A 72,089-nucleotide genomic window follows, 5' to 3' on the forward strand; every position below is an offset into this window, starting at 1 on the left:
AATCATCATGTTGCCTAAATAAACTAAAGAATTATTGCGTCCACTGCTTTGGAAGAATGTTGGAACAAAACTAGTGACAGATTAATAATTCTTGTCTCGAGACTAATACATAAACAAATGTACCTGTAATAGGGGGCAATCCAAAACCTGAAATTGCTGACTATATCGTCCCTAACACAATTAGAAAAAAAAAGGTCCAACATTTCCACAGGAAAAAAAATTCTTTAGGTATTCGTTATTCAAAATTTACTGGCTTGACTAAGCCGAATTTTATTCTAGCCTAATAGGTGCATTAAGAGGGTAAATGCTATGCACACAAATTCAGAATTTTAACTTGATGAATTTGATCTTTAAGGTTCGCACTAAACTTTGTACTTTTAACATTATGAATTCAGACCTAATATTCATTAAAAAATTATGCGTTTTACATAAAAATCTAGACTTTGCATCGGGAATACAGGGCTTGGATGAACCTAATGCTGAAGCACTGGATTAGCCTCCGAACACTCAGTACAAAAAGTTCTTCATTCTCAAAATTCAAACAGAAATATTTGGTTAAGGTGGAAGATCCAACTATTACAAAAACTAACTACGACATTAAGCATTCACAGCTGCAAAAACATAAAACTGGTTGGCTGCCGCATAAAATATTTACATAATCAGGTTACTATTAGGTAATTACAAGCAAATCTTTTGATGAACGTTAATTAATAATCTGATAAAATAAAATAATTGCTAGTATCACGAGTTAAAATTCATTGACGTAACAAAATCATTACAATGAAGATATATATAACTTAATCCAAATAATAAAATAAAAAAAAAAGAGGAAAAATGGTCAGCTTCAAATAAGGTCTATTTCATTTTCAGGTGCATGTACTATGGTATATATTCGGATATAGCTTCTACATATGGTCCATTCATGTTTTGGACCACGTTCCTAATAATATAGAAATATATAGTTCTTTCTTCCAAGTTAAAAAGAAGAAGAAACAACGACTTCTAGACAGACCCTATAGTCAAGGATTCTAATAAGAAGATTCACAATATATATATATAAAAAAATTTTATATTTGAACCACCTTTACCGCTATATTAAAAAAAAGTTATTTCAAAAAAATTGAAAAAATCATATATTTTTACTTTATTGTACAGTATAATTTTCGGACACAGACGACTCAATTGAACTTACATGTGGCTCCTCCGCTACTTTACTTAGTTGAGCCAGCGACAGATCCAACAATTGTTCTTAGTTCAGTAGAGTCTAGTGCTTTAAGGCCGAATTTTATATGTGTGGGAAAAAATAATTATATATACATACAAATTATACTTTTTTTCAATTTAGAATTTACAACATTTAAATTTTGAATCAGTCATTAATTAAAATAAGTATAATTAACTACTTAATGGCATCACGTGTCGCTTTAATCCCAATTAACAATAAAAGTAACATTTTATTTGATTGAGAACAGTTTACTTTTATTGTCACTTTAGGATTAAACAAATAAACACAACACCTTTGTCATTATAATAATGTTTAGAACAACACACGACAGATAATTATATTAAGCACATATTCAAAATCACTAGTTTTTAACTTTTATGATTGAACTAATTAATCAAAGTTTTCTTTAAATAATAAAGAAATGGTATGAAGATTTTCTAACGATGTCCTAGTTGGCACTTATCAGATTATCTTTTTACTAATTAGCTGATTAATAGTTTTTGTTTTTGGTTCTGATTTCTATTCTGGACCCAACTAAATTCATATTTACGTCTAGAAATTTTATACTTGTATAGGAGAAAATACTTCTTTATAAAGACGATTTTATATTTAAAATTCGAACCCGAACGCTCTTAATAAAAATAAAATTAATACCTACCATTTTATCAGGACCTTTGTTTGGTTAGTTGATTGAATATTGATAGTTATACAGTATTGTCCCAATCATTTGTAAAATAAAGAACTTTAGGTGGAAATCCGATCCCACATTATCCAAATATGGGGTTATTCTTATTTTAATATCCAAAAGCGAATATAAATCTAAATTTTCAGATATAGATAGATACCGTCGTACATATGCTTTGTCTCCTAAAGGACCCACAAAAACAAGTGCAACATTTTTTATAGCAAATGATTTGTCACTGAGATTTGGACATGTACCTTGCCCTTCATACATAAAAGAGTTCAGACCTATTTATAATTGTCATAAAATCTTACTTGAATCAAAGTCTTATAGTTTACGATCGAACTCAATAAAATATATATATATATATATATATATATATATATATATATATATATATATATATATATATATATATTTGAAATTAAAACACCTTATCTTTGCTTTGTTAGCTGCTAATTAACAATACTACTTATATACTTTATTAGTGTCAATTTATGTGACATCATTTGATACGGCACAAAGTTTAAAACAAATATTTTAAAATTTATAATTTTAAATATATTATAACATTTGTGTTGCCATAAGATATTTGAAACTTGCAACCTTATATATTTTATAGTAATATTTATGTGCATATAAAAGCTTCTAATTGAGGAAAAAATAGAAATTACTTTCAAATATGAAAAAAAAAAAAAATTCTAGATAAATTAGTAAAGAAATATTATTCGTGAAAGCAGTCACTAATGCTTGCATTAGCATATGTTGTTTGTATTACACATCTTAGGGTGTGACCATTTGACAATCCTTGCATAAATACGAAATGTTATCGAACTGAATAAAAATATATATATAATTGAAACGGATAATCTAGAGCTTCTTTCATTTTCTAAGAGTGGTGTGAAACAGCAAGTCATATACTGGTTCAAAGATGTTCAGACTTATTTCAGTAGTCATATATATGATAACTTTAAGTACGAAAAATAATATATTAAAATATTAAAGTAATATCTCCATGCCATGGCGTGTATATATCAAACAATTTAAGTATCTGTGATGCCTGCAAGTGCGAGAAATTAGCAAGTGTCAATGGCGGTGGCTAATGCAGCTCTAAAATAATGAATTTATAACATAAACAATAATGAGTTTCTTTAAGAATCTTAATGGAGTAACAGGAGAAAATAAGATATTTCAAACGACTTTTGAGCGAGAGCGTTTTACTCTCAAATTAAAAAAATTCAGTACGAATATAAATTAATCAGACTCCAAAATAATATCAGACATCAAATAAGAAACAAAAATAAGTCGTTTAATTGTGGAAAAGGAACTGATGGAAAAATGTTAAATGTGTTTATATATATGTGACAGGAAAAGATATCGTGTCCGATGCATATATAGCATCAAAATCACTTCGTCGTTTAGCTTCATATCTTATACTCCCTCGTTTCAATCTATGTAAATCTGTTTGATTGGACATAAAATTTAAAAAAAAAAAAGATTTTTAAAATTTATGGTCCTAAACAAGTTAAAAAAGGGTCCAAAATATTTGTGTGGTTATAAAAAATTCTAATTAAAGGTAGAATTATAAGTTAAAATAAAATTATTTTCAAATTTAGAAAGGAGTCATTCTTTTTGGAACGGATCAAAAGAAAATAGGTTCACATAAACTAAAACGTAGGAAGTATTATATTATTCAAAAAAAAAGAACAAAAATTTTAAATTTATAAGTTTAAATTTTAAAACGATAATTTTAAGAACTACTAATTAGGTTCTAAATTTAATATACGTATATATTTAATAAATTTTTTAATATAAATATATTATTTGAGTAAAAATTATTGTCTTTGACCGAACCGCCAGGCTTCCAACTTCGCCCCTGATATTATTCCCATAGTTTAATTTTTGAGAGAGAGAGGAGACCTTATCTCTCTGACTCTCTTGCCTGCAAAAAGACATTAAACACAAGAAGCCTGTGTTCTTTAACCGCTGTCTCTTCATTATATATATTACTCATTAGTTGTCACTCGCTCTCCATTTACAAACCCAACATAATCGTCAAGTAGCAGTGCAAATTGCTCTCTCATACCCACAAGTGGAAATTTACCAAAAAAAAATACATACTTTATTATATCATATTTTTATAATAATATAGATAGAGCTAGCTAAGTCGGCAGCAAGTCTAGGTTGAAATATAACACGTTAAACTATCGATATAGTTTCACGGAGCAACTCTGAACGAGGATGTTGAAATTGTTTGTTGTTGTTCTGTAAGTTTGAGTTCTGATTATGAAGTTGAGTTGCACAAGATGAATCACTCTGTTCCTAATTTCGAAATGGATGACGACTACTCGAATATTCCTACAACTTTTGGTATCACCACCCCGTCAAAGAAGTCCACAGTGTAAGTTTCATGAATTTTTTTTTTTTTTTTTCGGTATTTGGTATGGTATTTGAAATTTACTGATTCGACAAGTCTGGTTAATGCATATCTTTCAACAGAGTGGATGAAGATATAATGGAGCTAATATGGCAAAATGGACAAGTAATTGCCCAAAGCCAAAATCAAAGATCTCAAACAGTAGCAGCTTCAGCTCCACCACTATTTATACAAGAGGATGAAATGGCCACGTGGCTTCAGTATCCACTCGACGATTCTTCTTTCGAGCGTGATCTCTATGCCGATTTTCTCTATAATACGCCGAGCTCCTCCGTTGTCACCGCCGCCGTGCCGCCGCCGGGAGAGATAGATACTACCACGGTGGAGATCCGTTCGAATCCGCCTCCGTCTCAATTGAGATGTACTGAGGGCGAATTTTCACAAAGGTTACAGAATTTCGGGCATTTTTCGCGATTGCCTAAAGCAAAATCGCAAAATTGTAAATCGAGTTCTGGTAACACAGCTAGGGCATCAACGATTGTCGAATCGAATGAAACTCCAATTGCAGAGGTTTCACGGGTATCAGATAATGTAGCGCCAGTTTCCGCCGGGAATGGCGGAGGAAGGACCACGACTGACACTACTACGGCGGCGGCAGAAACAAGCAGCGGCAGGGAAATGTCGACGGCGGCATGTGAATTCATGGGGACGTCATCGGCAAGTGGCGCGAGAGGTAGTGTAAGTGCCAGTGCGGAACTGCAGCCGCTTCCGCCGCTGCAGGAGGCGGCGCTTACGCCGGCGGAGGATCAGAAACGGAAAGGAAGAGAATCTGACAATGAAGAACGTAGTGAGGTGAGTAAGCACCTAGATTAGTTTCTGGTTGTTTTATTCTTTTTTAATTCCCTAAAATATTTTAATATTTAGGGCCATAAAAAAATTCACTTTTTCACGAAAGATTTTCACTTTTTCATATATCAATGTTTACAAAATTTTCAGTTTTGACTTTAAAATGAATTTCGAACTTTTTGAATATTTGAAAATTTTCAAAAAATGATTTTTCAAAATTTTCATTAAAAAATGTAACATCCCTATCCCATAATTATATTCATGTCCAAACACAACTCTAATTTTCAAATATTATTTTTACTTAAATTTTTTTTTTCTTACAATTCTTATGTCCAAACACCCAGTTAAATAATATGTGTTCTTAGGTGTGTTTATTAAGTAGCAGTGCTTTGCTATTTAATTATGATAAACTAATGGCATTCGGTTTCTTTTATTTATTACAAACAATAGAATTTTCCACAATCAACCCATTAGATAACTTTGCGAGAGATTCGTACTTACAAAAAGGTGTAATTTCCTGATACTAATTGTCAGGGGCGAATCTAATATTTTAAATTTATGGTGCTTGCAAATAAAATTTTCAAAAGAAAAGAAAAAATAAATTTACCTGTGAGGTGCTAACTCAATATCTATCTAAATATTTTTATAATTACCTACGTATATTTACTAAATAGGGTCAAAGTTGATGGGTGCTTAAGCACCCACGAGTGACCATGTAGATCCACCGCGGCTAACTGTACAAAATATTTGTTACATTATCATATCTGTTAAATATATATCAAGTCAAATGAGCTAATTTGAAAAGAGTTTAAATTTCAAATATTAATAAATATTTTATCGTATCAAATAAAATTGATCTAAAACAATATAATTCTTTGTTGCAAGTATGATATCATAAATTGAAAAATAGAGGTAAGTTACTATAATAAGTTAATCAAAGCAAAAGAAATAACAGGTATTGATATAAATCTAAAAAAAAAAATACAAAAATAATACAAATACTAAGTCATTTGAAAATAGGTTGATAACTTAAATTGTATTGATAATAATATACTCCCTCTGTTTTAATTTACGTGAACTCATTTGAGTGGGCACGAAGTTTAAGAAAAGAGAGAAGATTTTTTAACTTGTGGTGTAGAATGAAGCACATATATTTTATGTGGCTATAAATTATTGCATAAATTAAAATTATTTCCTAATAAGAAAAGATGTCATTCTTTTTGGTTCGGATTAAAAAAAATATGTTCACATAAATTGAAACAGAGGGAGTAATATATTTCAATGCGTATAATATAATGCACTAAATTTTATAAAAGATGGTAGGTATCCTATTTATTACAAATATTGGAAGTTACTTTATAATTTGCATTATCAGTGTAAATATTGTCTGTCCAAATAATATTTGTTAATTCTCAGAAAATGATGAACCTATTCCAACGGATAAAATCACACTGTATATTTTGCACGTTGGGTGTTTGGGGAGTGGCTGTGTCGTTTACTGTATTTTTCCACACAATTAGCGCTGCGGAGAGTTCATGGCCAGAAGGAAGCCACGTCATCGGAATATACGTAAAATGTGCCAAGTGGCAAGTTAGGTCAAAAGAGTATCTTAACTGCGACACGTGTATCGTCGTTCACCACAAATTAGTTACACGGATTCTCATGTATTAATAGGTCGACGAAACACCTTGTTGGCACAATCACAAAGTACAAATTCTACTGGTCATCCCAATTTATAGGGCATTCCTTTTTTTTTCTTTTTCTTTTCCTTAGATTGTCCTAATTTGATTTAGCACAAATTTTAATTAAAAAAATAAAATATTTTTGAGATATATGATCTTAAATAAATTATAATATTTGTATGGCTGTAAAAATTTAAAATTTTTGGTCTGAAATCTGTCATATCATTTGTGTGGCTATAAATACTTCTTATTATAAAAATATTGAAAGATGTCAATCTTTTTGAAACAACTAATAAAAAAAAGTGTCAATTTTTTTAAAACATAGGGAGTATTTTATTTGATGTTGTAGACCTTTGAATTTTATGATCTGAAATTTGTATAATAGTTGTAAATATTTGTATAATTATGAGTCACTTTATTAAGGACAAAATTTAAAAAATTAAAAGCTAAAATTATTTTATTTTTGTGAAAAACTAAAAAGAAAAGTTATTATCCCCTTTTTCAATGTATAAAATTATTCGTCAGACTGTATTTCTCTTTTTTTGTAATCGTATCAACGCCTCTCTTCTTAAATATTATAACCTTTTCTAAATGACATCAATATTTTAAAATCATATACTAGTAGTTTCTAGAATCAAATATATATACATAATATTAAATAAATTTAAAAAATCTTACTTCATCCATTTCAATTTCTACGAAAGTGTGTCAATGCACCTAATTTTTCGTGTGTCTTCGGGCATATATTCTTCAGTTTTTTTAATACATCCCTTGAAAAATGCACGAAAAGTATTACCATAAGTCAACATAGTTAATAATTTCAAATATTTTAAAAACAACTTGGAGAAAATTGCAGTCAAAGAAAAATATGCTTTTCCAACAAATAGTAATACTTTCACATCAAATGGGATGAGAGACAATTAATGTTTATTTATTGGATTATAATACTTTCACACTTTCATATTCTTCCTCGAGTACATCATTGCTAGCTAGTTATCATAAATCTATTGGTTTTCAAGACCTTGTGGTTTAGCCTAATTGGCATTTTGAGATGCATTTGGAGGTTGGGTTGAAGGTGGCCCTAGCTCTGTTGCTACTCACTCTCGATTGGAGAATGATAAGGAATGCAAATCTGCAATTTGAAAGGAATAAGCTTAGCAGTAAGCAGCATTAAAGTTGAACTGGCTCTTTAAGGTATAAACAGATGAGTAGGAGCAATAGAAATGTCTCGAGTATATAAACTAACATGATTTAGATGTACAAATAAAATACGAAAAAGGGTCATATTTGACCCTCTAATATCGAAAATAAGCTACATCTACCCTCCTTTTCAGTTTCTTAAGTATAACTACCCTTACCGTCATACTTTTGGATCATATTTGCCCCACCCGGTAAATGGCTTGTTCTCATCTTTTTTTTTAAAAAGTGGCTGGCCTGATTGGATAAAAATGACCCGCCCCATTTCTAATTAAAACTCATTCGACCCATACTAGCTGTCCACATGCCATTTGTAGTAACTCCTGAGTTAACATATAACTGCATAATCTTCATTCAGATAGCAGCCTTTATGCTATGATAATTCCAATTCTTTTCCTTGATTGATATGTGTTGGTCCAGATGTTCCTTTATTATGTCATTATCGTTTGCTGTCTTTTCTACTATCCTAGGATGCTGAATTTGAGTCTGCTGATGCAAAGAAGCAAACCAGCAGTTCTACATCCACAAAGAGATCTCGTGCCGCAGAGGTTCATAATCTTTCTGAAAGGGTATATACTTTTCCAAGTCTCAGTCTGAAGGTTTTGATGGTATAACTATTTTTCTAGTATGATTGGATAATAAATATGTGAATGCAGAGACGTCGAGATAGAATAAATGAGAAGATGAAGGCTCTACAAGAACTCATACCGCGGTGCAATAAGGTTTTTACACTATGTTCTGTTCATCAGAGTACTGCTCTTAACGGAAAGTGAATTCTTGTTCTCATATTATAGCTACTCTTTTATCAACTTTCAGTCAGACAAAGCTTCAATGCTGGATGAAGCGATTGAGTACCTTAAATCATTGCAAATGCAAGTGCAGGTAATATTTGTTGACATTCTCTTTTCGTCCATTAGTAATCAATCAATTGCATCTTGTGCTATCGTCTTTTGACTAATTTGTATATTCTGATACAATATGTCAGTGGATATAGTGAGGTTTGGAAAGCTGTTAGCCTTCTAATGAAAGACTTCTTTACTAGTTGTTTTTGTGTTTGTCATTTCTTCGTTTTTTTTTCCATGTTGATGGTTCACCTTCTAAATTTTTCTTCTTTGTAGAAGTTTACTACTCCATGAGGAGATCTTTGGTGTTATAGAGGTTCTTATCAGATCTAAAATTTATGTAAATGGTAGTATGTTTGAAGTCATAAGTGGTTAGGTAGTCGTAGAACTACTTCGCCAATCAAATTTTATTGAAAGGACTCATTAGCTGGACTTTAATTAATTGCAAGGACCAATACTTTTTTAGTTTAATAGACTAGGAACCAGAAACTCACTCTTGCTTTGACACATCTACTGGAATAATAATATTCAAGATGAAATGTATAATTTTTAGCCGCTCCCAAAAATAACAGCCGACAAAATGTATATTTTTTGTATAGATATATATGTGTGTTATATACATATAACATACATATTTTATACACTTTTTGGCTAGCGAATGCAATTAGTTTCGACTGGCCTACTGGCCAATTTTGTATTTTGCCCATAATTCTATGTACGACATATTTCTGTTATTCCAGGATTTGTTCACCTATTCTTGGTGCTGCTTCTTATGTCGTTATTTATGTTATTCTGTTCAGTATTATATATGATCCCAGTATGTAAAATACTGCTTATAAGTTGACATGTCTTGCATCTTCAGTTAAGCTCCTAGGGAAAAAAAATTAAGTGGTCAGTTTAGGATACAGTTTGATCATAGCTACTTGTCTGCAGATGATGTCCATGGGATGTAGCATGGTCCCTATGATATATCCTGGAGTCCCGCAATACATGCCAACAATGGGAATGGGTATGCATATGGGGATGGGTACGGGAATGGGCATGAACCGGCCAATGGTGCCATATCCATCTCTAATGCCAGGTCCGGCAATGCAGAATACAGCTGCAGCAGTAGCACAAATGACTCCTAGATTTCCTGTTCCAGCATATCATTTGCCGCCAGTTCCTGTACCTGATCCGTCCAGAATCCGAGCAGCGAACCAGCCAGATTATCCAATAATGAACTCACTTGTTGGACATAATACTAATCAGCCCAGACTTCCAAATCTTAGTGATCCATATCAACAATATTATGCTCTACACCAGGCACAAGTGTTACCACAGGCAAGTCCTTTGTTCTTCTCACTCATTATATTTGTTTATTGGTTTTTTCAGCCCCACCCCTTTAGTTTCATAAGTCTAAATGATTTGGAGTTCAATAACAGCTCCTGCACTCATTAATTTTGCATCTGCTAACATCTCGATCTTTGATTGTACCTTAACCTCGGTACACTTCACACTCATTCAATCATGAGAAAAATGCCGAAAACCCAACTAAATCTGGATTCACATATATATTCATATTGTCATTGTGACGATGTTCATGTGGAACTATCACCCAGAATTGCATCTTGCAACAGAGACTAAAATTAATATCAACTGTGGTCAACGGAACTATCACCCAGAATTGCATCTTGCAACAGAGACTAAAATTAATATCAACTGTGGTCAACCGTCTAAAACAGCTTGTTTTCTCATTACCTTAATTTGTTGCATATTCTTTTGAAAAAACATTTCATAATACACAGCTTTTGAATGCAGAATCAGCGAGCGGAACAGCCCAGCAGCAGTAACCCAAGCAGCCGCATAGAAGAAAGTCCAGCAAATCATCAAACTGGTAAGTTTATGATTCAGATGCTCATACTTTTACGTATTACATTATTATGGTCGTTATACCAGACTGAAGATTAAGGAAAAGATTTGTCAACAGCGAAGGGTGGCAAAAATAAGTGCATCTTAGTATCTTACATTGTTAACTTGTTACTCCCGCTATTTCATTTATATGACAGTATTTGACTGAGCACGAAATTTATGAAAGAAAGATTTGAATCTTAGGACTTGTAATCTTAAACATGCCATAACATTTCTATCGCTATAAGAGCATCTCATTAAGAGTAAAATGAGAAATTTAAAGAGTTTCTAGATATAGAAAGGTGTCATCCTTTTTAGAATTCACTAAAAAGGAAAGAGTGTCATATAAAACGGGATAGATGGAGAATGTATTAGTATATGTTCGAGCAACAAGAAAATAGCAAGCATAGAACTTTAACTTATTGTTTTTAAATCTCTTGCACAAATTACGTGAAGGGGAGCCTTTACCGGTTGCTGCCATGTGATCAGGAGTTTCAAGTCATAAAAACCTCTTACAGAAATACGTACAATAGACTGTTATGGTCCGGCTCTTCCCCATACCCTGCGCATAGCGGGAGCTTAGTGCATCGGGCCGTCTTTTTGGGCCGTCTTTTTTGCACAAATTACGCAAGAAGATGCTAAAAAATATTCTCTTTTTTTAGGTAATATGACTTCTTGACTATCAGTGCCAAAATTCAGAAAACTGGCAATAACTTGCTATTTTATTCAATTTCTGTGGTTTTGCAGGTTGATTACAAGGTGGATCAACCAAGAGAGCTTTTCACCAACCAAATTTTGTAGTGTAAGAGATTTAAGAGAAACAAAGACTGCAGTCTACACTGGCTGACTAATACGAGTATAACTTCACTAATTTGTAATTATTATGATAGAATTAGTATTGCTTTATATATTGTATTTTATCCCTTTAAAATCAACTGCTGGTTGTCAAACTTGTTAGAATATTACACCTACACTGACGTCTATTTCATTTGACCTCTCTCCCCCAGACGTCGCGCGATACACTGTTCCAAACTTTTAAGAGACAAATTTCCGCAAGATGGTTCTCTATGATCATAATATTGCTAGACTTGTAACAAGATAAACACAGAAACAGAAAGTACTACTCCCTCCGGCCAAGTTTACTTATAAGGTCCACTTTAATTAATTTTTTGGCCATTTTTTGTGGTCCACAATATTTGATTTTTTCAGATATGAAGAATGAATTAACTTCTTTTTTTTAAAGTTGCTGTTGAAATTTTGTTGCTTTCAGTTACTGCATTAACTTTTTTAGCAGAATAAGTTACTTAGTATTAGGATGAATTTTAATTTAAAATTTCTGTTAGATTTTTTAAGTTTATTGAGATATTTCAGATATTTTGAATTCTTGTTATGCAGATTTTTCTGCATATTATGCTCTCAAGTTGGCTATTTAAAGCCCTCTATATTTAATAAAAAAATTGAGAGACATTTTCAATCAATACTTTTAATCTTTTTGTTGCCCCATCCTTTAAAAAACCAACAGTGGTATCAAGAGCTTCATTGGTCTTACGGGATCTGTGAGTTCTTCCAAAGAATCATTTTCAAATTATTTTTAACCAATATCAATTTTTAAACCCATTTTCAAACATGGCAAGCAGCAGTCTCTTTTTGAATGCCTCACAAACTTTCACTGGAGAAAACTATCGGATTTGCTCAGTGAAAATAAAATCATATCTTAAAACCTATGATTTATTGAATGTTGTAATGGAAGAATAATTCTTACGAGCAATCCCTAAAAATCTTATCATTGTCTAGAATCAAATAAAGAGATTTCAGACAATACAAGGTCACTCACGGTATTTTTTATGCACAAAACCATAAGACGAAAAAGAAAGAAGAAAAGAAGAAAAAGAACAGCACTATAAAAGTGTGCAATTTCAGCGATGCTCAAAACAATCCTCAAGGACAAACAACAGAAGCAAGAATTGAGGAGGAGCAACTTTTTAAATTGCAGTAACTGAAGCAAAGGAGGAGTGTTGAAATTTTGTTGCTTTCAGTTACCGCAGTAACTTTTTTAGCAGAATAAGTTGCTTAGTATTAGGATGAATTTCAATTTAAAATTTCTGTTAGATTTTTTAGGTTTGTTGAGATATTTCAGATTTTTTGAATCTTGTTATGCAGATTTTTCTGCATATTATGCTCTCAAGTTGGCTATTTAAAGCCCTCTATGTTTAATAAAAAATTGAGAGACATTTTCAATCAATACTTTTAATCTTTTTGCTGCCCCATCTTTTAAAACACCAACAGTTGCCCTTGGAGTAAAGAGGCTAGGAGTATTTGTTATATTTTCAATGAACAAATTAGGGTTAATATGGTCAATTTTCTTGTTAATTAATGTTAAAAGGTTGATTCCTTAATATGTGTGAAAACAGTTTAAAAAATAATTAAAGTGGACCGGAGGGAGTATTGACTTGGCACACTCCTTAAGAAACAATAAATAACATGATAATTTTACAATATCACCCCTAATTATTATTATTGGAAAATTAACTTTGACTATTATAAATTCAAATTATTGGGAAATAACAATGATAAATTAGATATAAAATGATAAATTATCCGATACATTATGCTGGAATTTTTTCGGATTTTTAAGAGTGTTTGTTCAAATTTTATCTTTACATGAAAAGGTGGCTAAATTTTAATTACTTTTGAAAGTATGACTATTTTTCAATTACCAGTAGCAAATCACGCTATTTCAGATTTTTTTTCCCCCTATATCTTTGTTGTCATAGTTAGGGATGCTTATCGGGCGAATAATTATACTTAACGGTTATCGGATTATAAATGTAGTAATCCTCTAGCCATTCAATAAGACAACGGACGGATTGGTATCAGATTAACAATTATCATACGGTTATCGGACAATCAATACCAAGACTACATATACTGTCATTACACATATTAACCAAATTTGTAAAACCAGAAAAGCACATTCGTTCATAATCAATCAAAAGGCAAAAGCTTCAGCCTTCGCCCTCAAAGCTCTGACGCTTAACTTAGCTAGAAGCTGTAATTCGATTCTGTAATATGCAAATACATAAAGGTACAACATGTGAAAAAAATTAATATTCATATAAAACTGGGCAGCCACCTATAATTGAATCAAGAAGTTGGAAAAAGAATAGTAATATACAAACAACAATCGGAACGAAAGACAGCGAAGATTGAGTAGAAAGTTGAGATAAGCTTTCTAAATTTCCAAGAAAACACTTCCAAATTGATGATAAGTAGTTCACAAGAAGTAGTAATCATCCTATTATAATCAGATGATGAAATTCTACGAGCAGATTCAGATTGAGACGAGTGCGAGGCTGCCTTATTGTGTGATGAGTAACGAGTGATGACAGATGAGCACGAGGCGACGGGCAGATTCAAATTTCGATTTTTCAACTTCTCGGTTCTCAGAGAGACGACGACTTCTTTGCCTCCGGTGGCTCATGGCTGCAGACAATTGAGAATTAGGAAATAGAAATTAGGGATTTAGTCATTTAGGATTTTAATAGTACTTTATATACATAGGGGTAAAAGTGTAAATATAAAAATTCTTAACGGATTAACGATTTATCCGATAAGAAAATTGAGTAATCCGCCCCCAAACCGTTAATTATAAAATCTCAATCCGTTTCTCATCCATTACCCCGATAATCCGATACCAATAAGCCAATAAGTCATCGGTTCGATTCGATTAACGATTTCGGTTCGGTTTTGAACAACCCTAATCACAGTCCTGTTTCCTACTCCCTCCGTTTCATTTTTATCAAGCACAAAGTTTAAGAAATTAAAGGAAACTTTTAACACCTAGATTGTTCTTTCTTTACGTATCTTTCCGTTCTCTTCTTATTAAAAAAATAAATGAGTGAGCTTTTATATTAAGTAGGTTCCAACAAATCATATCATTAAGGGTAAAATAACATGCTAAGATTAAATAGTTTCCCAAATAGAAAAGTGTCAAGACATTTTGGATCAGACTAAAGAAAAAAGCATGACATATAAAATGGGATAGGGGGAATAACACCTTGCAAATCGGGCAGTCTTTAGACAAAGTTACTCTATTTTAAGTAATGGTAACTGCAAAATGTACGATAAAACTTAGAGATGTTGCTAGGTCGTCATAGCTTCCTTTCCTTCTTCCACCCTTGGATTACTAGGAAGGACATATTGTCTAAATATTTAACTTTAACTGTTTATCTACACACTTCATTCAAGGTACAAACAATTTGAAGTAGAAGCCGATAGAAGAAGAGCAGGATCGTGACCGTAGAATGAACTAAACTGCAAGGAGAAGACCAGATTGTTTTTCCTAATGAAAGTTGAAGGAGATGCTGAATCAGAACTATCTGCAGTTTGTATCATTAACATCTTCAACCAAAACGTAAGATTCTTGCAAAATCTTCTTGGTAGATATTATCCCTTGTGCCAACAACTTAATGATAGCTTCTGAACCATGTGGGAAGATCTTCCTTTGTTACAATACGATTCATTGTCAAGAAATCATGCATCTGTTGAAGTCTTCATTGACTAATCATGGACAAAATCTGCAGGTACATCACATCAAGCAGTACAAAAAAAAAACGTTGCCTCGTAAGAATTGTTATTATTGAAGTATGATAATATATGTATACTGACTAGAGTGAAGGAGGAATGCCACATTTACCTTTTCACTGAATATGCGAAATTCTTCTTTCTCCATTGCCTTGTCAAGTTCCTGACAAACGATAATAGAAATTGAAGCAGCATTAACGTTCCTTTGAGAAAGGAAAAAAGTTCTAGTCAAAGGGGAGATGAGAAATATTTTGTTCCACCACATAAAATTATTTGATTCTTGTCTTTTGAAAAATATTCACAATACTCCTGAATGATCATTTATAGGAACTAACAACAGATTCATTCCTTCCACTGTCTGCTTTTTGATATAGTTATTTGCTTTGTGAGTATAAAAAGAATAATGGTTTGGGTTGTGAATCTACGTCCAATCTACGGCAGGAGAGAAGGTTCCATTGGAACAAATATTTATTTCAAGTTCTTTTCCAATTAGCATTTCGACTAAAGTAGATATATTGCCCTTTGACTTGACTGCGCACCCTAAATCTATTAAAATAGCACAATATTGGATATTTAAGTAGGTCTATGGTAAGGCAAAGTAAGTGTGTATATATACATACACACACACACACACATAATAAATAAATAAAAATTAAGCAGAGCTATGGTACTTACAGCCTCTGCATCCATAGAAGAATCTATGTTGCATATGAGATTTTGAAGCTCTTTGTTCCGTATAGCCTCACGAATTTCATTGGAAGAAGCTGCAACAAAGCTAGAAGATGTCACAGGGGAAATGAATAACTCAAGAAACAGAATATTGGTTTGGCACATAATAAGAAACTCATTAGATGCTAACAAAACCTTCAATGTCTAGTCTAATAAATCAGTATTTTTGTTGGGAGGAGGGTTATAGAAAGGTCAATCAACGGGCTGTAAATCTGAAAAATTTATAGACAAAGTCCAATAAGGGGTCTACAATTCTTGAAGAACTAGAATATAGAAGAGGTATAGTAGTAAAATCAAAGTTAAACTCGGTATCAGTAGCTTTGGCTCTTACTAAGGTGAGATTCATAGCAAATCATGTCCTTCTACCTTAACCAAAAACATATGCATTAATATCATAAATCATACTGGAAACAAAATGATGCCTGAATTAATAAAAGATGATAGTGAAGCACAAATCCTTCCCGATTTCAAGCTATAATGTTGTAGAAACTATTTATTCAGTCTTATGAAAGGAACATGAAATGTATTTCAGGTAATATGAGAAAACACGTCACGTTTTTCTCTTCCATTTGGGCGTCACCATATCCCTCCTTAAGAAACAAGAATTTTTATCTGGAGGTTGCCTCTCGAAGCGCAAGTATGTGCATTTTTTACAAATATGATAAGCTCATGAAGAGCGTGGGCAGTTGTATGTCATCCGCTCGCTATGTTACAGAAATCATGCAGTGAATGAGATACTCAGGTGCTTCCTGAGAATCGGTATTATTTTCTACAACACAATTTTGTGAAACATACCTATAGACTCTAGTCGCAACTGATTCAGCACCTCGCTTTGCTCAGCAATGCAGATTGGCTTCTCCACATGTGATTCCGGAGCAGAAGCTGATAGATATAAGTTGAGGCATGATACAATCTTAAAGTAGCATACCATACATCAAGCTTAAATGAAACCACCAAATAATGCCTGAATTATACCAGCTGAATTCATCACTGGTTCAAAAACTAGTCGGAGTCGAAGTGTAAGATGATGCTGACTCATTTTTAAATATATAGCAATAGGCAAGAGGGTTGATGATGATAGCTTGCCTTTTACGCAAAGACAAATATTCAATGCTCTTTGGAGAAAACATCAAAAAAAAAAAAAACGAAAAAAGTGCCTCCATCTCTTTAGATTATGGTGCTAGACCACTGTAACAATTAAATCCAAAATCAGCAAGTCAGCAACCATCCCCCGAGCTATCCGCAAGCCTAGTAAGCACCTTCCGCTGAAACCTCCAAAACTACTTCCTCCCATCTACCCCAGCAACCCTCCTCTTTTGCAGCCATTTAACCATCAGCTTTTAAGAAATATCCAAAGCCCTGTAATAACGGACGAACTAACCCCCAGGCTCATGTAGCCTGTATAACCCACCTCCTTCCTCCTCCGGTTCCCTGTAACCCTCCCCTTCACTTTCCCTCTATTCCACTCGTACCTTACCCACTGATGGACCCTTGCCAGCAGTGAAATGGCTATTCAGATGGACACAAGACCCATTTGATAATGGGAAAGCTTATAGCACTTCCGGAAAATAAAGGTTAAATATGCTCAAAAAGAAAATGTCATGAAGATTTAAGCGGAATAATAGATGTTTCGGTTATTTACATGAGAAAGACATAAAAATGTTGGTTCCTTCACACAGTTAGTAATACAAAATAATTATGAAAAGAAAGAAAGAAACATAGAAGGTGAAACACTACTCCAAAAGAAGTAGGCGTTGAGTTTGAAAAATCCAAACTACAAATTAAGGTAGTCTAAGGACCAAGAGAATATTCACTTCTTTCTTCCTATTCTCATAAATCCCTTAATCTTTTTAATGAAGATGCATAAGATAGTGGTTCTAAATAGTTTTAACAATAAGATGTGAATGCAGGAAAATGAGAGCAGCGCTAAGCCAGTTGAGGATGCTACTTAGAAAAAGTTGTAAGAAGCATTACTCATTAGTCCATTAACTCGACAATTAAAACTATACATACATAGCAGACAGAAACTTCAATCTGATTCTCCAGAAACTCATTCATCAAAGAGAAGGTTCGTGCAATATCGAAGTTTTCAACATGCTAATTGAACGTAATGCGCCGTTAGATGCAAGAAGGATAGTTAAATGACAACCAAATAAGGCTAAAGCTCTTGATTACGAAATACTAACAAAGACAATAAACTTCAACTACAATTAAAGGGAAAAAAATATGCATATCATTCACATTCTTATAGTGATTATGCAGAGGTACAAAGATGAAAAAAGTTCAACTTTTTATTTGAGAAGCTATACTTACCAAGCTTTTCCACAGAAGAAGGTTCCAGTTCTGGTTCCGGTTTCACACAGAAAATTTCTGCATAATCCATAAATAAGCTCATGTATAACCCATTTTCATCTTAATCTACAGAAACAAATAAGTAGTGCCTACATTGAATGATCAGATTCATAGAATGTGTTTCCAAGAACAAACCTTTATGCTTCTTGAAACAGACCAAAGAACAACTGCAAGACCAAAACAAAAACAACCAAAAAAGTTATGGGTCTTTCCATAACCTTTCTAATAACACAACCCATTTAAGTTATATGCACTGATAGTATAATGAATTTTTTACATCGTCAACGTAGTTTAACCTGTTATAACAAGTTACTTACCATACCTTAAGTTATTTATATCGTTAGTGTAAGGATTTTTTACACTATCAGATCAGTGATCACTCAAGAATATATACAGGTAAGTCTCCTTAAACTGTGAGATTTGTAATACAGAGTACCAGCTATAACAGGTAAAGGTGACCTAAGGTAAAAAATTCTTTACACTTATATTGTATATACCTTGAACTCATTAAAAGTATTAAATAGAGAAAGTGACATGTTGTGTAAATATTTTTTCCACAGTCAGTGCACAGAACTTAAATTCATTACTAAATTAACAAAACCTACTGCTATTACCCCTCAATCCCAAACTAATTAAGTCCACTGTATGAATCATCTAACTAAAAACCCAGAATTAAATGTAAAAGCAACATAAGCATAATTCAAATAATTAGCAGAGAAAGAAAGGGAAATTTACTAGGGTATGAAGCAATTGGGACACTTGTATTTTGACTGTGCGACGTCGCATACTTTGCAATTTTTAGGTCCCATTTTCCTTCTGAACGGTTTTGACTTATCGTATTTTCTTTGCTAAAGAATCAAACGCTGCTTATAAGTGATGAGTAGAACGGAGAACAGTTCCCAGCTGAGACCGAAGAGGAAAATTTGTAGATAAACCTTTGGAGTTTTTGCAGGTTTCTGATTAAAATGCCAAATTGGTCCACTAACTTTGAGTTTATATTCAATCTACTCCCCAAAACTAGGTCAAATTGTTTTACCCTCCACTTTTTTAACAAGCTCAAATATATATTTCTCCTTTTCTGTTTTTTTTCTTATATGTTTAATAAAAAGTTGATAAATAAATTTAACTAAGAAATACTACATTGTCATTACGTTTCATTGTACGACCTTATTGTGATAATAAAAACCCGTCGTACATCCTAGTTATTTTTATGCGAAACATAAATTTATGTGTAAAAATTACTAAAAATACAATAAATAATAAATATGAACTCATAACTTTAATAATGAATTTAATGTTAAAAATCTTAAAATTGATCTCGTGAAATCTACCTTTACACGTAGACTTCACGTGCCACACAGTTCCATTCGATCTACTTGCCATTATGTGTAATGTTCAAACTACTATGATCATTAACGTTTGATTGGCAAATGAAATTAACTCAATATCATTAACGTTTTCTCTTAATATTGTTAATTAGTTTATTCCTTGATCCCAATATCCTTCTTTAGTCCTTCTATCTTGGCTTGTTTTGATTCATGAGCAATAACTGATTTAGAATTTTAAATTAGACGTGGATGTAAAGTATTACGTTCATAAATATACATAACTATTTATAAATAACTCGACGCAAAAACCTTCAAATGAGTCGCAATTATCTTTGATATACATCCACTCGTGCTCATAGAATGTTTTATTTAAATGAGTTATAAGCATTCCGATGTGATATTACTCGTTTAATTTTAGTAGTTAAGAAAGAACGGCGAAATTCATTTGAACAACCGTATGAAAATAAGAGAAGAGAATATAGGTATACGAAATAAAGAAGTGTGGCATTATAAACCTCATAGTTATAACACGACATTCAACATTAGGAAAAGCTGTAAAATATGTCACTTAATACAATGCAAAACGTTCAAACAAACCCAAATAAATAATTAAATAAATAAAAAGAACGAAATTACACTCTTAACAAACTTTGATATCCAAACTTGCATGAAAATGTCACTCGACTTAAACTATGAAATATCCTCTTATGGCGATGGAAGACTTCCAGCCCCACTCCCTGAACCATCACAACCACCCCCCAACCCCCCTGCTCCACCCAACCCACCTACACCCCCTAACCCCCCTGCACCACCAAGTCCACCAGCACCACCCCCCAACCCACCTAATCCACCAAGTCCACCAGCACCAACCCCTACAGGTACCCCACCTAATCCATCAAGTCCACCAGTACCCCCTACCCCACCAAGTCCCCCTATCCCACTACCCCCTGCCCCACCAAGTCCCCCTAACCCACTACCCCCCGCCCCACCAAGTCCTCCTACCCCACCAAGTCCACTAGCACCACCAACTCCACCACCTAGACCACCACCAAGACCACCTACCCCACCACCAACTCCACCAACAGGCAGCCCATTGCTTCCAATACCACTAAATCCTCCAACACCACCAAACCCTACAAAATTTTTCTGATCAGTAAGACCTTTCTCACTAGGCACTTCTCTTGCTTTTGTGGTACAAACAACTACTAATAAACCAAGAAAAACAAATACCATGTTGGACAACTTAGCCATACTTCTTTTAAATAAGCCTCTCTTTTTTTTAATAAGCACCCTTGGACATATGATACCAGGTTCCTTCAATAGCCTTTTATAGGTAGAAATGGTTTGGTGTCTTGGTTGAGAAGGGATGGTAAGCATTAAATGGGATTCAATGCAATATCATGGCTCCTGTTTAAAATGGCTCTTTAAACAAAAGAACTCATCGGCTGTGTTTGGTACGAACAAAATTGGTTTTTTTTAGAAAATATTTTCTTGGAAATTTTTCTGTGTTTGGTTAGATAAGAGAAAAGATCTTTGGAAAAAATATAATTTAGTCAAATAATATATAAGATGAAATGGGTAAGGGCCGAGTAGCCGTGGCAAGTGGGGGAGGTCGCAGGCGCGGGTTCCGGTGGAGGTAGGGGTGGGTCGGGTGGGGGCGTGGGAAATAGAATGGGAAAGATCCGGAAAGAGTTTTGGAAAATATTTTAAGTTATTTTTCTCCGATCAGAAAAAAATGAGTTCGCCAGCAAAATATCTTTCAAAATATTTAAGCCAACCAAATATGAAAAAATTAAAACACTTGACATTATTATATATCGATCTTTAGTAGTTAAATATTTCACAAAATACTATCCCATTTGCTAATGTTATTATCAATATTCAATAAAAATATTTTGTACTATCTAATCAAATATCAGAAAAAAATAAAAATAAATTATTTTTCAAATAATAAGCCATTTCTCAGAAACAATTTCTAAAAAATGACTTATGTTATACCAAATTTACACAAAGTATTTGTTTTGTTTTTCTTTTTTGTGTCTCAACTAACTTTCAGCCATTTGCTTTACAAGCTAGCTGGAAATTATGGGCCAAACCAATGCAATGATTTACACATACTGATCATTACTAAGCTATTGTCACCCTGTTCGTCAGTCGGTACGGTATGATATTTAGATATTTCGGTTTGGTATTAGGTTTTCTAAAATATTATACTAATACCGTACCTAATTAAATTCGGTATAGTTCGGTTTTTTCCTTTTGGGTTATTCGGTACGATAACTTCGATTTGTTCGGCTTAAATATTAACTAGTGTATAGAGTCATAAACTGTAATATTCTTAATTAAAGTGCTCACAAATATAAAAATAAAAATGTTCTAAGCACTATTGATAAAAAATTTCTTCAAAACTAGCAAATATCAACCCATCAAGAGAAAAAAATACATAAAGGAATAAATTTAATCATTATCTTATTACTTGCTTAGAACTAATTTCTGAACTTAAAGAATACAACAAGAACTAATCCAACAAATACAATTCAATACACGAGAAGAAGCACCCCAAATAGTAAAAGTATTAGAGGATAAGAGTCAAAATCTACAACCTACATTGTTCCTCAATTTTTCTAAAGAAGTACATAGGCATTACTACTAGACTCAAAGAAGTATTATGTTATAGTTAATAATGTGTATTGTGTAACTTATTATATATTTCGGTACGATATTGGTATTTCGGTATTATTTTTTTAATTACCAAATATCATATCTAATACCAACATTTTGTAAAAATTTAAACCAAATACCAAAATGGCGAATACCAAATACCAAACTTTTCATTTCGGTATGATAATTTGGTATTTACCAAACTATGCACAATTCTGATCACTCCCATCCTGATGCTAAGAAATACACTACTATTTTTCATGCTAGCTAGTGTTATATGATCCTAATAATTGAATATATATATTACAAATATGTGCATTGGTAGTGCCAGAAATAAAAATTGAAGGGCCAAGTGGTATATGTTCAAATTTATAGCAGGCTTTGACATAGTATACAGTTATAGCCGAATTCTTCTGAAGAGTTTAACATCTGTATGTTAATATTGTGCAAGTCCTTTTCTTGACTTGGCCTGCGTGTATTATACCTAACATTCTAACTTGTTTTCAATCTCGACAAAGAAATAAAAGCATAACTTTCTGTTCGATTGTAGCGCCTCTTAGTCTTTTATTTTAGTCTGCCTTGTAAAAATTTCTCGGGTGTCTACGATATATTCGATTAATCCCGTGGTGAAGAGAAGTTTGGGCTTTTCATTCTTGTTCCTTTTAATTGAGCGAGATAAGGAAAACGAGATATCAAACGGAGAACTTCTTTTTATTATTCGGATGTAAACTAGTTATGAAATCAGTTTGACGTCCACCTGTGTTCTAGCTCGCCGAAGAGCTAGATTTGCCTCAATTTTTGCCTTATTCCTTCGGGCTTTTTCACATTAGCTTCCACTATTTCAAGAGTTTGCTGAGCTTCTTGTGGATCAATGCCGATGTTTTTACATCATCAGGTTAAATGATCTACATAACAAGTAATCATCTAAAAAATTCTGATTTTTTAACTTACAAATATACATAAATAACCTCTTTTTGTTTCTCACCCGAAGTCCAATATTCGTATTAAGATCTCGATTAATTCGGATTCAGGCCTATAAAAACCATTAAAGTAAGCAGCGTTTCCTATCAAAACTTTTTTTTATTCTCAAAACTCGAACTAAGACCTTGTTAAAGGTAGAAGAATTATATCCATTCACACCACCAACTCTTAATAGTATATTGTAAATAACATATTATAACCATTTAAAATACACAAATAATATTAAAATTATTTACATTGTAAAGGCAGCATATATCTACCTTTTCGAAAACCTAGGACATATACATGACTCACATAAATTCTCTCTTTGTTTAAGATATCTTCTTGGTAAATATGCAATGCAATAATATTGCAGTCTCCATCTGGTTGCCACGAATTAATCATATGGATGTTACACTTGTAGCTCATAGCATATATATTGCTTGTCATTAATGTGCACCTTATCATATGACCACGAAAATATCATGAGATAATTGTTCTAGTTGCGATTAAAGGCGGATTTAAAATTTAAGTTCTCTATCAGTCTAATTCTTAAGGTTTTTAGTATTTACCCATTATATTTTTAATATTATGAGTTTATGTTTATTATTTACTACAATTTTAGTGAATTTACATATAAATTTATGCGACAACAAAAATATTAGATTCAGATAAACCTACTATCTCAAGGCTCCTCCGCCCCTTGCTGAAATGCCTGCCATCCTATAATGCCAAGTAACATTAATTGCATTTAGAGCAGAGGAAATAGAAAATTTACCTGCATTTGCTGCGTCTTATTAGTAAAACTAACATTTTTTTTTTTGTAACTAACTTTTTTATTAATCACCAATGTAAATCTTTACATAACCATAACTCGACTAACTCAGTCAGTTATCTATTAAAAACACCTAAAGACAAAGCCTATACATTATAAACTACAAACTATCTACTAAAACTGAAGGCTGTGCATGATGGTTTGGATGCGTGGTGTTGTTCTGACATGGCATATCACTACTATCTCTTTTGCAACTGCTTCCCAATTTTTACTCCTCTTATAGAATATTCTATGGTTTCTCTCCATCCATATAGCATATCGACATTTCGTATATGACATCCTGAATATTTGAGCTTGTGGCGATCTCCCTTTTTAGCTTTTGATAGCCCATTCCAGATGGTGGCTCCAATGTGTATACTTGTAGTTTTGCTGTTGAAGCCACTGCAGAGTCTTTTCCTAAATTTTCTTGGTGTTTTCCTAAATTTTCTTGGTGCATTCACATTCTGCTAGCAGGTGATCTGTTGATTCATCTTGGGCTTGACATAGACTGCATTTTACTTCTACATTTATTTCCCATCTTATGAGTTGGTCAACAATTTACCCTGTAATCCTAGCCACATAATTATCTTGGCTTTAGGTCGAGCATCATTTCTATACATGAGACATTTTCACGACACTCTGGTATAGTTGGGTAGTAGTTGCTTATATATCAAGCTAGTGATGTTATTCTTTGTTGATCCATCATTTCGTATTAGCTTTAGATCCTCTCTAGCTTCCATTATCTTCCGAATGATCCAACAGGTTTGTTGAGGAATGCCTATATCCTGGATTTGTTAACCTCTTATATAGTATGCATGTACCCATCTAATCCACAACTTGTCTTGTTTGTGAGTAAGGTCCCAACATGTCTTTGTCACATCATCTTTGTTCCACAATTTGATGTTAATTAGGTTTAGTCCTCCCATGAACTTTGGAAAGCACACTCTTCCCCATGCTAACAGTGCTTTCTCTGTGACTGTGTTAGTCCCAGACCAGACAAAGCTCCTACAGTAAGCCTCTATGAGTGGCAGAATTTTTTAAGGTATTAGGAATAATTGAGCCCGATATGCCTGAACCCCAAACACAACTAATTGTACCAACTGAACCATGCCTACATAAGAGAGTTTTTTTGGCAGTCCGGAAAGTAATTCTAGCTATAATCTTGTCAACAAGTGGATTCCACTGGATAAGGTTTAGCTTATTTGTTGATAGTGGTATACCAAGGTACTTAAAAGGAAGGTGTCCTTGATTGAACCCTAGCTTAGCTAAGATTGCTTCTCTCTCCTGTTGTTGAACCCCTCCAAAATATACACAACTCTTCCCCATATTAGCCTGAAGCTGTAGAGAAGTGAAGGAAGCACTGTTGCATTGTTTCTACTAATGTTAGGTCACCTCTAGTGAACATAAGTAACAACAACAACAACAACAACAACAACAACGATCCAGTGAAATTCCACTAGTGGGGTTTGGGGAGGGTAGTGTGTACGCAGACCTTACCCCTACCCCGAGGGAGTAGAGAGGCTATTTCCGAAAGACCCTCGGCTCAAGCTAGTGAACATAAGTAAATCATCTGCAAAACTGAGATGAGTGATTCCCTGTTTAGCACATCTAGGATGATATTTAAAATCTTTTACTTCTTTGAGTTTATTGAGGCTTCTACTAAGATACTCCATAGCCATAGCAAAGAGAAAATGGGACATTGGATCCCCTTTCCTGAGGCGTTTTGCAGCATTAAAAGGCACAGTTGGTTCCCCATTTATCACAATGGTATAGTTCACTGTATGCACATATTTCATTATCCATGTGATAAATTGAGGTGGGAAACCTAGTTCAAACATGACTTGCTCCAAAAAAGGCCATTCAACAGAATCATATGCCTTTTGAAGATTAATTTTGATCATGCACCTAGGTGATACTTGCTTCGTGGAATATGACTTCACTAGTTCATTGGCAAGTATGATATTGTCAGTAATTTTTCTTCCTGGTATGAAGCCTGCATGTGCTTGACAGATGATATCAGCAATCATTGGTTGTATTCTAGATGCCAATATCCTTGTTATAATCTTATATAGGACAGAACAACATGCAATTGGCATATACTCCTTTATTGTGGTAGGGTAAGTAGTTTTTGGCACTAATGTAATAGCAGTATAATTGAATGCCTTATACATTTTCCCAGTACTAAAGAAATCTTTGACTGCTTCCACTATATCTCCCTTCACTACCTGCCAGGCTTTTTTGAAGAAGCAGGAGTTATAACCATCTACATCTGGGGACTTCTCATCTCCTATTGAATTCAATGCTTTGAATACCTCCTGCTTAGTGACCTCTGTACATAAGTCAAGTTTCTATTTATGGGATAGGGTAGGGCCTTTCCTCATGGTGTGCTTGTTCACTGCTGGCAAAATTTTAGGCCTTTGTAGAAAGCTACAATCTATTCTTTGATGCTTTGAGGGTCTATGAGTTTAGTGCCAAACATTGAAGTTATCTCATTAATCTGGTTTCTTTGTGCATTTTCTTTGACAATAGCTGAGAAGTATTTTGTGTTAGAATCCCCTGGTCTTATCTAGTGTGCCTTGAATTTCTGATGCAATGCTTGCTCCTCAATCATATATCATTTCCCCAAGTTGTGTAACCGATGTCTCTCCATTTTCACTAACGCATCAGAATATTGGTTACTGATTTGTTTCTGAGTGTTAATCAATTCAGCTCTAGTCTTCTCAATCTTGTGAGATATAAACTTGAACTCTTCATTGTTCAGCTGCTTTAACATGGGCCTGAGAGCTTTTAGCTTTAGCCAAATATCTTTCATCTTGTTGTCAGCTATATTATTTTTCTATATTTGGTCTACAAGTTGTAAGAAGTTGTCATGGTTAGCCCATACATTAAAAAATCTAAATGGTACCTTAATGTTGTGCTTTAGATTGGCCATTACTACCTAGTACCTTTAGAGAGTGATCTGATATGAGGGGAACATCATATTCCACAGGTAAGTATCCCATTGCATCATCCACTCATGATTCCCAAATGTTCTGTCTAGTCTACTGTAGATTCTATCTGTACCACTTTGTTTATTGGTCCATGTATAGTATTCACCTTTCCATTAGAGTTCATTGAGTATTAAGCCTTGCATACAATCATCATAGTCTTTAGTCTCTGCATAGATGTCTGGGTTCGCAAACATTTTGTCTTATGGTAATATTATTGCATTGAAGTCACCAGTAACTATCCATGGGATGCTTATCCCATGTGCCACCTCTTTCAAGTTCCCCCATAAGGTTGTCTTTTAGTCTATTGTATTGTAACCATTTACAATAGTTAGCAAGCAATTCATAGGACCTGTATGGCTTTTAACATGATAATGTATTAGCTGAGCTTCAGTTTTGAGCATTTGCACTGCATAGCAATTTGGATCCCACCTACCTAAATTCTCTCATTTGTTGGTTTATGGTAGTTCATTAGTTTCTCCCATCTTGGCATTATCTTTTGGGCATTGTGTTCTTTAACTTTTGTCTCTACCAATCCTGCCAGTTTGATGTTATTATTCTTCATGTAGTTCCTCAATCCCTTTTGTTTATACCTCTTATTTACTCCTTTAGCATTCCAAAATAACCACTTTCTAGAGTAAAGTTTGGATCCCTACCCCTATCTAGGAGTATGAATTTGTTTTCACTATGCCCCTTTCTACTTGGTTCTGATCCATGTTTTGTAGGTGTTGCTCTGAGCTCAGGGAAGTTCTGAAGATTAAAAGATGGACTTGCACTGGCTTTACCCTCTGTATGATGCATGATATAATTTTCTCCTGCCTCTGCTGATTGGTGTGCATGTGTTCCAGTTGTTCTTGAACTTCTTGGTTGTTCTAGATTTGGTGGCCTTAGTACACCTTCATCTATTATCCTCTTCTGCTTAGGATCCTCTTGTTGTCTCTTCTATTGGAGAGATTATTCTGGTACTGCATTTTGTTCTGTAGATGATACTATAGGGCCATTGGATCTCCATTCATATGTGACATGTTTGTTATCTCTTTTCCTTTGTTGTTATTGCACTAGAGGTTTGGCTCTGGATTAGCAACTATGACTAACAATCCGACACTTCTCACAAAACATAGGCTTCCAATCATAGGTTACCTATTGCTGAAATTTTCTTCCTTTTGGGTCAATCACAGTGATTTCATCAGGAAAAGTTCGACTCACATTTTCTTCAAGTAGCATTCGTGCATAAGATATCCTTGTTTGTTGAGTAGTACATTCATCAGCATACAAGGGTGTGCCTAGAACACTAGAAATTCTGCTCAACGACTTACTACTCAAGCAGCTCATTGGTAGATTAGGAAATTTCACCCAAAGAGGGATGTCAGTTGGAAACTCCTTGATAAAATCCAACTCAATTGTCCAAGGTTTCAAGATTATCGGTCTATTATTTATTGTATATGGCCCAACATAGAAAACATCATGCATATCACTGATAGAGTGAAACTTAAGCACATAGTAACCTTCTTCATGATAATAAACATTATGAGTAGAAACTTTAGACCAATTTTGCTCAATGTAATGACACATTGCATTATATCCTTGAGTCTCACCAATAATGTAAGCTATTAATGCACATCTCCATTTCTCTTCCTCTGGTGCTACTTCATTTTCTTCCAATTGCCACTGGTGGTTGGCCATCCACCAGTTGGGGAGGGATGTATGAAAGGGTCATGCCATTAGTAACTGACCTATTACTTTTAAACAGATTAGTCCATGTCCCCATATGCTTTAGATCTTCTGCTCGTTTTTGGTTAGCTTGTTCTGCATCTTTCACTGTTTCATTAGTTACTGTAGCATTTCCTCCTAGTGGCTGTTGTGTACTATTTGCTGCAATCACTTCTGTTTCCTTTACCATTTGTGTACCCTCTGTATCCTTGGTAATTACAATCCCTTCGATTGACTTAGGATTAGCAATTGGCAGCCCCTCAATTGACTTAGGATTTGGAATTTGGGGTTTTCTCCTTCAGGGCTAGGAGATGATTCCTCACTTAATTGTAGTCATTGTGCCACTGTTTTAGGGTTTGTTGTAGATCCCAGTGCGTTATTTCTCTTATCCTTCATTATCTGTATTGAGGTAGTTTCTGCTATCTTAGGTCGGGCTCCCTCTGTTTGTACACGATCTTCCACTGAGCTCCCAAAAGCAACTAGCGGAACTTTCTTAGGTCTTCCTCGTCCTCGTCCTCGTCCTCGTCCTCGTCCCCGTCCCCGTCCTCGCCCTCTTGCCATGGACGATTCCGGCGTACAGTTAGCTAACTTGCACCAATCGCATGAGAGAGAAGAGAGACTTTTCTTTGCCCTCTTTTTAGAAAACTAACATTTTAATCATGCCGAATTGTGTTAAATAGAAATAAAATAGGAGCAATATTTGAGGTTCATGTTGAGGCAGATATTTGAAATCTGATTAGTTAGACGATTAAAAGAAAGGATCACTCAGCCCTATGCTCCAAGCGAACACGGGTACAATAGTCACATGTAAGCAATGAAGATCAAGCCTTGCATAATATGTACACAAATATATTAGAAGTTAGAATATAGAAAACAAACTAGAATGTAGGAACCAATAAGCTTCAAATTATGGATCCGTTTCTAGTTTGAACTCATGGAATTTAAATTTTGAATTTGTAATCAGATCATCACTTATAAAATAATTAGAGGTAAATATTAATTATACGCATTAATTAATAACCTATTAAAAGTTGTAATTATTTTTTATAATAAGTTAAAGTAGTAAAAGTTTTAGATTATCTATCTATCTATCTATATATATATATATATATATATATATATATATATACTTTTTCTATTGAATATATTTCTATTTATCCTCGTCAGTCATCTAAGTTATGTATTAGAATATATATCCAAGTTTGAGAGGAAGAATAATATCTTATTTAATCTATACTATATTAAAAGCACGAAGGCCCTATCGAAATACCGTTCGCCTTTTGTGCATTATATGTTGGACATACTTGTAAATGTAATCGTTAATTTGTTTGGAAAAAATCAAAAAGTGTCGTGTGCTTAATTCCTTTTAGGTTTAGAATTCTTTAGAATTTGCATTATTTGGGTTTTGGAATTCTGGCCTCGCGAGTTCTTTTTTCCTTTGGTTCTTGTTTTCTTTAGTGTTAGGATTCTTGGGATCCTTTTTCGTAGGTTTTTATTTTCTTTAGTTTTATGATTCTTTAGATTCTGTCTTTTTAATTACGGTATGTATTTTTCTCATTGTTCCTTTTGTGTTCGTTTAGGATGTAATTTTCATTGTCTCTTTTGTGTAGGTTTAGTTTCTTATATCATTATTACTATATCAGATTTAAAAAACTCATTCCTATGAAATCGGTAAAATAACACTCCTATTCGTAATCAAGTAAACAAATAAAAACCTAAATAGAAAAGCACATACATGAAAGAACCTTAATAATAAAAAGAATGAGTTTAGTTACAAATCTATTACTTTCTCAACCGTTTTTCTTTGTCAATATTATATTGGTTTGATCCTTGGCTTGATATCATGTGATTGAAGCTGTAGTATAAGTTCGGTTGTGTAGTTTTGTTTTACTACCTTTTATGATTTATGCTACATTTTGGTATTACCCGAGATATCATTTTGGCGTATGTACCATTCTTAGATTTTATTTTTATTTTCTTGATACCGGTGTTTTATGTGTAATTTTTATTTTATAACTGGGGGAAATTAACTTTATGTATTCCACTGCGATGCATGGAGATAGTCATACTGTCAATTAGTGATCGACGTATAGGGCCAAAGTCAGCTTCTTATGCTACTTGTAGATTGTTGTAGTTTACTTTTAATCAAGAAAATCAGCTTTAACTGATATTACTTTAATGTCACGGATATACACCGATCTACTTTGATTTTATAATTTTCTATATCCATTGGTTGCCTCTAGAAAACTAGAGTCCTCCGACAATATTACTATTCAGGAACATAATTCAAATTTATTTATTTTTTAAACACCTGCTCAGTTAAAATACCATTACATAAATTGAGATGGTAGAAGTATTACTTTGGGATATGTTAATTTTTCCTTTCATGTTGTAATTTTCAGCACTTTTGCTTATTTTATCTTATTTTATAGCTCAAACATATTTTTAAATAATATCTATATAATTTGTAAAATAGTTTACTCAATAACATAGGATACACGTACAACGCGTGTATCATAAGACTAGTTTAAGAAAAGGGACGGAACTAGATAAGAATATTTAATTGAATCCCCTTAATTGAAAATTATATTGATCAGTACCCGATGCACTAAGCTCCCGCTATGCGCAAGGTCCGAAGAAGGGGCAGACCACAAGGGTCTATTGTATACAGCCTTACCCTGCATTTCTGCAAGAGAGACTTCAAAGCCTTTGCTGAACCAGTGGCACCTGCATCTCATTTTTTGAAAATTATATTGATCAGTAAAAGAAAAAATGCATTTCTTTTGTTATGTATAAATTGTTGAATTGTTTGGCATAAGAAAAAAATTCTAGTAGTGCTAAAAAGTTCAAAAATTACTTTGCTCAAATCCTAAGTGGCATCATTTTATATTTTTGAATCCATAAATTCCTGGCTCTGTCAGGGTTAAGAAGGCCTCTAGAGACGATAGGAAGTTCACTAAAAATTTAACATTAATAAGTGTTACCTTTCTACATTGTTAGCTAGGAATCTGCACCTTATTTTGTTAATAGTTTTGGTCTCTCTGATTTTTGGCCAGCAGTGGATTTAAGGACTGAGGGAGCCATGTGCAATTAATTGGTGAAATTTCAGTTTGCTGGTGCCTGGTGCTTGTGAAGTTGCATTCATTTCTTCCTTCTAATAAATACTAGTAAATAAATCTAAAAGGATTTAATTTATTATTTATATTGAAACTGTAAACTTTTTTATACAATCAGTGCAATTCTAATTGGTCATAATATGTAATTCCTCTATTTTTTAGTTACCATATCAAATTTGCTACGAAGAGTTATGTTATTGTAGGTTCAACTTAACATGTTAGTGTAAAAGTCATATTCATGGTTAGTTAGTACATAGAACTTAAACTAAATCTGGAAAAAAGGATGAAATTGTTAATATTTGAAGATTCAAAGATTATTCTTGAACTACAATTTATTTTTCAAATACTTTTTAGTAGGAAAAATTACTATTCATAATGGGATATTTTCATATATACCCACTTTTGGGGCACCGTTAAAGTTATACATGCATTGCACAAAATTTTATAAAGTGTATCTACTTGGATCTTAAGTAGTTCAATCTTTTCAATGCAATTTCAGAAATCAAATATAAAATTCTTCTATTTTTCAAATGCAACTTCAGAAAATATGCATAGAGGAATCATTTTTTTCTTATTTACGCATCATAATTTTTCGATATAGGAGATTCTGGTTCATTTCATTACATGTGGCTCCGTCACTGATGAAAAATAGAAGAATGATTTTTTATTCGGAATATTATATATCTCAATGAGGGGAGGGTCCATGTTGTTAAGGATAAAGAGATGAAGGATGTTTAATCAAAGAAAATAAACTTTTGAATTTTTTTTTTGGATATGCAAAAAGGAAATAGCGGGACAAAGTGAGTAATGTATAAAGGGCTACTTTCATTAATAGAAGACTATTAAAAATATAATACAAAAGATTAGTATTAATTAATAATTAATAAATATGGCAGTAAAATATTTATACATATAGCAGATTTCATTCAATTCAAATCAATAAGAATCAAGCTGCTTAAAAAGACAGTCCTAGTATTTAATATCATTCCCTATTTTTTCTCTCCATTCCATAACATATTTTATGTTTTCGTTGGAAACCAATCCATTCCATAACAGATTCTTTCCTTTCCATACATGGACTTTTTTATATAATGTAATGTAGAAAAATTATACATCTTTTTATTCTGATGAAATAAAATACATATATTTCATGAAAAAAAAATATAATATATGTTTGTGGTATATATACATTATAAATCATGTATTTTTTAGGAAAACATGTATATATATATATATATATATATATATATATATATATATATATATATATATATATATATATATATATATATATGCATATGGGATTTATATACGTCATTATATTTAAATATATATCATCGATCCATTCCATAACAGATTTTTTTCTTTTTATACATGGACCTTTTTATTCAACTAATCCTAGCAAAGTTATATATCTGTATATTCTAATGAAATAAAATACATATATTTCGTGAAAAAAGATATTATGTATGTTTTTGGTATATTATAAATCATGTATTTTTTTAGGAAAAACCATGTATATATGCATATGTTATTTATACACTTAATTATATTTAAATAGATATTATTAATATACCATTTATATTTTGCACTAATATAACATGCATATTTGTATAAATTATCCGTTTATAAACAGTATATGTGACATATTTCTTTTCTTCTATATACATATTAGTGGCATGCTAATATTTTAGATTAAATTTTATGTAAGATATTTGCTAGCAATATTCTTTGAATAATATCAATATAATAATGTATTATGATGTATATATATAAGTTATATATGTGGTATAAATACATATAAAAAAATATATATATGACATATTGATGGAATATTTACATTGTAAATTATCACAATATAATATACTTGAAATATATTAAAGATATATTTTGAGTTAAAATAAAATTGTACAGAAAAAAGATTAAAACTCAAAAAAAAAAAAAAATCTCATTGTGCAGAGGGAATTATTTTTGAGATATTCTTCTTTCAGAATCTTTGATATATTTGGGTAAGTGTTATTTATGGAAGAGAAAAAAAATTTATGGAAGAGTGAGGAAAAAAAAAATATAGTAAAAGGTGTATTAATGTAGAGGGATCCCTTAGTTAATGGAGTTACAAACGTGAAAGTGCTAAAAAGGTTAAAATATATATATATATATATATATATATATATATATATATATATATATATATATATATATATATATATATATATATATATATATGTCATTTTTGGAATAAACAAAGCCTACTATTATTTATGAGAATAATTTTTAAAAAGGGAGCAAGCATGTAAAAATCTCATGTATTAAATGAATCTTTAAACCAAACATACAGTGTAAAAATCCCCCAAAAGAGGCTCAAACAAATCCCAAAAGACCTAACATCTCGGTGAAGTACACAAACAATCATTCTTAGTGCTGTTATTTAGAGATTAGTCAATACTTATTTTTTTCCAGAAAATTTGAACTAAAAATCTTAATTACAGGATAATTCAGGTCATTTGTGTCCCGAAAAACTGAAATTCATGGCACATTGGCTAATTTCGAAATAGTAGTCCTTTAGAGTGGATACCTAGTGTCATTTCTAACTAAATGTCTGTTGAAGATTTAAAAAAAGGCCCTTTATGTTACTGGCCCTGAAGCCCATCCATAATGGACTTTTCCCCAAGACTTGTCTCCTTAGGCCCAATCTGAAACACAAGCCCAATATTCAAGTTCAAGTTCACCATCTCTTTCAATCTTATTCCAATTCAAGTTCAGAATCCAATTTTTATAGCCTCACAAAGAATAATGGTAACACTATATATCTGATTTCTGCTCATAATAATTAAAATAAAATTCTGGGGTTCCTTTTTCTATATCATAATACACACTGAGCAAAATATATACTTACATATATATATGGCTTCAACAGTTGCCTTTCATTCTACACTTTTTGTTTCACTGAAATCCCCTAAATGTTTTTACAGAAGTAATCAAATTACACTTTCTGCTCTCAACCCATCACCATTCTTTGCCTCAAATTCATTGCTAAAGTTGAAAAAGCAAACAGCTTTATCCACCAAACAATTCAAGAATCTCAGGAGAAACAACAAGTTTCAGGCCACACCCTTAATATTTGCAGTTCAATCCAATTTCTTGAAAGGTACAATCTTTTACTGCTATAGAGAACATTGTGGATTAGCTAAAGTGTTTTGAGTTAATTTCTTATTGTTTAACTGAAAATCTCAATTGGGGTTGGCTATATTAATAATCTGTATTTGTTTTCTTGTCTTTGGTCCTCTCTACACCTCGGGTGGGGGTAAGGTTGCGTACCCACTACCCTCTACTACTCGGCTCCTCGGGTGGGGTAAGGTGTGCGTATCCACTACCCTCTACTGCTCGGCTCCTCGGGTGGGGTAAGGTTTGCGTATCCACTACCCTCTACTACTCGGGTGGGGTAAGGTCTGCGTACTCACTACCCTCTACTACTCGGGTGGGTAAGGTCTGCGTACCCACTACCCTCTCCACACCCCACCGGTGTGATTTCACTGGGCCGTCATTGTTGTTGTTGTATTTGTTTTCTTGTATTTATGTTCAGTATTAGGAGGATTCATTGGACTATTTTTGGGTGTAGAGACTGAGTATGCTTTGTACATAGGTGGAACTGATATTAGCCTTTTGTGACCATTAATGAATAAACCCATTGTTTAGCTTGGAATTCTCTGATTTTTTGCTCTGCTAGTAGCATCTACATTGGTACATCCCGTGGCGAAGCCAGGAACTTAAGGGTGTTCAAGATCCTATATGTATGTATAAAAAGCAATATGTGACCTACTATACAGGAGTAGAGGTGGAGCCAGGATTTGAAACTTATGGGTTCGGGATTCTTGTCATTTTAAGTTATGGAGTTCTAAATTAACATCTTGTACATGAATGAATTTCTTAAGACAAATACAGAGATTGGACCAAAGTTACTGGGTTCGGCCAAACCCGTAACGTCAACACTAGCTCCACCTCTTCATAGGAGTATAATTTTTCGGTGAAGGCTATTGAATAGACCACCCTTCGCCGGGGTTGTAGCTCCGCTCCTGGTTACATCTTGTTTTAGTACTATATTCATGGATGATTAAAAATATTACTTCAGGGTTTTTTTTTTTTTTTTTTTTTTTGTAATTAACTTTTTGACAAATCAAACAGTGATAGTGCCTGTCTTTCGGGTCCTATTATATAGGAGCTTGGTTCTACTATAGGGATTGTTCCAAATGCAAGACTTACGCAGAACAGCTTGTTTGGATTAAAAGACAAGGCAGGAATCAAGTTTTCAAATTGAAGATTATTTGATAGTACTAGTAGGAACTAGGAAGAAATTGAAGTAGTTCTGGAACCGTGCTTAAGCCATTGGCAACTAGGGAGGTGTGGAGTACTTCCCAGTTTTTCCCTTTGTTTATTGGATGCTATGACATTTTAAATGATGTTAGTTGTGAAGTTTTATACCCGAATTTCAGGAAAATAGCACTTGAATGTTGCAAAGATATTTAGAAGAGAATTCTTGTTTGTGCTCTATCCAAAAACTAGACACATCTTATAGAGCATTCTTGATGTATTGGGATGTTCTAATGGGGCATGAGTTGTTAGTACTTACATGTAAAGAATCATGACTGCATTCTGAAGCAGTTTGACCTTAATGTTCTTTGCTGCTGCTTGCATTGAGATAAGTACTTATGCTTATCAGGACAACAAACTTCAATGGCAAAAGAATTTCTTTCGAAATTTAAAAACTATCCTTTGGAAGTGTCAATGCACAGGGTCTTTGCGGGCAATTGTACTGGAAGTTAGTTCTCCCTAAAGAAGGCATTTTTTCCGCACATTTGGACTTAAAGAACAAGCCGCTATTTGTATTCTTTATGTCCTATTTAGGTAGAATAAAATATAAAATGTTAGGAAAATTTTAGTTAGAAAAAGGAGCATTTTCAGATAGCTTCGTGTAGAACAGTAAGTTTTCGTTTGCCTTATTTTCTTGACTTATAGTCTAGACTCCAATGATTATTCCAATGTGTGCTGAAATTTTAATAGTTCTTCAAACTGCATGGAGAGTTGGAAAGGATGGAATTGAAGCTGGAACCAGCATGGTACCTGTAAGTCGAGTTTGTGTCAATTTGATCATGTTATCAATGATGATACTAGAAGATCGTGTTTATCCATTTACCGAATTGCATATACTTCTCTTGTTTGATGTTAGGATGCCATCCCAAGACCGATAGCCAGGATTTCTGTGACCGTAGTTGCAGGGGCCCTTGCTCTTTTTGCACTCAAGTCATTCCTGTCAACAGCTTTCTTCGCGTTGGTATGTTTCCAGCACCTCAGGAACACATAGCTACTACTTTGGCTTCATTCTTCACTTTTTTAGGGAACATTGTCATTGTTGCAGCAATAAAAACTTCTGGTATTACTTAGCACAGTTCACTCATAAAACTATAAAGCCCAAAAACCTCAATCTGACTTATCTTTTCCCCTCTCTAAAGTGGAAGGAACATTCAAAAGTTCCTCAGTGCTCCATGTCTGCTTTTAGCTTTATTCATTATTTTCCTTCTTCTTAGCTTTTCATAATAGATCTTCAAACTAACCTTTGTTCATTGACGACTAAAATTCCTCGTTAATGTATAGGCGATGATGGGAGTCATTTACTTTGGATTTATAGCCTTGAACAAAGACGATGGTCCAAAAGGTGGTGGAGGCACAGGCACCACTTCCGTTGACGACAGTCTAGGAGAAGCAAGGAGAATAATGGAAAAGTATAAGTAAGAAATGCAGAAATGGATCTTGTTCGTGGTAATTATTAGTGTCTCTGACTTGCTCCAATATTACTAGTAGGCTTTCAAATCTTATAGTAAAGGAATTCCCTATTCTTGAATGTATTCGTTAAGGGGTAATGTGGCTGGTTGTAAATTTCTGGGTGTCTTGTACCTATATTAGTTATTTAAGAGCAGTGTCCTGAGAATTTATGCTGTAATGCTTACAGTTTTCCTTTTTATTCCTAAAAATTCCCTGTTTTATACTGCATAAAGACCAACCTCCATGTTATTTCAGATCTACTTTTCGCTTTTTAGCACTTTTAGGCACGGGTGGGCATAATACCGACCGAACTGATAATTTCAGTTTATTCGGTTCGGTTTATTTGGTTTTTCAGTCAGTTTCGGTTTATATTTTTTAAAAATTTGGTGTTCGGTTCGATGTTCGGTTTTAGTATTTCGGTTTTTAAAAATCAATTTTTTTTTTAAAATATGGGTTCTATTGCCGAAAGACCCCTATCTTTGAAAATATGTTAAATGACACAACTAAAGCTAATCAGATAACAATTAGTCAACTTCTTGTTAATTTTTCTGAAACAACTTCCAGTCACTAACTTTTAAAAAGTTTTAAGTGATTGTTTCACATCAAATCACTTTAAAAGAAGGGTATCTAAACAATCCAACTAAGAAATCTTTTAGGGAGAAGCTAAGAATTTCTTTTTCCAATGACATGATAGATTTAGATTTTTCTATCTTCATTAGTGTTTTCTCGAAAGATGTGTTTGTTTCTCACCATAAAAGGGATATATCCTTCTTAGCCCTCGTTCCTGTGTTTGTTGCCTTGTCAGTCATCTTGTTAGAAGATCTTCTCTGTTTCTAGCTTCAGTTTATTTTGTGAGGCATATAAAACTAGCATCCAGATATAGAATTATAACGTTATCATACGTTACAGATTCTCCTCCAATTGGCCATGTTTGACAGCACCACACAGGATAAAATACAGCAGTTAGAACGGTCACAAAACAGAGATGAATTAGCAGACCACTAGGGCAATGCAAAACTAGTTAAAGTACAAAAGATGGCATCACTTGTTAATAGTGAAGTAAAATGTCTCATTGAATAAAAGAATAATTAGGAATCTAATGTACAGTAACAAATTGGATGAAGGATAACACCACATAAATGGATGTGGCACATATTGTTACACTAGCACCGAAAGTGGTCAGAAGTATTTTCTGTCTTGTCAGATTTCCGACGTCCATTTTAATATCCGCATTTCTACCACGTTCATCCTGTTAATGTACTGCCAGTTTAAGTAATAAAAACAAAATTTCTACACTTGTTAAGAATGAACAGAGAATATATATCTTGTAGTACAAGGACAACAAAAAAAATGACTGAGGATGAATTCAAGGATATTTTGGAACTGTCATTACAACCAGATTCTTCTTTGATGAAATATTACAATTGGTATCATTTTGGGGAAATCGATGTGCACATAAATTCATGGAACAATGTAATGATTACAACAATTACGCTAATGTCCTTCTGTCAGAAGAGTACCAGTGGCAATATGTATAAATAATAGGAGTACATAATTACACAAGAATGGAATACAATAGTTTACTAGTGAAGAATGCACAAAAACCGGAGCACATCTTTACCATTCAGATTTAGGAAAAACCAAAGCAACTTTTTATTGAAAAAACACTTGATCGTTTAGGCAATTGCTCAGGCTCAAGTTTTTTGCGCGGCAGATGCTTAAAGAAGGCTTTTACTGCTCCAGTGACTCCGTCTTCGTTCTCCATAGCTTTGGCTAGCTCAACCGCTTGCTCCTTCACCTGTGCACCATCTCACCAGTTCATATCAAAAACATTTCAAACTTACCTTAAATATCCGAAATATTTCACAAACGAACGAAATAAGAGGATATTGTTGCACCCAAAGGTGCGGACTATCATCAATTATGTGGATGAAAACCATGGAAGACTATGGTTGAAATCCCAACAGAGACAAAAATGGTAAGTGATTTCTTTCCATATGTCTAAACCTAAGTGGGTAGGGTTACTCAGTACCGGTGCTGGTGGGAGGCGGCAGGTATCTGGTGGAATAGTCGAGATGCATACAAGCTCAACTGGAGAGCAATTAATAATAATAATAATAATAGTTCAACCGAGAGAACACGTGATATCTCTCTGAATTGGTAACCACAAACAAAAGTTTCAAGTGTCTTGCTATCCGGAGAATATTGTAAAGACTTGAGCAGGCACTTAGCACATAATTTTATCAACAACAACAACCACCCACTAAAATCTCACAAGTGAGGTCTGGGGAGGGTGGAGTGTGCGCAAACATAACTTTATCAAATTACAGTAAAGAATATGTGCTGAACCTTTTAGTAAAATTACCTTCGGATCAAGCATGAATTTGATTGCATCAACCAGCTTATCAAGTGAAAATTCATCGACTGGTATGGGTGGAGGCCCTACACCTCTGGCATGCACCCTTTCCCCCCAAAATGGCTGGTCACCAAAAAAAGGGACAACAGTTGTTGGACACTGCAATCCAATAAAGATGATACGTTATAGATAGCCCGAATAGATAGCAGCGGGGAAATAAGGAAGTTAGAAACGCTACCGCGGCTTTAAGACCAGCAGCAGTAGTTCCAGCACCCCCGTGGTGCACCTGAAAGGAAGTATAAGATTTGTTCATATTGCTATTTATACAAATACCAAGCTTGGAGTAATTTAGTCAATCAATCAGCTAGCGCTCAATCCCAAACTAGTTTGGGTTGGCTAATGAATCACATATATTCGCTCTGCTCAATTCGTTCCTTTTCGTTCCAGGACAAGATAATTAAAGGTTTTCTAAAAGTAGAGCTCCCTAAAGTCCTGATTCAAATCAGTTGTCAGTCTCCAGCTTGCATTCTGCCGGCCCACCAACCATTAACTTCTCTTCCAATGTTTCCTTAAGCCACCTTTATCTTATTATTATGGTATAGCTTAAAGAAGAAAGATAAAATGTAATGGATATCTTAAAGAATGAAGAAACAAAAAAGCAAGGTTAGTAAAGACTCACCACTGCAGCACACTGCAAGAAAAGCCAATCATGGGGACAGTTATCGAGCAAATACACAAAATCTTTTGGTTCTGCCACTGGAGCCACAAAGAAAAGCAGGTAAATAAGCTAATGAATACCTCTCTAAGAGATAATCTACAAATACACAAGTACAATAGCAAAAATAACGGGTTATTCTCGCAAGCGGAATAAAGTAAATGCAGAAGAAAACTTCTCGTAAGCGGAATAAAGTAAATGCAGAAGAAAACTTCTTACTGTTTCCGAGGCCACCCCAGCCTTTATTAATGATTCCCCTTTGTCCAGTGATTTCGAGTGCTTTAACAATTGTTTCGGTCATCTTCTCTGGCTCTTGAACAGGCTGAGATAGGAGAAATAAGTTAAATTAGAAGATAGATATTATTTTCAAGAAAAAAATAAAGCTGAAGTCAGGGTATTAAACAATAATTTGATTTGTAGCACGAGTTTAGCGTGAAGGATATTTAGCATTATTTGAATTGTACTTTAAAACGCCTAGAACCTAGTTTGTATAGCAGAGCCTTTCCTAGCGAGCCTGCATTTTATGCGTCTCTTAATATGCACTTAATGTGGAGAGAAGGGTCTGAAAGGAATAATAGTTTGTCGAACACAGTTCATAATATACATAGATAACCACTAACTACCGGAATCCAACTGCAAAGGTACAACAAGAAGAAATCACCACAGCCCCTTTTTCAAAGCTTCCTCAGCAGAACCAAAGAAGGGACAGATGGTTACATACGGAGAGATTTTTGCTTTCTTGCTTTTCCTTTTTCTTTTGGCATAATACATCCGAACCCCCCTAAACTTGGCAACCGTTTATTCAGTGCACAACTGAACTATTTTTAGTCCTGATTACCCCCTGAACTTGGCAGTTTGACAGCTTCGATACTGCTGACATGGCAAATAGCTAGAATACACTCTATTTTAGGCGTCTGGGAATGAAAAAAAAATCAACAAATCAGCTTCTAAGTGGAGTATATTCCAACCGTTATTGCCACGTAGTCATATACAATGATTAATTTGTTCCAGTTTTGCATTTCATCTTGCTTCTTCTTCATATACAATGCATATTTTTACCCCAACTTTGTATTTCTTTTTATTTCTTCTTTAGATACAATAACTACTTGTTGTAACTGCGTATTTCTTCTTTTTGCCAAATATGTAAAAGCTTGGCTGGAACTCTATTGTTTTTAGCCAAATAAAAGAGGTTTTGGCCAAAATAATGGAGTTCCAACTGTGCATTTCTTTTTATTCTTCTATAGATGTAATGACTATTTTTTTCCAACTGTGTATTTCTTCTTTTTGGGGCCAAATAGGAACTCAGTATTTTTAGCCAAAATTTTTTTTATCCAAAATAGTGGAGCTTCAATTGTGTATTTCTTCTTTGGATGCAATGACTATACATTCTGTGTATTTTTTAATTTTTTGGGGCCAAATCTGTAAAAAGATTTTGCTAGAGCTCTATTATTTTTTGGTGAAATAAAAAAGTTCTATCCAATATAATTGAATTATATTGGTGTATTTTATTTTATTTCTTTCTTTAAATGCAACAACAATTTGTTTCAACTGCATATTTTTTTTAAGGCCAAATCTATTGGAGTACAAAATTGGCTGAAACTCCATTACTCTTAGCTAAAAAAGATTAGCCTAAACAATGGAGTTTCAGCCAAGTTTCTTAACAAATTTGGCCTGAAAAAGATGATCCAAAAGGTTAACAAATTTTAAAAAGTAATAAAATATATTTTATTATAAAAAAACGCCACATGGAAAAAAAAAAATCGATGTGGCAGAGCGTTTGTCTCATCCACATCAGGTGAGATTGGTTACAGGGTCGAGGTTATCGAAATGCCAAGTTCGGGGGGGGGGGGAGGAGAGAGTATTCTGTATTTTTTTTTGTTGGATCGAAGGGAGAGAAGAAGGGAATAGATAGAGAGAAAAATTATAAAGAAAGTAAACGTCCAAGAAACTCACAAGACTACCAAACCCAATGTATATGGGCTTCAGACCAGCTTTAAGCCAGTTTACAAGTACTTCTGGAGGTTCATAACCCGATGCAAGATCAAGGAAGCAAAATCCCACCACATCAATCTTGGGTCCCCAATCTGCAAAAGTCAGACAGTATAAAGCTAGAGTGACAACTTAATAAACAGTAATGGCATCTCATAGGATCAGAATATGAAAAAGATACAACATGATGCACTACGAACTATTAGGCTCTCATAGGAGTAATGGAATATAAAAGGGATTTTATACAAAGTTTGCACTATATCAGATAAACAAGTTAAAGCTGAGAAAGATAAAGGAGTTCTTATATCAGGTAAAAAGAAATCTGAAGAATGAACCTTTTGGTTTAGGAACAAGGTGAGGACTCCAAATATATCCGTGTGGGATATCCGACTCAGAGCCTTGTGAACCACTTAAGTATGTGACTGGTCGAAGTTTCAGTTTTTTCTTCCTAACATCATTTATCATGTCGCGTATTCCTAGCCAAATCAAGGAGTCAACAATCTGATATGATAGCTGCACAGTTCGTAAAAGAAAAAACGTGAACAGAAACCAACCATTTTATTTTTTGTGGGAAGGGTGGGAAGGGAGATAGAAAAAAAGTACAGTACATCATTGCAACATTAAAAAACACGGAAAGACAAGATACGAACGGTAGATGCCGAAATCCAACTTACCCTATATCCAGCTGGTTGCTTTACACGGGACAAAGGATGAGGAAATTCACTAGTTGGCCTGTACAAAAGATAAAATACATTTGATGATAAATTAAGGCCCAGATCTAACTTGTCAACAGGATATCTAAATGGAAATGAATAGAACGAAAAACTAAGTAGCTTCCTAAGCCTCCATTACCCAAGCAGACTTACGTCCATGGCATTGTGAAAAATATATGAATCGGGATTTTCAATGCTTCTGCAACATGTGTATGCCCTGAAATGGGATTCAATGTTAGTAGGACATACTACTCTAATAACTCTAACATATGTATACACCCAAAATGTTTGACTAGCACAACAGCTTTGGCATGCCCCCAACAGAGTTGAAAGGAGGTCCATAAGCCATGCCGTACAACAAATTTTTGAAAACTGTGTGAATCATCAATAGAATATTTGATTCACTTGGACCTGCATTATCTAGGACAAGTGGAAATGGTCTTTTATGAACCAATAAAACTAAGCTAAGCATGCATAATACATCTTGTACATCCAGATAGAGAGTTGGAACATGTTATATCGTTGCCTCAAATGTCAAACTCCACTAAAGATTCAATTGTATTAGCTGTAACCCACACAAAACCACCGATCAGATCAAATTCTATGCCTTATAACAGCAAGAACTAAAATGTTTGCAGGTCAATCATGTGTAGTCACCACTCCACAACTGCACTTCTAACCCAATGAACAAGAGTTTAACTACTACTTGCATCCACAAAAGATGCTCCTAATCGAGAAGATATTTTCACAGATCAGAAGTAATGGCATAATAAATGTAAGACCCATCTTCCAAATTTAAATGGAAATATACATATTGAATATACACTCGTGGGTCATCAACATTAACGCTTGAATGCATTTGTTGGATTAACATGTAACTACTACTTTTATGCATTAAAATGTCGACTTCATGAGCACTAATCCAACATAAATATTTGAAAAGAAACACCATGGTTATCCAAAAAAAAAGATAATTTGAAAAGAATCTCCAAGATAGCAATAAATTTTTTCATTATATGCTAATAAGTGTTAGAATCAATAAATTCTCAGAGACAGTTTCTTTTCGGTGATTACAGACTCTCTGATCCCTTGCCAAATCTAGTACATGTGAATTGTTCTCCACTAAACTGAAGAAGCAAAAATTGAGAAATATTATAGAATTTTCCCCCGTGTGCTGCAAGAAAAGGACACACTTCAAGCTTGACACACACATGGAGAGTTTTCCCTACTATGTCTAAGGTAATATAATTTACTCTGTCCAAGCATTACTCACTTTACTTGCCCTTGCCAATAAGAGAAGGAGCTTAGTATATGCTTTGGGATTGTACCTGAAATATTTATTCTAACTGCTGGAGTAAGATCCTTCTTTTTTCAATTTATAATACTACTAATTCAGCCTTTAAAAATAACTTGAAGCATATCACTCAATAAAAATATCAGCATATAGGAATAGGAGAGTTTGACTATAATGAAAACAGGAAATAAGGGGCAAGCCAATACATAAACAAGGAAATGAATAAAATAGTATAGAAGATGCATAAACTACTAATCTTACCGTATGCTGGGGGGTTAGCTATAATTGCGTCTGCTTTGAAGGGAATCCCTGTATCCATATCAGGTTCTTTGCAGGGTGAGAGTAGAGAGTATATAATATCCTTCAACTGAGCTCTCTGAGTAGGAATCTCTGAAGGTCCGGAAGGTAAAAATCCTTTGTTTTTAACCATGTCTGTATATGCAAGAGGAAGAAAATTGTAATTGTCTAGTTGACTTACATATTTAATGACTTGCAAGAATGACCGGATGCATCCACCAGATACACACTGCAAGATATACCAGATACACCAGATGCAACTATGAATTTTGTCTTTCAAATGACATGTAGGAAAATACACATCATATATAATACTAATCCTCAAATTCATGCCCAAGAGAATTCACGAAAAGAAAATTCGCACACAAGGCAAACTATGGCATATAATGCAGTTGTTTAGTTTAGTGAAAATAAAGTGCAATTCCCACAGAGCATAGTTGTAGTGGATTTAAGAAAAAGCTTACGTGCATCTAAGTAATGCAATGCAAGACACTTATTTCAATTAGAGAAAATAAGAACTTGAGTGCATCTAACCAGTGCAAGAAGCTTATTACTGAATTATTATTTTATTTTATTTTGTGCTTATTCCTGAAGTCTCCCATGTGGCTGTTTAAAATCAAGGTTCTCGACAAGCATGTAAACCAAGAAAAAGCTGGTTCTCTGCCATTTATTCCAGCTTTAGCAGAGTTACATAAGTGTATGATGAATGGACTACTGGATCTCACAATGTATTATTTTAAAAGTAGTAAACATCCATCACAAATGAACAGCAATTGCGCAAAGTTCAAGCGAGACAGGAGAACCACAATAGATTGCCAAGTCAGTTTCAGAACAAGCGGGAAATTTAGGAACATACATCCAGCCAAAATTTTTGGATCACCCCCAAGGGGATAGAATTCCAATCCAGCAGTCAAGACAAACTCTTTGAAATTTGCATGCGTCGCCAACCTCACTCGATGGCCAAAATCCTGCATCGACAGTTCTGTCAATAAACTAGTAAAGACCATGGCATACTTTTTCAACTATGACAAGGAATGACAAATTATTAAAAGTTCTTTTTGACGGAAGTTCACAATGCACCACATAAAGTCCAACTTCTACAACAAAATTAGGGTCACGCAAGAAGCATCGAGGGAACAATTACTCTCCTAATCTATGAACTATTTAAAAAGTCAAACAGAATTAGATTAAGATCTCAGAAACACAGGATTCACCCATAAAAGAAAGTTTACAAAATTTTGTCTAACCAGTGACAGCTCAAAAAGTCAAACGGCAGTTACAAGTTTCAACGGTAGCAGCCCTTGTAACTTATAACAGAAACAATTTTCAATTACTAAATAAAATCTGCTAGATCCAGAATTACAAATGCCAACATGTCCTATCAGCAGAAAAACAATGCTATATCAATATGCGGAAGACCTTATATGATACATAATTGAAGCGGTACAACAAAGGATAGCGTCTGGGCTTTAAGAATCATTTCAAATTCTATTTTGTGAAGGAGATGAGCAAAGAGAAAGAGGTAGGGTTAGGCCTCAAATTGGGAACCGCTAACATGTATTCTTGTTTAGTGGCGTCTCCAGGCTTGACCATGTCCTAATTTAATTGAGAAATGGACTAGAGGCATGGCGAGTTTCTGTACAAACTCATGCAATAAGGTGTTAGGTCCATATTTGAAAGGAAAGGCAGTTACAGGCTAGTTTAGAGAGCCATTTTCAACAAAAACAGCTTCCCAGAAAGCAAAACAATTAAACAAAAATTGAGCATTACCAACCATAAAAATCAGGTCCTTGATAACCTCAGGAAACTCTTCGGATAACCTTTTCTTGGATTTGGAATGGGTTGAGAGGGTATTTGGATGTTCAATGTCAATAACAAGCACTCAGAAGGCTGGACTTCTATAAACTAAGAAATGTGAGATAACTAGCACTGCAGCCAAAAGAACAAAAAGTTTGCAATTTTCTTAGATTTGCACCTTTTTTTTTGTGAATGTGTGGGGTGGGGGTGGGGGGAACGGGCTAGCATGGCAGCCAAAGGGAAAAAGGTGGGAAACCGGAAAGAGAAAAGGTAGCATGTCCCTTTCCATTGTAGAATTCAGTACATAGAGAAAGATACACACCTAGCAGAGCTGAAATCTGTTTTGCCAAATTAACATGCAAAGAGCACATACATATGTATCTACAATCTAGTGACATCCCTAACTCGTAGATATACAATCTGTTTGCCAAATGATGTCCAAGTACCTGCAGACGCTTTCCAATTGCAATAAAAGGCTGCACATCACCACGTGTTCCAACAATAAGAATTACAATCTGTATAGGTGGAATATATTGAAGTTCTGTTGCATCAAGAGGTTCATCCTCAACTGCGCTATGCACACTTTCAGATCCAGTTCCAAGCACTCTGGGTTCAACATCACCCGGAATTTCAAATTCTACAGTACCATCATCTTTGACAGTAGCTATTCTCTTCAACAATTTGAGCTGCAGCATTTTAAGTGGTTAACACACATCTCATGCAGTAGATGAATATATGTCCAGCCTTACGGACATAATAAAATCCAGTAAAAATAAACAGCAAATGACAGAATATAGACAAACAAAATTATATGATGTTGCCATAAATTTAAAAAAAAATAAGATAATAATGAAGGCATTCCATATTACCTTTAAGATATCGTCAGATGTATAAATGAAAAAACTATCATATACACACAACCAAAAAGAAAGCAATAGTCATGCTTTCACGAACACTATTTGGCCTGGTTGACCAAAGCGTGAGATTTAGGAAAGTTGCTTTGCTAAAAAAAAAAAAATATTTTGCTAGATTCTTTATCAAGTAACGCACTTCACATTATCACTTGCAAATGGTGTGTTTACTTGAAAATCCAAACTACTCATTCATAAAAGAAAGCTATAACTATATGTCCTGAGCTTAAGCTGCCAATGTTCTCCTGCAGCCAAGGAACATCGGGTACGGTTCTACTCTTCTTTCCTTCTTTAGGCCTCTAATTATTAATGTAGGCATCATTAAAACCTCCATTCCCATATTTCTCCACGGTAAAATTCACTCACTGTTCTTCCTTTCTTTAGGCCTCTAGTAACCTCTTCAGAAAACATGCTTCCAGTCTAATCGCACTACTATATATAGATTAATGTAGGCATCGCTAAGATCTCCATTCCATATTTGACTTAAAACAGCCTGCAAAAAGCCAAGTGCAGACAGTAAGGAAAAAGGAAAGAAAAACCTAATTTAGAATCTGCAATAGAGAAATCGAAACCCAATGCAAACTATGAGTCAAAGGGCGGAGATTGAGCCTTGCTTGTTTTGCAATTGGGTAAGACGTTCTTTGTATGGCAAGACTGATTTTGTGATCTGTTTTGACACTATTGACAGAAGCTCACCCCTAAAGTTCTATTTAGGAGAATAGCCCCATCCACACGAATGAGAATCATGGCTAGCCAGTATATAAGGCTTAGCAAAACCTGAATGCAAGTGAAGTTTATATGTGGCTAGCCAGTATATATGTGTCACTTTTAACGCTACAGAATCTTAGGGATAACTACTTTAATTTAGTGGCCCTCTAGTCTTCCTACTTGGTAGTTTATATGATCTTCTCTCTCAATTCATATAGGCAAAAGCTCTACCTACGACAGCACGCTCAAAGCAAATCATCAACTCAGTTTGCAATAAAGTTTTTGCGATAGTTTGCCTTAAGAAATCAATGCCAATCATTTGCTCATCGATGCATGCCTACTATTTGTCAAGCTTTCATTTTGTATATTATGTAAAGGATCTCAAAAGTAATTAGATGCTAGTTCTGCACTTCACATATCTCGCCAAGTTGAAAGAAAATGCAGTTCTTTTCCATAGCAGCACATTCCATGAACTGGACCTCACTCTATAGACCTCATCATTCATTTCATAGTCAGTGCTTCATATTATTAGTATGATTAATCAGTTTGCTGGAAGACAATAACATTATTTGATTGTATCTTCACATTTGCCAATACACACTTCTAAACCAAATTTCTGAAGTCATCACCTACCCAAATTGGCAACCACAAGGTCTCCTTATCTCTTTTAAACTTTTTCCAGCCTTTGGCTGTGATATTTTCTTTTTTTAAAAACGGTTGTGTCCGGACCAGCTTATGCGCACCTCGACTAATTCCATTAGGTACCTTCTACCTCCTACCAGCACAAGTACCGGATAACTCTATCCATTAAGGCTTAAACAGATGGGAAGAAATAATTTGAGATATATATGACTGAGAATTTGCGACACCCCTGCTTTTTCCTGTGACTTTGGCCCTTATATTCCATAGGGATGTAGTTGCTTAGCCCCAAAAAATTTAGCTCTATTGGCTAAGGTTGAGGGACTTGTCGTCTTAGGTAATAGGTTCGAGCCTTGTGCCAAGCGAACTAACTCTTGTATTTAGGTGGATAAGGATAGAGGGGGACTCATCATCCCCGAATTTCAAAGGTTGCCGTTGGCCCAACGGATTTCTCCGTCATAAAAAAATAAAGGATGTAGGGGCTCACTTTAAGTTGTCTCAAGAGTCCTTTTGCTATGGCTTCCAAAGATTAAGTTGGATCATTCTTCGCAAGAGAAAAGCTTTATTGATAATTAGATATAGGCCATAGCACAAAATAGAGACTAAGTAAGAGAAAGTAAAGAAGGTCTCTCCTTCCAAGCCTCTGCCCCTTGGTTCACCGGCTGCCTTTCCATAAGTAACACTAATTTTTCTAAACTCCCCAAGTAAACCAAACTCTGGGGATACTTCTCCTCTTTTTTCTTTCCTGTGCACTTATTAACCAATCTTATTCCAGTGGCTAGAAAAAAATACATAATTGACATGTGTGTCAATGGTTCAAACCCTTTATTAAGGGGGAAAAGGGTCCAATGGACACATATCAAGGAGCAATGTAAATTTCAAATTCAGCTTTATTGTATATCTAACGAAATACCAGCTAACTTGGGATTGGTTGTGTTCTTTGATGTACTAATCTTTTTTTTTTTAAATCTGGATTATGAATACTATATTTTTTTCTATTTTAGGAAATAGTAACGAGGATGTTGAGATGGATGAGTGGGTGTACCAGGAGAGATAATAGTAGGAATGAAGCCATTCGGGACAAAGTGGGAGTGGCCTCCGTGGAGGACAAGATGCGGGAGTCGAGGCTGAGATGGTTCGGGCACGTAAAGAGGAGAAGCATTGATGCTCTTGTTAGGAGGTGTGAGAGGTTGGCCATGGCGGGTTTGAGAAGAGGTCGAGGTAGGCCAAAGAAGTACTGGGGAGAGGTGATTAGGCAGGATATGGCGCGACTTCAGCTTACTGAGGACATGACCCTTGATAGGAGGGTGTGGAGGTCGAGGATTAGGGTAGAAGATTAGTAGGTAGTTGAAAGTTTTCCCTTTTCTTACCGGTAGTTTTAGTATCACTCATGTTCCTTCATATTCTTAGATCTATATTACGGCATGTGGTATAGTTTGCTTCAGGTACGGTATTCCCTGTTGTTATTATCTAGCACTACTTATCCCCCCCCCCTCCTTTTCCTTCTTTTCCCCTCATTCTTCTTCTTTCTCCTCTTCTTCTTCTTACTCCTCACCCTTTCTGAGTTGAGGGTCTATTGGAAACAACCTTTTTTTACCTTCACTAGGTAGGGGTAAGGTTTGTGTAGTACACACTACCCTCCCCATACCTCACTTGTGTGAATATACTGAGTTTTTTGTTGTTTTTGCCGTAGTAATGTATTTCGGGGGTTGGACTAAAGTGTAAAGTATGTATACTCAAATAATGGAATCTCTTAAAGCATATCTAATTCTTCTCACACTACTCAAATGGCATTGGCATGTTTTTCTAGGAGGAAAGACAGATTTTTGAACTTCGTCATTGGGTAAAGTCTGTCTCCTGACAAATGATTCTACCATTTTGCAGTTAAGCAATGCCAGCTCTGTAGCAAGCAACTGAATAGGATGGAGATTGACATGTTTCCTGCCAATATTTCAGGAGTATGCTACAGTTGAATGTTTTGCAAAAAGCCGTATTCTGGACTATAGACATGTCTTGGCAATCATATCGTTTAATAAAAGGTTAAAAGTAAGTGGAAAAGAATGCAGGTTATGTTCAACAGAAAGGATAGCAGAGAAGAAGGATGAATACAAGAGTTCAAAAGAATTATGACATGATATATTAATCATAGAAGAAAAAAATTAAACTTGAAGTGACATGATGAGATCATTTTGCGCTATACCTTCTGTTGTTCAGAAATTTTATTATCAAATATTTTTGCTGCCGCTTGAGCAAATCCGCTACTATGCGTTGGTGTCTCAGTTTTTGATCTCTCCAACTTAAGATGATACGAAGGTGAATGTGGCTTCTCAGAAGTCAAAATCTCTGGAGGCAATGTATTTACTCTTGTAAGTTCCATCGCAAGGGTCCCTAGCATATTAAATTGCAGGCTTGCGGTCAGCTTCAGATGGTCCATTTCAAAAAGCTTCGGAAGCCACAGTAATCAACTGCATTTCCAGTTGCACAACTCATAAACAGTCATTTTCTAATTGTTATGCATAACAGATAAGCCCTGTTCATTCCTCTTTTATCTTGAAAGTTGTCGACAATCATGTTTTTATATTTCTTTACTATAGAACTAGAATTTGGTATAGCAATAACTGGTCAGAACTATACGAGGGAAATATCATCTTTTTTTTCAGGCAAGGAAATGTTGCTTTTTCCAAATTTAAATAAAAAAAAAACAAGGCATGTCATTTTTTCAAAAGTAAAAAATCGAAGGATAATCATTGACTCTTGGACTTTAATAACAATAGGCAAGAGAAAGCCTATTCCTATAAATGTTCATCTATTTTGTCCATGAGAAGGAAGAAAAAACTTTCGACAGATATAGGCAACACACACCTTTGAATTGAGCCGCAAAAAAAAAGTTAAAGAGCTAAGCATAAAAAGGATATGGAAGCTCATACATGATTATAAGGATAAAAATCTGAATTAGCGTCCAGCTTGCTTGCTTTAAAACACAAAGCTAAATTAGAGCCGGCAGGACACCACGTTTGAATTGAGCCGCAAAAAAAGTTATAAGCGCTAAGCATAAAAAGGATATGGAAGCTTTTTTTTGATAAGGTAAGATTTTATTAAAAGGTACCAAGATGGTAAAAAATTACAAACATCCAAACTAATACAACAAAGCAACTACATTCCTCCTAGCTCCTCTAGAAAATTCATATATTGTTCCATATTTTCCATTACATGTCTTTTACACCAGAAATACAAGTTTAATAAGCATCTGTTTTTAATCCTGGATACATGCTGCCTTTCCCCTTCAAAGCAAATCCTGTTTCTTTCCAACCATATTGTCCAGAACACACATAGAGGAATTGTTCTCCATACTATCTGTTGACTCTTTGCCACTTTTTGTTGTTGCCATGTCTCCAACAAACTCTTTACACCGGAAGGAATTGCCCACTTGACATCATATATATTTAGGAAGAGCTCCTAGCACTGCTTTGCCACTTTGCAATGGATGATTAGATGGTTGACTGTTTCTGCCTCTTCTTCACACATGTAACACCGATTAGATAGAGCAAAACCTCTCTTCTGCAAGTTCTCCTGAGTTAGAAAAGCTTCCTTTGTTGCAATCCAACCAAAACAGGCTACTTTAATAGGTGCTTTTGACTTCCATATTGCTTTCCATGGCCAATTTAACTGATAAAGCCCTTGTTGTTTTTGTAACAAGCTATAACAACTGCTGACTGTGAAAATACCATCATTACTTGCTGCCCATATTAATGAGTCTCTCCTGTTTTCCTCCAATCTAACATTATCCAATAACTGTATCAATTGGGAAAATTCATCAACTTCCCAGTCATTGAGGAGAGAGGTCTCTCCTGAAGATTAGCTGCCAGCCAGTGCTTGAATAGAAGTCTGACACTCTTCCGTTTTTGTTAATTGAGCAGCTATATAGACCAGGAAACTTTGATCTAAGACTTCCATTTTCCAACCACATATCAGACCAAAACAGGGTATTATTACCATTTCCAAGTTTCAGTTTCACAAACTGACTATATTCATTCCAAAGATTACTAATTGTGCTCCAAATTCCCCCCTTTGAAGAAGATTGAATTGATCGAGGAGCCCACATGTCCTTCATGCCATACTTGGCATCTATCACCTTTTTCCATAATCTATTCCCATCATAATTATATCTCCACAGCCATTTAAATAAAAGACTTTTGTTATGCATCTTTAGATTCCTCACTCCTAATCCCCCTCCTTTCTTTTCTTTCATCACCTCCTGCCATTTGACCAAGTGAAATTTCTTGTTATCATTATTACCTTCCCACAAAAATTTATTCCTCATAGTATTCAAGTTTTTCTCCACTGATGTTGGCATTTTAAAGAGAGACATTAGATAAGTAGGTATACCATCCATCACACTATTGACCAGTGTAAGCCTACCACCAAGAGATAAATATTGTCTTTTCCGTGACACCAGTTTACTGCTACATCTATCCAAGACCCCCTGCCACATCTTTGCATCATTCTTTTTTGCCCCAAGTGGTAGACCCAGATAGGTGGATGGTAAACATCTGCCAGATCATCAATACAACGCTCGGCATTAATACTAAACACATTACTCTTTGCCAAGTTCACTTTCAATCCTGAGACAACTTCAAACGCTAGTAGTACTCCTCTGAGGTGTAAGAGTTGCTCTTTTTCAGCTTCACATAATATCAATGTATCATCAGCATAGAGTATGTGTGAGACATACAGTTCTTCTCCCTCACTTTTTCTAATTTTCAATCCTCTAATCCACCCTAACTTTTCTGCTTTTAAAAGCATTCTGCTAAAGATTTCCATCACCAGCAAAAATAAATAAGGGGATATTGGATCCCCCTGTCTTAGCCCCCTCTGAGAATTAAAGTATCCATGTGGACTCTCATTAATTAAAACTGAGAAGCTAACTGAGGGTATACAGAATTTTATCCACCCAATCTATCTTTCCCCAAAATTCATATGTTTCATCAGATTCAACAGCCATGACCAATTTACATGATCATAAGCCTTTTCCACATCAAGTTTGCAGGCCACCCCTTTAATCTTCCTCTTGAATAGATTTTCAAGACACTCATTAGCTACCATAGCAGCATCAATAATTTGCCTTCCTTTTATAAAAGCATTCTGATTATCTGATATCAATTTTCCTATCACCATCTTTAATCTTTCAGCCATCAACTTTGCAATTATTTTATAGACACTCCCCAACAAGCTGATGGGTCTAAAATCTTTCACTTCCACTGCCCCCTTTTTCTTAGGAATAAGAGCAATGAAAGTTGAGTTTAGGCTCTTAGTGAATGTACTCTCCTGATAAAACCACTCCACTGCACTCCAGACATCTTCCCTAACTATGTTCCAACAATTTTGAAAAAAGAACATGTTGAAACCATCTGGCCCAGGTGCTTTATCCCCCTTAAATAACTTGACAACCTTTTCCATCTCCTCCACAGTAAATGGTCTCTGTATCCATTCTTTTTCATCCTCTGTGAGTTTTTCTAGCTCTTCATCTGCCCACAAAGGTCTCCAATTCTCTGATTCAGAGAACAGTTTCTCATAGAAGTTAAAAATATGATCTTGGATAAGCTTTTCATCTTCCACCAGTTTCCCCTCTATCATCATTTTATCGATAGTATTAAACCTCTTGTGTGCATTTGCCTGTTTGTGAAAGAACTTGGTATTTCTATCACCTTTTTCAACCCATAAACATCTAGATTTTTGTCTCCAGCTAATCTCCTCTTCAATAGCAATTTCCTCCGGTTCTTTAATGATAGAAATTCTATCATGCTCATTAATCTGATTGTATGCTCTTTCTTGGTCCAGTCTCTCCAACCTAGACATAGCCTTAGATTTCATTTCCTCCAAGTTACCAAAAACTTCTTTATTCCACTTCTTCAAATCATTCTTTAGCAATTTCAATTTTCTTGCTAGAATCACATCAGGGCTCCCCTGAATGCAATATGAATTCCACCATTTATCCACAAGTACATTAAAATCCTTATGCTCACACCACATGTTTTCAAATTTAAAATAGCCTTTCCCTTTGCTCCATTCCACGCACTCCAGTATGATAGGGCAATGATCTGATGTAACTCTAGGCAGTGCTCTTTGTTTTATGAATTTGAATTGGTTATCCCAACTCTCTGAGATTAGAAATCTATCAATTCTTGATGCACATTGATTACTATTACCTCTGAACCATGTAAAAGTGCCTCCATGAAGTGGTAAATCCATCAAATCCAAATCCTGAATTGTTCTACTAAACTCTTTCATTGCTCTTGTATTCCTAGCCCTTCCCATCTTTTCATCTTCAAATCTGACAACATTGAAATCTCCTCCTATAACCCATGGCATAGACACTAATCCAGAAACTGCTCCCATCTCTTTCCATAAAATCCTTCTTGTTTTCCTATCACAGGGTCCATAGACCCCAGTGAATGCACATTGAAAATCAGTATTTTCTTCCTTCAAAAATACAGTAATTGAATGTTGCCCTATGTGTTTATCTGAACAACTCCATCTTCTCTTATCCCAGTAAACCAGGATACCACCACTTCTACCTTGTGCCCCAGTTCCACTCAATCAGTCCACTTCGAACCCCCGATCTGCCTGATACATGACTGATCCACTTGCTTCATTTTAGTTTCTGATAGGCATACTATGTCTGTATTATACTTTCTCAGAAGAAGATCCACCATCCGCCTTTTCTCCGTGTTATTTATCCCTCTAACATTCCAACAAATAATCTTTAACTTCATCGAGAAATTAATAAGACCTTCCTACCCTTGTTTCTCCCAACAACATCATTATTACTAGACTCTCCCTTAAACCTCATACATGATTATAAGGATAAAAATTTGAATTAGCGTTCAGCGTGCGACCTCATGATTCTCCACCCACTTCATTGACCACTAGGCTAAACCCTTGGGTGCTTGGCTATAAATCATCTCATTAAGGGAAAATGAGAATTTTAAAGTTAAATTATTTCTAAATAGAGGGAGGTACCTTTTTTTAGGGGACAAGCTTAAAAGGAAAATGTGTCACATAAATTAGGATAGGGGAAGTAATTACTTTATCTTAATATCCCCATTTTTTACCATTACTCAAAGGGGTCGAATCATAACAAAAGACAACAAAAGACAATGTAAGAATGTTCTAGTAGCTCAAAGGGGCCGAATAGGAGGTGTCATTGCTGACTTGCTGCCAATTATTTCATGGCATGGACTCCTTTAAATGCTGGGAGTAGTTTTTTCAAGTGCCCGAAGCATGAGGTAAGTAAATTTTTTGATGGGTTTTTTTAATTATTCCGATTTGCTTGTAAATTTGTTTTATTTATTTTTGGTTTTTAGGATGAAAAATATTCCTATTGGGAATGGCAAGATGAAGAGCTTCCTCCTAGAGTTTCAAATCTCATATGCAGTTTAAAGAAGGAAAATGAAGCTCTAATCCGTGAAAGATTTGCTCTCCAAAGGAAAATTTGATCTTGAGAATGTTATGATGCTCGTCGATCATGGAGGAATAGAAGTCTTGGAATTGGAAAGAAATGTTCTAATGAAGAAAGTGACCGATTTAGAGTACTCAGTTGTGCTTGATGCTAAATTTCAGAAGAAGATGTGGATTTTCATGTGTGTGATATTGGGATGTTTTGTTATGTTCTTTGGATCAGTGGGAAATGATATGTAATGTTAGTGTTATTGTGGCTTAATTGTTGTCTTTTATTATGTAACGAAGCATTATGTTTTTGTACAAGGATTTAATGAAGTCATTGTCGTTCATTTGTTGTGTTTATGACTGAGTTTATTTGCTATGATAATTAGTTTGATGTTGTCAAATACGTGTCTAAGCAAACTGATATGGAATTGTGAAGTGTTTGAGAAATGACTATTATAACTGGCTCATATATGCCCCTGTACAATTCGAACTAGGTCTAACTTGCCCTCACATATATCCCACGTGGCTTTATGAGTCTCCCGTTAGTGATGGAGGGCATATACGAGCCCATTTGTTGACGGCAAGGGCAGAATAGATACCAACTTTTAACGGAGGGCTAGCCTGTCCTATTTCATATAGTAAAGGGGCATTTTAGGCCCTTTTCCGATTTTTTAATTTTCTCTTCATTCCATATTCATTGTTTATCATTTTTCTCTACAAAGAAACTTTTTAATTCATAATGTTTTGTAAAAACTTTAAGGGTATTTTAGTCTTTTTAACAAAAGAACAACTTATCAGCACTTTTCTACCAAACATATCAACTGTTTATTATCAGTTTCAGCACGTCTATCCAAACACGTAAATGCTTATTTTAAAAATCAGTTTCAGCACTTAAAAATATTTTTCAGCACTTCAAGCTTATCAGCTATTTATAATCAGCTAATCCAAACAGGCTCTAACATGACCTATTGGAACACGCTTGATATAAAAGCCGATTTCTTTTTATCAGATATAGAAAGATAAAGGAGCATGTGGAACTCTTACAATCTCTAATTAAATTGTTGTGTTCGTATTATGGGCAATTTTGGTACTTTGCGTATTATTAGCTTAGGTATCAAAAGATATTATTTGTTTGTTTCTCAAACTTCGTGTCTACTCAAACACATACATAAAAACGGGAAAGGAAAGAGAAAGCATTTCATATGTTGTTTGTCTGTTTACATATTCGGCTAATAAAATGCAACAAAATAGCTTCCACAATGACAAGTCATAATATATACTACTCCCCTCATTCCTTTTTCTCGTGCAGTATGCATTTTGCACACTTCCTGAAAGTATTAATTAAGTGTAATTAATTAAAAAAATAAGAGAGGAAAAAATAATTAATTCTCTCTTGATTTGCTAATGTGGACAAGTAAAAAAAATGCGTTCGCATATAGATAAATTTTTGCATCTAGGTTTTTGTGCTTCGCGATCACGAATTCTTAGTATAATGAAGGAATAAAAAGGAACGGAGGAAGTAGTATTAATTTCCAATTATATTAATTCACTATTGACAGAATACCTGGGGAATAGCAGAATTGGTTAGAAAGATTTCATTCATATAGCTGTTTGTTTGTTTACAGATTCGGCTACTAAAGTATTAATTAAGTGTTTATTTTACTAAATTACCTTTATTAAGGTTATAATTAAGGATACAAGTGGAAAAAATAATTAATTCTCTCTTGATACGCTATAATTAAAAGAGATTTAATTTATAGTATAATGGATGAGTAAAAAGAAATGGGGTAGTATAAATTTACAATTATGTATGTTAATTCTACTATTGACATAATCCCTGAGAAATAGCAGAATTGCGTTACAGACAGATTACAAACCTGAAGAGTCAGTAATGCCAACTGAATCACCAACTGACTCTCTATTGTCCACGTCAGCACCTTCACCACCAGTTTTACTGCCATTTTCATCACTAACGTCCTTCTCAACGGTCACGGAAACTTCGCCGGAACTAGAAGAAGACGAAGAAGAAGAAGAGCTCGGCGGATCAAATTTCGATGACGATTCCGCCATTGGTAGATTCTCGAAACTTCTCAAAAGCTGTCGAATTTTTGTATAAGTCTGTTGAAACACAAAGAGTATATAGAGGAAGTGATGATGAATTTGCTGAAATGAGAGGGTTTTAGAGAGAGAGAATGAGAAGAAAAGGAGAGAGAAAGGGGACCAAGTTCAGATTAGTGGAGAAAGGGTCTGAAATTGATTGTGCTGGAATTTAGCAACAACAAAAATTAAAAGAAAAAAGGACAAAGAAATTGTGCTGGAGGACAACCAAGCTCAACAGACTGAAAAACGTGTCATGGATTGAAATAATTTGAAATAATATTAAATGTATGCTATTTACAGTTGTAGAGTGATAAAAAAATATTTAACCAGATTCAAGATTGAGTCAGAAATAATGTTTTAAAAGATTGGAGGGGCGAGATGTTGTACTTAATTAGAAAATTTGACGCATAATTTACGTTAGTAACTGTTAGGCGAGCTTCGAGCGCCAAGGGATAGATGCGTTTAGGCACTTGAGACATAAGTCTCACTAGAACTAAAACTTAGGCATCTAAATATTGTCCCGCCTGGAGCAAACCCCAAGACGAGTTCTAAGAAAGCCAAAAAAAATAATCTTTGGTAACAGATGCATGTTGAATACATGTTGCGGAAAATTAAAATGCATATATTAAAAACTTTAAGAGAGACTCTGGCCACTTGTACAATTATTCAACCTTTCTCTAAAATGGATCCATCCTCATCCCCTGCGCAGGACCCAATTTCATTAACACTACTGAAACCCCCCTGATCCGCCTGATATTACCGTATCACCAATGGAAGTTGAAACGATACCAAAGAAGAACTCAAAGAAGTCTTAGCGGAAAAATATTTGACAAAGTCAAGTGTCTATCACCCCATTTATCACCAGACAGAGGCATCGTTAGAAATGTCGTTGCAAGAGGAAAATACTGAACCAATTATCCTAAGCGAAGACCAAAAGTTAAGAATCTATCATCCATGGAGGTTCTCAGTGATCATTAAAGTATTGGACGAAAACTCTCACACCACACCCTAAAGAACAAATTACAACAGCTTTGGATCCCAAGTGAGCAGCTAACCCTCATAGACCTGGGATGGGATTTTATCAGTGTCAAATTCGTGAAGGAGAAGAATATGACAAAAGCATTACACGGAGGACCATGATTCGTTATGGGCCACTTCCTCTCCGTCAGGGACTGGGAGCCAAATTTTATTCCGGCAAACTCAAATATCCAAGCAACAAATATACATATTAGGCTACCACAACTACCTACTGAGTTCTACGACAAGGAAATCCTAGAACATGTAGGGATAGAGATAGATAAACTGTTGAAGATAGATACGTGCACATATGCTACCCTTAGAGGCAGATATGCACGGATCTGCATCCAAGTGCCTATTGAGGTACCACTGCGAACATCTTGGAAATTGAAAACCACAGACAACCAATCAAGTATGAAGGTGAGGGAATATTGTGCAAGAGGGTGTGAGGGAATCAGCCACCTATCCAAGAAATGCCCACTACACGCATCATTAGGGACTGAGGAAAAACCGAAAATGCCGACGGCGTGTCCCTGTGCACAGGAAGGCAAAGACTAGAAAATGGTAGAATTCCTTAGGAGTACAAGGCGAAAGAGGAAGGCAACAGAGCCCCAAAAGCATAAGCAAATGGGAGCAATGAGCAGTGGAACGTAAAGCGGATCTTTCACACCGGATTCAGGTAAGTTCACCATCCTGGGAAACTATGGGGAAGGGGAACGTAGGGCTGCAAATCTGACTAGCCCAACGAGACCAATACAATTCTGATGGGCCACCCCAGTTTAGTACACATTGGGCTAGTCAGCAAAGGCTAATCCGACCCAAGAACCACTAAAATGGGCCATTGATAAGCAGCCCACATTTAGGGCACGTGCCTCAGCCCAGACCTAACAACGAACACACGCAGCACGCACGCCCTTTGAACAGGCACACACTCTCTACCTGACATGCCTCCCAAGGGCAAATAACCTCACCTACAACGGGTAAGTATAACATACCTGATTCTACTCCAAAATTGGTACCAACCATTCCCATTAAAAGTCAGTTGGTGGGGGCCACGACTGAGGCAAAATCCTTAGGGTATACTACCAATATCGGCAAAAGAGAAAGAGAATTAACCTCTCTGAGTAAGTTGCTTCTCACTCAAACTCCTACGCCCTTATATCCCCATCATCATCATCATTTATTCTCGGATGACTTGACAGTCGTCGTCGCCTCCCAAATATCTCAAATGATGGCAGATTTTAGTTCACAGAAACCAACTGAAGAAAGGGAGGACTTAAAAGGCATTTGTGGCATGTCTACTAGAGCTAACCAACTTTCTGACACATCCCCAAATGGTAAACAACCCAAACAACCTGTATGTCAATGCCCAAATGCATAACCAAGAAGGGGAACCACTGCCCCTCCTTATGAAGTTTGCACCTCTACCACCACACCATTTCTTAACCTCATGGATGGAAATAGCTATTCAGGGAATAACCTTTCTACTAACCTTCACAATAGGGTCAATGCCCATCACAGTGGTCATGCATAACCTCTACTACTTGGCCAAAGCTGTCACGGCATACCTCAATCATGCAATGATGAACTTCGGGCACCAATTATGGCTAGCAACCCTGATAGAAGCCCAACTAGCACTGAGCCAACAAATAATGTCGACTAATCAAATGAGTGTACTCATGGACCAGATAAGCCATACCCCCCCCTCCATTTCTACTAATCTCACCATGGGAGGAAATTTCCAGCCCACCCTTCTCTCCATGGACACCAGCATGGACTATGACCCAACCATCAATGGCAACACATATGGTATGGTCAGGAAAAGTCCACTAACACCTACAAGCTTTCAACACAGAGTTGAAGGAACTGATAGCAAAGCCGGGGGTCCCCAAAACAAAGGCAATGCTCCTGCAATAGTAGGAACTAATAGTGTTCACAAGGCCCGGGGGAGAAATGCTTATCGCATTATGCCCAAAGAGCATGGTAATGTGCGGTGTAAATCTAAGGTTAGCCTTAAAACAAAGCTTAGAAGACTCAGCTGTAAAGCTAAGCCCAGCAATGGCCCAGGAAATCAACCAGGACAGCTATGTACAGGAGAACTAGGAAAGGTCCACCGGTGAAAGAGAAGGCCAAATGCCTGAAGAGTAAGTTATCCACCCACTCCAAGTTGTTAATGAATTTCATCATCTGGAATGGTAGGGGGAAAATAGTGGGGAGTTTAGGAGGCACTGTGCTGAGATAGTTAAGCTGCACAAACCTGCAATGCTTGTCCTTCTGGAAACTAGGATGGCTAAGCATAAGCACCCCATTCAGGAATTGGGCTTCTCAGGCCAAATCCAAAACCCAGTTGTGAGTTTGTCAGGAGGAGACATTGCCATCATGTGGAAGGATGACATCTTGAAAACTGATGAGGTCTCTACCACCCCTTAAGGCATCAATCTTATGGTTAAGGTAACATCATCTTCTAACCTTTGGATTTTTACTACTGTTTATGCTAGTAACGCCTATGCAAATAGGAGAAACCTTTGACAACTTAGAGCTATACCTGAGAACTATAATGGGAGCTGGCTAGTAGGTGGGGACTTCAATGAAGTCTTGAGAGCTAGAGACAAGCAAGGAAAAAATTGCATCTCTTCTCCAAGAGCCAACCTATTCTGGCAGTGTATCAACCACTATAAATTAATTGATCTAGGTTTCAAAGGCAACAAGTATACTTGGACTAACATGAGTTATCGAAATAGAAGTCAATTAATCCCACAGAGACTAGATAGATGCCTTGCTAATGATAATTGGATCCAGAAATACCCCTCTTGTATAATTAGTTACCTCCCTAGAACTCATTCTGATCATTGTCCCATGTTGGTCAACTTGTGGCACAACCCAAACAATACCTTAACAAAACCTTTTAGGTTTGAGCCCATGTGATGCAGTCACCCCTCCCTCAATGTTGTTTAACAGGCTTATGAAGGTAGTTGTAGCCTCCAGGAGGGAACCTCCAAATTCCAATCTCAAGTCACTACTTCGAATAAAATACTTTTTGGCAACATCTTCCACAAAAAAAAAAAAAACATATTCTGGCTAGGCTAGGAGGCATCCAAAAGTCTAGAGCCTACCCCTTTAGCTCCTTTCTCCAAAACCTAGAGGCCCAGCTCTCATAAGAATACCCATCTATTATTAGAAGTAAAGAGGAATTCAGGAGGACCAAATCCAGGATCAATTGGCTTATGGAAGATGATGTAAATACTAGATTCTTTCATACCTCCACTCTCAATAGGAGAAGAAGTAATTTGACCATATCCCTTCAGGATGAGACATAGAATTGGATCGAGGATCAAAAGAAAATTAATGATGCCATATGCCAGTTCTATTCATCCATCTACACCACTGACCACCATTCATCACCCACAAACTGGCAGAGCACACCCTACAACACACACACTCTTTCCCATAGGAAGCAGACTAACCTAAAATCCCCCTTAAGGAATAGTGAGATCAAGAATGCCATGTTTTCCTTCAAACCTACGAAAGCTCCTGGCCCTGATGGCCTACACCCACTGTTCTACCAAAAATACTGGAATGTCTTATAGGTAAGGTAATCAACTTTTGAAATCAGGTCTTTCATACTCTTGAAATGAATCTTGTTATCAACACAACCTACATGTGCATGATACCTAAATATGCAAAGGCTACAATCCAAAAGAACTTCATGCCAATAGGCCTACGTAATACAATGTACAAGTTGATTATCAAAATCATTGTCAACATAATCAAGAATGTTCTTCCTTCTATTATAGGTCATTGCCAAGCTAGTTTCCTGTTCAACAGAAGGGCCAGTGATAATGATATCATTGTACAAGAATACATCAGTCATTTTAATAAAATAAAAGGAAAAAATGCCAACATGATCCTCATAATTGATCTAGAAAAGGATTTTGATAGATTGGAGTGGTCTTTCATCAGGGACACATTGGTGTCCTTTGGTTTCCCTGATAACATTACCAAATTGATCCTCTATTGCATAACCTCTAACTCTATTTCTGTCTTGGTTAATGGGGGAAGGATGATTTCTTCTGCCCTAGTAGGGGGCATTAGACAGGGATACTCTATGTCTCCCTACATCTTCATTATGTGTATAGAGAGGCTCTTTAGAAGTATTGAAGCCCAAGTGCAAACTGGTAGCTGCTACCCCATTAAAATTAGTCCCACACACGAGACCCAAAATCTCACATATTTTCTTTGCTGATGATCTCACCCTTTTTGCTAGAGCAAATTCTAAGAATTGTACCACCATGATGGAAACTCTTCATGATTAGTTGTAAATCTGGTCAGAGGGTCAACACCCTCATGTCCAAAGTTGTCTTCTCCTTGAACTGTCACCAGGGAAAAGTAGATAGACTGGCCAGGAGCATGGTCATCAAAGCTAGCAAATCATTTGGTAAGTACCTAAGCTTCCCTATCTTTCACAAAAGGCCTACCAATAGAGACTTCACTTCATCATTGATAGTATGCAGGCAATGCTAACATGCTGGAAAACTCATTTCCTAAACATGTCATGGAGAACCACTCTAGCTCAGTCCTCACTAGGGTGTATCCCCAACCATGTCATGCAATACATAAAACTACCAACCCAGGTGAGCAACCAAATTGATATAATTCAGAGAAATTTCATCTAGGGTACCACTGTTGTTAAGAAACAAATGCACCTAGTGGGGTGGAGAACTATGATTAAACTGAGGAAGGAAGGAGGCATGGGTGTGCACACAGCTGAGCTTAGGATACTGCCACTCATGTAGGCCTGTCTTGGAGAATATATAACAACCCTAATGCAATATAGGCTAGAGTATTATTTCACAAACACTGCACCAGTAGGAACCTCACTAGGCATATAGCCTCTAGGACTTGGCAGAGTGTTAGGAATAGGTGGTCTGAGTGCAGTAAAGCTACTAGGTGGATAGTTCATAAAGGTAATAGAGTTAACCTCTATAAGAATAGATGGATCCCTAACATGGAACCCCTGAGAACCATAATTAGTGGGCCCCTGAACAGTGGTGATGAGAGCCTGAGAGTATCTTCCTGCTACTCTAATGGCCAATGGAACCTCAATAATCTGTTATTCAGCCTCCCTCGCAGTGTAGTGACCACCATTAACTCTACCATAATCAATGACAATTCTGAGAGATTGGACAATATGGTCTAGAACCAAACTGGGAATGGGTTGTTCTCGATCAAATCTGCCTATACCTTAATTGTAGGCCAAAATCAATAACAGGGGCACAAGCTAGGGGACAACTTCAGTTGGGTATGGTCACAAAAGCTTCCCAATAAAATTAAATACTTTCTATGGCTTGTGACTCATGGTAGGCACTCTACCAACTAGTACCTTCACTCCAGAGGGATAAATTTAAGTCCCATGTGCTTATTCTGTAACAAAGAGGAGGAAACTATATAGCACATCCTCATCAACTGTGATAATGCTAAACAATGTTGGGATAAGCTCTCACAATAGAGCTAAACACCTTTAGGATCACTAATCTTTTGATTGGTCAAAATTAGTGGGATTCTACCCTTAGCAGAGTCAAACACCATAGTTTTAAACCTCCCGAAATGAGGACATTGCTTTTCTTCTGTTTATGGAAAATTTGGCTCATCGAGAATAGCAACTATTTCAATCACAAGAGAGAGTCTGTCTCCTATAAAAATGCTATAATTAGAGTAGTAGAGTTCATACATGTGACGGTGGGAAGTCAAGGAAAAGAACCAAGTCCTGTAATAAGGGTGAAATGGCAGCCACCAAGGAGAGGGTCTTACAAGTTAAACACTGATTGTGCAATCTACCAAAAGAAAGAATAGGAGGTATAGAAGGAGTAATTAGAAATAACAGTGGGAACTGGATAATGGGGTTCATTTGAAATACACATTGCACTAATACACTTCATCCCAAGCTAACAACTTTCATGAAGGGGCTAAAGATGGCAGCATCAAACAATGTTTTTTTTATTGGAGATTAACTTAGACTCAGCAGAAGTAATTCAATGCATAAATAAAGGTCATTTGATTTATGATATTATGGTCTGTGAATGCAGGTTACTCCTAGCAGCACTGGGGTATCCACAAATAAACCATATCTACAAAGTGGCAAATAGGGTGGCGGACAAACTGTCAAAGGAAAAGCAAAAATAAATTTTTGGTAGTTTATCCGGTGTTTGCCAATGAAATGCTATTGGCAGACACCTTATGGCCTATTTTTGAAAGAAAGACCAACGTCTGTAATATTGTTAATTTAGCATTAGACTACTCCTTGTTTGTGGAGACGGGCAATGTACCACATCAGCCCATTGTAATGAACAACTAACTAGTATATATAAAAATTATATGTTTTGACCCCCCAAAAAATGCATATATTAATATTTAGATAGTAAAGAAAATGTAGGTATATTAATTCAACGAAATGTTAATAAATATATATAGTAATATATTATGAGAAAATGTAGAATGTAAAGAAATGACATTACTCGACAAATTGCTTCCCGGTCTGAGGGAGCCTATATTGTTAAAAAAATTATGGTTAAGTGAAATTAAATCCTAGACCTCTTATAATTTAAAACTCAACTAAAGCAAGGGGCTAACACTCTTATCTCTCCCCCCTTCCCCCTCTCTCTATATATATGATAGATGTTATTTATTGGTTTTCTTCGGTAAATAGTGATACAAAATCTCATGTATGCCACTGTTTGATACGAAACACTTTATTCTTCAGGGTGGAGTTTTTCAGTTTGAATCAAATTAATCGGACCTCAAAACGGCTATAACGTATCGGGTAGGAAAAAAATAAAATAAAAGGATAGTTGTATTTATGGTTTTATAACTTTTAATTATTGCTAATTACTCTTCATGTTTCAATATGTAATACAATTTTCTTATTAGTTCGTTTAAAAATATTTTAACTTCAAAAATTTACTATTTTATCCTTAATAAGATTTTTATGACTATAAAAATATTATGACATGTTTAAAATTATAAGTTTTAAAAGTATTTATTTCTCTGCGAACTTTGTGTCGAGCAAAATTGTGTAACATAGATTGGAAATAATGGAGTGTATTTTTATTTATTAAAGCTAGTATTATTTAATTATGATAAATTAATATGTTTGACACATGAATCACATTTAAGTTAGTTTTTTTGGTATTTGTAATTCCATTTACTTTCACTCGTTTGTTTAAAAGAACTAAATCGTTTAACTTGGTGTTTTAAATATATAAATCAAAATCGAACTAAACATACAACAAGTTTTATTTGGTTTTACTTTTTCTGATTTTATTTAATTTTTTAATTCCATCAAATTATTGGTAATTCATTAAATTCTTGTAATTTTCACTTGACAAAAGGGAAAAGTGAAATTAAATCACTTCAAATATTTTATAATGATCTGGAAAAAAATTCACCTGTAGTATGAATTCATCGCTTATTAATCCTTGCATTATATTTTATTATACATTGTTATACTAGGCATAGAGTTCAAAATATTAAATTTAAGTTCAAAATTATCTATCATCATTAGCCATTTACTTTAACTCTGGTATAAACTTTTTTCTATATTAAACCGTTTTTTGATATTTCATTCTACTATTTGAATAATCGAAATTTGTGAAAGTGTGTATAAAAAATGGCTCTAATAATTTTTGATATTGTAAAATTAAAAAGAGTGTTATATAAATTAAAATAAATAAATGAATTCTTTTTTACTGTTTCTGTTAAACGTGTATGAACTATCAAACTTTCTTAAAAACCATATTAACTGAAGATAAATGATTAAAAAATTCATTTTAAATTTGATAGTACTATGACGTTTCAAGTCGTGTTGATTCTTGAACACTCCTTTTTCTTTCCCTTTATATTATAAAAACGACTTTGCAATATTCGTGTGGTCTTTTTCCCTTTTTGTTCTTTAATTTTTCAGACTTTTCCTTTTTATTATGGTGGTATTTATTCTTGTTCTCGTTGTCTCCTTTTTAACTAAAGATAAAGTAATTAAATAAAAACTTTTACATTCATGGTCCAGGAAACTTTTAAAATTAGCCAATCATGATTTACATATTTGCATAATTGACCTTGAATTTCTCATAGGTGACATTTTCTTGCTCGTTTTCTAATTGGACCATCCAAAAGGACCATTAAACAATAATCAAACGGATAGTTTTAGGATTAAACGCGAATTTTTATTTCAATTTGAGATTATTGAAAGTTATATTATTTAAACTCCAAGATTAATAACTTTTTTATTACATTCTTGATTTACTTTTAATGAAATTTTTATAATTGAAACTTAAAGCACAAAACATCGTTGGAAGCTTTTTAAGGATTTTTCCCTTTTTCTTTTTTTATTTGTAATATATATATATATATGCGCGCGCGCGTATTTTATATAGAAAAGAACTAAAAGCACCACTTTTGGTAAATTAAAAGTTGAAAATTTCTACCACGACATTCAAGATTGCGACTAGGAGCCTGTTTGGATTGGCTTAAAAAGCAGCTTTTTAGTAGAAATAACTTTTAAGCCAAAAAATAATAAGTAGGAGTTGCCCAACTTATTGCTTTTGACTTATTTTAAGCACTTTTTAATTTTGTCAAATATTAAAAAAAGTTAAAAGAGCTTAAAAGCCAATATCCAAACACCCACTAGGTCTTTGGGTGTGTTTGGTACGGAGAAAAATATTTTTTTGGAAAATAATTTTCTTGAAAATGAGTGATTTTATCACTTGGTGTGTGTTTGGTATGACGGAAAATATTTTTCCAAAAATATTTTTCCATTTTCCACTGTTTGGTTGCACAAAATAATTTGGAAAATATTTTACTAGATATCACATTTTTCTGAAATTGGAGGAAAATGGCTTCCCTAGAAAAAGTTAGGAAAAGATTTTTAAAAAACTTCACCTACCCTCACATCTAACATCAACCCCCTCCAACTTCAATTTTATGTTTTTTTTTTGGTTTGTATGCGCCACCCACCTACCCCAACCCCCGCCCCAACCTCATTCCCTCCAACTTCAATTTTCTATTTTTTTTCCGTTCAATTTACATGTTCGAAATTTTACGAGTTCTAAAGTTATGAGTTCTGAGGTTTATGTGTTTGGAAGTTTGCAGGTTTAGAAATTATAGAGTTTACGGGTTCGAAAATTTAGCGGTTCAGAAGTTTATGAAATTTGTGGGTTCGGAAGGTTGTTGGTTCGAAAGTTTAAGGCTTCATGTTTATTGTATCTAAATTATTTATGAATACTCTTGAGAAACTATTTTCTTTAATTTGCGTACCAAACACCGAAGAATGAGTAAGATTACTACTTATTTTCCAAGAAAATATTTTCTTGGAAAATATTTTCTGTTATATCAAACACACCCTTATTTGGTTTGTGAGTGAAAAATATTTTCTAGTGTTTGGTTATAGAGCAGAAAATATTTTTTAGAAAAATAATTTTTTATGATACTCTCCTCACCCTCTTCCCCAAATCCCCATGTTTGTTGTGTCACCCCCTCCCCCCCCCCCCCCCCCCAAATGCCCAATATTTTGAAAACTCTATTTTTTAAAAAAATTTAATTATTCTTTTAAAAATTCATACAAGCCTAAAGGAACTAATGTGCTGGTTTACTTTTCACGCAAAAACAACGTTGAAATTTATGATCAATAACTTAAAAAAATACTCTTTTTGGTTGAAAAAAAAAATATACTCTTTCTACAACATCAAAAGAAAGTACTCATTTTGTTGAAATGAAAGAAAATATTTTTTCTACATCATATTGTTGAAATGAAAGAAAATATTTTTTCTACATCATATTGTTGAAATGAAAGAAAATACTTTTTACTACATTATTTCTTTTAAACGAAAGAAAATATGTTTTTTGCATTATGAAAAGAAAGTATTTTTTTTTTGTTAAAATGAAAGAAAATCTTTTTTGTACGTCATGAAAATAAAATACTCATTTTGTTAAAATAAAAAATAAAGTACTCTATTTACAACATTAAAAGACAGTAATCCTAATAATATTTCTATTTAGGGTATGGGTGGGGGTGGGGGTGTGTGGGGTATGGGTGGGGTATGGGTGTGGTTGGGGTGTGGGTTGGTGGGGATAGGGAATAGAATGGAGAAGGTTGAAAAAACGTTTTGGAAAATATTTTCCTTCTTTTGATAGGGAAAATATTTTTCTCCAATAAGAGAAAAATGAGTTCAACCAAACATAAAAAAATTTAAAAATATTTTCCTTCGTACCAAACACACCCATTTTCATAGCACATGTGCCAAATGCACAAGAAAATGGAAAAATCTATTCTAAAAGTCAACTTTACATGTGTAATTTTTTTTTTCTTTTTCTTCGTTTCCTCCCTTGTTTTATATTCCCTTTTGGTTGTTGTGAAAATAGCATGGGCTTATCAGTTTTCGGACTGGTAATTAAAAAATTTAGCATTTATAAAGTCATTGAAAATAACTATTATTTTGCTGCAACACGGAAAGTTCCAACATAATATATTGGATTGATACACCTGTGTATGAATTTCCAGCATATTATATTGGAACTCTAGTACACGGAAAGTTCCAGCATAGTATACTAGATATTGGGGCGCCTGTGTATGAACTCCCAGCATATTATGCTGGACCAGTATATTATGCTGGAACTCCAGTATATTATGCTGGAAGTTCACAGGTAAAAAATTCGAACTTAAGTATATTATGCTGGAATATTTTTCGGATTTTGAACAGTGTTTTCGTTCAAATTTATCTTTATATAAAAAAGTAGCTAAATTTTGATTACTTTTGAAACTATGAGTATTTTTTAATTGACTCTTATAAATCTAGCTAGTTTTGAATTTCACCAAGGTTGTTTGGTACTGTCCAAAGTCCAAATTTCACGAAAAGAGAATACGCCCTTCATCAAAAAGAAATGTCAGGATCTAAAATACGAGGGTCAATACATCTATTTACTTAAGTTAATAATGATTTTGAAACAAATCTTGAGCAGGGAGAAATTTTTTCATGTTTAGTGGACAAAATTTAATAGAATAAGTTACTTAAAAATAAGAAAAATGACTTCTCTTGTGGAAGTTAAAAAAATAAAAATAAATTATAAGTGATATTTCAACATGATAATCGATAAGTGAGGCTTGCGCAATTGGTAAAAGTACCTCCACCCACGATTGTTAGGTCCTGGGTTTGAGTCACGCCGGAGAAAAAGTGTAGAAACACTATAGATCCTCCTAATTTGGGAGGAATTTTTTTTTTAAAAAAAAAAAAAAACTGATAATGTCATATTCACCCCCAACCACGCCCCAACTCCCCCAGGCCCCCACCCATCCAACCCCCACCCACCCCCTCTCCTATCCCTACCTTCATATTGTTTGTCTAACAACAATAATAACAACAACAACAAACTCAATATAATTCACAAGTGGGGTATGGGGAGGATAATATGTATACATACATTATCCCTACCTTGTGAAGGTAGAGATAAATTATTTCCGATAGACTCGAGGCTTCATATTGTTTGTCTATATTATATATTAATGTTCTTGAAATAATATTTTGTACTTACTTACAACACCAAAAAATAAATTAAAAAACAAAAAAATATTTTTCATAGAAAACGTTCACACCCTAGAAGTTATATAAAGATGAATTCATAATTTTTATAGCTAAAAATATTTCAAACCGTAAGAAAATATCATACAAATATTATTTGACTTATTAAAGAATTGTCTAGAGTCCAAATTTATTGATAAAAAGTATCTTATGCATCCCAAAAATTAACGACAGTATTAGAGTGTGAGGATGAACATATCAATTTTGTTAAACTTTTAGTCATATTGCAACAAAGTTTACACGATTAGAAAAATGAAATCACAAATTTCTATAGCTAAACCACATTTTATTTTGTTATAAATATTATAGGTAAATAAATTCATTGACTTTTAAATAATAAAAATACCATCTAAAACGAGAAAAGAGGAGTTCTAACATTAACAGATATTCAAATAAATAATTGAACATATAGTAACATTTTATAAATATCAACTGGCTTTGGCTTGACGGAACTGAGATTTCCTTCATATGATAGTGTTTCCAGTTGGCGAATATTTTATTTTCCTTCTTTTTCTCGTCATGAGTTGGAGTACCTTTTTTAGGAGAATAAAAGATTTTGTGAATATATTTCGTGATTCAAACGCCTAAATTATATTCATTAACTGATAATCTTTGTTTTTTTTAATGTTGTCTTTTTGAGTGGGTGGTTCTATCAAACTAAATTAAATAATGGTAAGATACATT

The 72,089-nt window shown here is 34.6% G+C and overlaps 5 protein-coding genes across 8 annotated transcripts; 2 read left to right on the forward strand and 3 right to left on the reverse strand.

Moving 5' to 3' along the window:
- The first annotated feature begins 3,812 nt into the window (after positions 1 to 3,812).
- LOC104093573 (transcription factor PIF1-like) lies at positions 3,813 to 11,676 on the forward strand. 3 transcript variants are annotated; one of them, XM_070196458.1, is made up of 8 exons: positions 3,813 to 4,308; positions 4,407 to 5,136; positions 8,480 to 8,578; positions 8,666 to 8,731; positions 8,826 to 8,891; positions 9,785 to 10,185; positions 10,678 to 10,727; positions 11,489 to 11,676. In XM_070196458.1, the coding sequence occupies exons 1-8, from the start codon at positions 4,214 to 4,216 to the stop codon at positions 11,491 to 11,493; spliced, it is 1,512 nt and encodes a 503-aa protein (XP_070052559.1). In that variant the 5' UTR covers positions 3,813 to 4,213; the 3' UTR covers positions 11,494 to 11,676. The 3 variants fall into 3 exon arrangements, with proteins under 3 accessions (XP_070052559.1, XP_070052558.1, XP_009597633.1); XM_070196457.1 differs by having other exon boundaries at positions 9,785 to 10,174; positions 10,652 to 10,731; positions 11,501 to 11,676; XM_009599338.4 differs by having other exon boundaries at positions 9,785 to 10,174; positions 10,652 to 10,727.
- A 3,140-nt stretch (positions 11,677 to 14,816) lies between these two features.
- Positions 14,817 to 19,323, reverse strand: LOC104093574 (uncharacterized). Its single transcript, XM_009599339.4, has 7 exons — positions 19,142 to 19,323; positions 18,542 to 18,573; positions 18,368 to 18,424; positions 16,850 to 16,936; positions 16,001 to 16,089; positions 15,438 to 15,488; positions 14,817 to 15,318 (listed from the first exon to the last, which is right to left on the reverse strand). The coding sequence occupies exons 1-7, from the start codon at positions 19,213 to 19,215 to the stop codon at positions 15,295 to 15,297; spliced, it is 414 nt and encodes a 137-aa protein (XP_009597634.1). The 5' UTR covers positions 19,216 to 19,323; the 3' UTR covers positions 14,817 to 15,294.
- A 1,116-nt stretch (positions 19,324 to 20,439) lies between these two features.
- LOC104115082 (uncharacterized) lies at positions 20,440 to 21,216 on the reverse strand. The gene is made up of 2 exons (XM_070194799.1): positions 20,742 to 21,216; positions 20,440 to 20,576 (listed from the first exon to the last, which is right to left on the reverse strand). Exons 1-2 carry the CDS (start codon positions 21,109 to 21,111, stop codon positions 20,440 to 20,442), a joined length of 507 nt encoding a protein of 168 aa, XP_070050900.1. The 5' UTR covers positions 21,112 to 21,216.
- Positions 21,217 to 34,755: 13,539 nt separating this feature from the next.
- On the forward strand, positions 34,756 to 38,031 carry LOC104102724 (uncharacterized). Its single transcript, XM_009610525.4, has 4 exons — positions 34,756 to 35,130; positions 37,041 to 37,102; positions 37,207 to 37,311; positions 37,632 to 38,031. The coding sequence occupies exons 1-4, from the start codon at positions 34,887 to 34,889 to the stop codon at positions 37,767 to 37,769; spliced, it is 549 nt and encodes a 182-aa protein (XP_009608820.1). The 5' UTR covers positions 34,756 to 34,886; the 3' UTR covers positions 37,770 to 38,031.
- A 1,123-nt stretch (positions 38,032 to 39,154) lies between these two features.
- On the reverse strand, positions 39,155 to 58,900 carry LOC104102725 (sterol 3-beta-glucosyltransferase UGT80A2-like). 2 transcript variants are annotated; one of them, XM_009610526.4, is made up of 14 exons: positions 58,542 to 58,900; positions 51,419 to 51,606; positions 47,407 to 47,646; positions 46,020 to 46,131; positions 45,128 to 45,298; positions 43,726 to 43,789; positions 43,534 to 43,591; positions 43,195 to 43,372; positions 42,824 to 42,954; positions 41,090 to 41,192; positions 40,835 to 40,911; positions 40,394 to 40,441; positions 40,165 to 40,314; positions 39,155 to 39,597 (listed from the first exon to the last, which is right to left on the reverse strand). In XM_009610526.4, exons 1-14 carry the CDS (start codon positions 58,732 to 58,734, stop codon positions 39,430 to 39,432), a joined length of 1,881 nt encoding a protein of 626 aa, XP_009608821.1. In that variant the 5' UTR covers positions 58,735 to 58,900; the 3' UTR covers positions 39,155 to 39,429. The 2 variants fall into 2 exon arrangements, with proteins under 2 accessions (XP_009608821.1, XP_009608822.1); XM_009610527.4 differs by having other exon boundaries at positions 51,419 to 51,683; positions 58,542 to 58,766.
- Between the last annotated feature and the right edge of the window lie 13,189 nt (positions 58,901 to 72,089).

The sequence above is a fragment of the Nicotiana tomentosiformis genome, chromosome 2, assembly GCF_000390325.3.
Source record: "Nicotiana tomentosiformis chromosome 2, ASM39032v3, whole genome shotgun sequence".
NCBI classification, from domain to species: Eukaryota; Viridiplantae; Streptophyta; class Magnoliopsida; order Solanales; family Solanaceae; genus Nicotiana; species Nicotiana tomentosiformis.

Coding starts and splice junctions, on each gene's coding strand:
- LOC104093573 (XM_070196457.1), top strand. CDS start 4,214: ATGAATCACTCTGTTCCTAATTTCGAAATGGATGACGACTACTCGAAT. Junction 4,309..4,406: donor CCGTCAAAGAAGTCCACAGT/GTAAGTTTCATG, acceptor ATCTTTCAACAG/AGTGGATGAAGATATAATGG. Junction 10,732..11,500: donor GCAAATCATCAAACTGGTAA/GTTTATGATTCA, acceptor GTTGATTACAAG/GTGGATCAACCAAGAGAGCT.
- LOC104093574 (XM_009599339.4), bottom strand. CDS start 19,215: ATGGGACCTAAAAATTGCAAAGTATGCGACGTCGCACAGTCAAAATAC. Junction 18,425..18,541: donor CTGTTTCAAGAAGCATAAAG/GTTTGTTCTTGG, acceptor TGGATTATGCAG/AAATTTTCTGTGTGAAACCG. Junction 16,937..18,367: donor TTCTTCTGTGGAAAAGCTTG/GTAAGTATAGCT, acceptor TATATCTATCAG/CTTCTGCTCCGGAATCACAT.
- LOC104115082 (XM_070194799.1), bottom strand. CDS start 21,111: ATGCTTACCATCCCTTCTCAACCAAGACACCAAACCATTTCTACCTAT. Junction 20,577..20,741: donor TGGTGGTGCTAGTGGACTTG/GTGGGGTAGGAG, acceptor TTGGTGGATTAG/GTGGGTTGGGGGGTGGTGCT.
- LOC104102724 (XM_009610525.4), top strand. CDS start 34,887: ATGGCTTCAACAGTTGCCTTTCATTCTACACTTTTTGTTTCACTGAAA. Junction 37,103..37,206: donor CTGGAACCAGCATGGTACCT/GTAAGTCGAGTT, acceptor GTTTGATGTTAG/GATGCCATCCCAAGACCGAT. Junction 37,312..37,631: donor CAACAGCTTTCTTCGCGTTG/GTATGTTTCCAG, acceptor GTTAATGTATAG/GCGATGATGGGAGTCATTTA.
- LOC104102725 (XM_009610526.4), bottom strand. CDS start 58,734: ATGGCGGAATCGTCATCGAAATTTGATCCGCCGAGCTCTTCTTCTTCT. Junction 43,373..43,533: donor AGCAACCAGCTGGATATAGG/GTAAGTTGGATT, acceptor CGAACTGTGCAG/CTATCATATCAGATTGTTGA. Junction 40,315..40,393: donor CTGCTGGTCTTAAAGCCGCG/GTAGCGTTTCTA, acceptor ATTGGATTGCAG/TGTCCAACAACTGTTGTCCC.